The following is a 72,089-nucleotide window of genomic DNA, read 5'->3' on the forward strand; positions in this document are numbered from 1 at the left end:
TCATAAACATACATCGACATTGATACCAAAATGCATATAAGTATGTACATGGACACAAAATAAGGATTCATTTTCAAGGCATCACTTTAATCATACCATTTACATGAAATAGAATGAAAATAGTTCTACAATAATAATTAGAGAATTTCATTTAAAAAATTGCATTATAATGAATAGGACTAATCTAACTCAATACATTGCATTAAAAAATAAGTATTAAAGAGTAGTCGATGCAAGGATGCTAGCCACATGGCATGAAATCTGAATATGCACATTGGATTGATACCTGAGATATTCTATGACTCAACACTTTGTGTATTATATGGATGATATGAGATAAGAGTTTCAAGGATCATAGCCAATTGGCATGGAGATCCAAATAGACATACGTGATCAACAAATTAAAGGATTTTTGAACTTTGACTTCTAGTAGATCCATATCGTCCACTAATACAAAGGAATCACTCACCATATCAAAATAGTTGATTAAAAGTTTTGTGCATTCACCTAAACCTTGCACAATACCTGTATGTCACAAAAATATAGCACTTTAATAACAACCAAAATAACTAATTATTTATGAGTGTTTACAATATAAAAGAGAGAATTTACCTATAAGGTAGAATATCTATACTACTCTATTGATTGCAGTAACAATAATAGATTTGAAACTAAGAGACAAAGAGGGAGGGAGGGTGAGGGAGTGAGTAAGAGATTGAGGGAAGAAGAGGGTGAAACCTTTCTTTCTTCTCTTATTTTCTTCTTCTTCTTCTTCTTCTTCTTCTTCTTCTTCTTCTATTTGGATATCATGTAGTGCTTTCATGCTTCAAGGTTGCTTGAGTGAGAGAATGAAAGTAAGGGAGTGAGAGTGTGTGAGGAACTGAGAGGATGAAGCCCTTCTTCTCCTCCATTTCTTCACTTTTTCTTGTTGTTGATAGCTTTGAGTGACGCAGATCAGTTTCAAATCAAAGGTTGAAATGCACAAGAAGGACCACATTTGCATCACGAGGCAAGATCATCAATCTCTCTTTTGACAATAAGACTATGTCAAGAAAGGTGAGTTTAGTGGGTCTACTACAAAATTTGGGTCTTTTATGATTTCTTGTAGTCATGGGAAAATAGGAAAATGAAAAATGTAGAAGCTCTGAAAATGTTTGTCCACGTACATAATCACATGTCAATTGCTAATTTTTGTCTGTTTCTTCTGATTTTAAGCATCATAATCTAAAACTAAGCCTTCAAGCTCCAAAACATTCTTCAAATCATCATCTTTCTTGGATGCTTTGCTATAAGCAAATATAGTTTGATCTTAGATCTTAGCCAAAAAAGGAAATAATACTTAAACACAATACCTGATCACAATCATCCCATCAACTTGAGCAACTATGTTGAGTCAGAAGAAATATACCAAAAAGAACTTTGTATGGATAGAGAATATACAAGCCTAGGAAAATATTCTATTTGTGTTTATTCAATCAAGAATCATTAATATTTCACAAAATAGTAGGAGACTATTGAATTATCTCACAACATTGTAGGAGACTATTGAATTTTGCATTCTAGCTATTCTTGTGAGAAACCAAAAACTTCATGATAAATTTGAAACCTATTCAAGACCAACTACAATTCTCATGTTATTAAACAAACAAGAACATGAAGTAAATAAATTAGGCCTAGATTACATATTTCCTTTTGCTCCCTATAAACAAAACCTTTAGATACAGATGCAACACAAGATGGAGAAGACAAAGGATAGACAACTAAAAAGGAGAGATGGATGAAAAACTATTTTCTTCTTTCTTTTCTTCTTTATTTTCCATCCATACAATATGAAACAGATAGCAAAAGACTATACAAAATTGATATTATTTAACTATAATTCAAAGCATGAACACAAATGAAAGATACACTAGCACAATAAATTTACCAACTATATAGTAGCAATAGTGGACTAGTACTAACAACGGAGAATCACTAACACGTAATAATCATGATTTCCTATCAATCATGCTAGTGTCATAACTATGGAAAAGTGTGTAGGTCTTCCACAAATTTGAACTTGACTTTCAACATCCATAACATATGACTAAACACAAATATTAACTCCACCAAAATGAGAAAGATCCCAAGCATACCCTCTCTCCAATTGGCCTCTCTAGCTAGCAATATGGCAACCTCAACTTACCATGAAAGACTCTTTTACTAGGCCATCAATAGGACCAAATTTAAATGATGGTGCGTAAAGATGTAAGGTGGCCATTATGAGATGAAGCCATGTGAGAACCCAAACATTGGTTTTGGGTATTGTTGAAAAGTTGGAAAGAGTAGATAAAGAGAATATGGAAAGATAAAAAATATGCTTAGCACAAGGACAATAGAGTAAAGTGAAAGTACAATGTTGAAAAATGACTTATATTACTGGTAGAATGGGGATTCTTTATATAGGCTTACAAGTGGTGGTTTAGGGTAGTGGTTTAGAGTTTTGATTTCATAGGAGGTAAGTGGGCTGGTAGGTGAAGAACAATTAGTTCCTAAGGTGTAGTGGGTATAGGGAGGCTCCCCCTTTATTGATGGATACAAAGCATAGGATAAAGCATATTATTTCTAACGAGTTTGCCTCTTATGCAGTCTCCTCAATAGATATCATATGTTTGTATTTTTAACACCCCCATTCAAACTCATGATGTACCCACAACTTTATGCATGACCATCTTCTACAATACCTTGGTCACATGATGTACTAGGAACATGTCCACCCTTGAATAGCCTAAAGGCTCATTGGTTTGTCTATTCAAGATGATCTGAGGCATTCATTGCTTGATCATTTGTGAATCACATGTGTGGATAGTTTAGGGGACTTGGGCTTTTATAGAAGATGATTTAAGCCAAGGCTTATACATGTGAAATTACAAGGGGTTTACAATATGATTCAAGGGAATTACAAAAGAGACTTTCTAATGTAGTCCTTTGTAGATTGAAACATCAAAGGGATCCTTCTTAGCTCCCCTTTTCTTGAAATTCATGGAAAGGGCATCATTGTACTTTTCTTCTTTTAGTTTTTCCCTCTTACCTTCGTCTCCTTCTTGAACACTCTCTTGAACTATCTTCATAAGGGATATATTTCAAGCTTTTTTTTTCTATAAAAGCAATATTTTCCCTTGTGGGCAATTTTATGACAAATTTCACACATAGTTGGCTCATTGTGGCTAATCTTGTTCTTCCCCTTGAATTTGGATTTGGTGTAAAGGGCTTCATGCTTAGGTGTTGCATTGACTCCTTGCTTAAGAGGCTTCAACTTCAACTAGCCCAAGAGAAGGCACATTGATAAGAGTAGTGACTCCACAGTCATACAACTTAGGTAGGGATTTGAGCAAAGACACCAATAATAATGCCTTCTTCAAATTTGAGTTCAATGCTTGAAAGTTGAGTTAACAAGACTTTCATATGATTTAAATGAGACATAAGAGAAGAATGAGATTTCATTTCTAAAATGGAAGAAGAAAACAAGATTTGGAAGACTTGGATTGAGCTCCAAACAACTTGTTAAGCTAGTCACAAGTATATTTTGCAATGTCACATCCATCCACATGATGGATATAAGTATTGTCCAACTCCAGTTTGATTATAGCTTTGGACTTTGTCATCTCAAACCTCCCATCCAACTATTTGAGTTGTTCCTTTGGCTTCTCCTCTTTCCTGTTGGTGATATTCCATAGTCCCTTCTTAATTAGGATCAACTTGATCCTTGTCTACTATGTATGGAATACATACCATTTGAACTTGGTAGTTCCTTGAACATTATTTGAGGACATGGTTATAAGGTTTCAAGTAACTGAGAGGAATGGAACTGTGTTTACAAGAGCAGAGTGATAGAATGATGGAGAATGGTCTTCTAGCTACAATGTTATAAATAGATAGGAAAATGTAGGACTTTCATGTGGAAATACATCAATGGGAAGCAATGGCACTCTCTGCTTAGAAACATAACAATAGTATGCGTTGAAATATACAACTATAAATCCTCTTTTTTATGTTGAGAATGCTTACTAACATGTATTTCCTAATAACTCTTCATTTCAACAAAACAAGATACCCATAAACAATAGAAAATGTTGAGATTTATGACTATAAATTTAGCTAGCATTAACCAACAATAGCTTTGTAAATAATAGCTCAATATGGCAACTTAATAAGGTCAACATTAGCTCCAAATCTCAACCTTAAATGGCAACAAAAAACCAGTAAGGCATAGCGACCAAGGTTAGTAAATATGGCTAGAAAAATGGTAGTAATTAAGCTTGCTCTAGCCAATAGATTCATCACAATTTTGGGATAGCAATGCAACCCATCATTTTAAGCAACAAGTACAATTGAAAATAACAATAAAGTTACCATAGCTCAAATAAGCAAGATTAGTGAGCTCCAATAGCTGAACTAATTGTTGACTATCAGAGAAAAAAACCAATAGAGAACCAGTGTGAATCTTAGACTGAGCAGGCACAATTTGTTGATGTGGCAAGGCAACATTTAGATGTAGTTTCTTTGAAGCAGTCTAGGAGCTCTAAACAACATAGCTGATTGAATGTCCTATGTTGACTAAATAGCAACAAATCTACACCAACAAACCCACACTTCACTTCAACTCCATTAAGTTGTAGACAACATGGGAAGAAAATGGTAGCAGTGTCCTTTCCTTTAGCCATAGATTTGGTTGAATATTTCAGCCTAGTTTGAGTAGGTGGGCAGCAAACAAGAAGCCTTCATGAATCCATACCTTGAACATGTTGAATATTTCAGCATGGTTTGAGTAGGTCGGTAGCAAGAAGCCTCCATGAACCCATACCTTAAACATGCTCAAGATACCATGTTAAAAAGTTAGAAAGAAGAGCTAAAGTGGATATGGAAAGAGCAAGTACGTGCTCAACACAAGGATGAGGGAGCAAAGTGAAAGTACAATGCTAAAAAATGACTTGCATTACGAATAGAATGGGGTGCCTTTATATAGGCTACAAGTGGTGCTTTACAATAGTGGTTTAGAGTAGTTCTTTTGGTTGGTAAGTAGACTAGTATGTGAACAAAGGTGAGTTCCCATTGTGCATTGGGTGTAGGGAGACTCTACCTTTATTGATGGATACAAAGCATAGGATAAAATATATTATTCCCAACAAGTGTGCCTCTTGTGCAGTCCCCTCAATACATATCATCTGTTTGTATTTTTAAGAGGTTTTAACTTCCATATTAGATGAGGTCTATGTGTTGCAAAAAGGTGAGCTATCTGGTTCTAGCCTCTAGCCGTTTGATTAGATACAACATATAAACTTGCTAGCACTCAAGGCATACCATATTAACTTATGAGGGTGAAAGTCATTGGCAAAGCCTACTTTGGGTCCTAGGGGATGCGAATGTGGCCCTTGGCTAAAGGTGAGGGTCAAAAATGGTTCTCCTCATAAGAATATAGAGGGAGTATTTACTTGTCCAATGAGTGAACATTAACAGCATGACACACCAATCATGGTGACCCATGATCTTTGCAATCTACAAAAAGATGACCCTCCAAGAACCATCATCATCCATCCATCCAAACAAAGATCATCCATTAAACTTTAAGCTATAAGTCACTATTTTATCACTTTTTCCTTTTTAATTTTTTCTTTTTTTTCTAGTTTGTTGTTTACTCTCTCATCTTTAATCAAATTCTATTTGTTGTGCCATGTAATTTTGCAAAGCCCATAGGGTATAAGTATCAAAGTGCCTTGGTTACAAGTACTTGTGGACAACATTTTGACCTTGATTTAGCATACGATTAAGTCTTGGAACATGCCAAACTATGAGACTTGAAATCAAACAATGGTATAAAACATGTAGCACCAAAGAAGTTTGTTGAAGGATAGACAACTTAGGCATTCATCACCCAAATCAAGAACATGTGCTACTTCATTACACAAGTATGGGAAAGTGATCAAGGTTGTGGATTGTTGGACATAATAATGGGAGGTAGCTACCATTGTTGAAATGGTCACATTAGATGGAAAAAAACTTGGGACTCGTACCTTTGCCTATGGAAAATAAGCCTAACGAATGTAAGTGGATTTACATGGTAGAACACAGCTTAGATGGATCTATTAGCACGTGTAAAGATTACTTCATAGACTATGAGGAGACATTCAGATGTGTTCTTGGGATGCAACAAATGGTTGTGCAATTGTTATGGTTAAAGAAAAAGAATGGATTTCATATGGATGTAAAGAATGATTTTTTACATGGTGACCTATAAGAGCAAGTTTATATGGTGTAGCCACCTGGTTATGAGGATCCTATTCATCTGTCTTATGTTTGCAAAGTTGAGAAAAGCCTTGCAAGGCGTTGTCACATTGGGAATTCATGCATTACATGTAGATCAATCTTTGTGCATGACCTAAGTTCAAAGTGGCGTGCTTTTCTATGGTCATCTATGTCCATAGCTTGATCATTACAAGTGCTCGCAAGGATGATAAACATGAGGTTCAAAAGCATACAATTTGATCGATCGTTTTACGAGTACTCAAAATCATGATAAATATGAGGTGCAAAATGTTCTTGAGAGAAAAGTTTGAAATGAAGGATTTGGATGAGTTGTCTCATCTTCTTGGCATTACGTTAGTGGGGCAAATTGATAGGGATTGGAGAATTCTACAACAACAAAATCTTAGGAATGCTAGCAAAGGAGGGGATGGCATCTTGTGAGCCCTTTTTTGAATTTTTCCTTAAGAAACTTTGTGCGCCAATTTCAAGTCCCATATTGGAGGAGAATGTAAAGCTAAGTGCTAATGGAGGGCAACCCACACAAAAGTGCATCATCATTTTGTGAGGAAGAGTGTTCTAACAAGTGATTAGGTCGTTCACATCTTCACTCTTAGTAATACCAACTAGATGAAGCCAAGATTGTAAATAAAATCAGTGTTGGAAAGTGAAACTACTTTTGGTCAACTAGCACTAATGTGACTAACTTAAAAGTTGTACAATATTAAAGATTACTAACTAACAGTAGTAGATTGTTGGCTAGTAGAGAAGGGTACGATGGGTACATCAAATGAGATAACATTAGAGATTGTAGTTGATCATGGAAGTAGAGTTTCAATGTTTAAATACAACAAATGATGATCAAAATAAAACAATTATTGAAAGTCATAGTAATGAATGGCAGTCCAAAAATGTTCTAATGAAAGTAATGGATGGAGGGACAAGAGCATCTAAATAAGGAAAGTAAAGTGTTGTATTTTGCGTCTAATAGCGTAGTCTCTCAATGTGATCTCACTTTGTTCTTATGCTTCTTTTGTGTTTAAATGAGCAAAATTGATATCAAATGTTTTCATGTGTAAGAGTTGCCAAATGATGCCTAAATCATGTCTTGGAATGAGTTTCGGGGTACCCTTTATTTGGTAAAGTAGAAGTGAATCTTGTTGTGTTTGGCATATAGCATGCAAGATAAGGTTGTGAGGAAGATAGAGGCTTAGAGATTGTCACAAATACTCCATTTGGTCCTTCAATGCAAATATCTTCCAACATTCCCCTTAGGTAAACAAATTTACCATTGTAAAAAAGAACAAAATTATAGCCTATGTTTTGCTTGGCCAACTAATAATACCACTACCTAAGATGCACCTACCACCTAAAATAGACATTTTATCCTTTATGTTTCTAGTTGCACCTGACTTTATGGCTATGTTTGAAGCACATAATAATCTAAGGTGGTACCCGTAAATATCCAAGAATATTGTATGTTGGAATCCAACAAGTTGTGTAGGTTCATGCATGAAGTGGCTCAACAAATTATGTGAGTTCTCATGATGGTCAGGTCCAAGAGATTTACAATAGCCTATTTGTATATATTTGTGCCAACACATTCAAAAACCACTTCGTTCTCAAGCTCGAGATTTTCTTCCAAACTTGGAGTAGGAGATTACATGCGGGACTGCATATATTATTAGTGCTCTTATTCAATATTGTCCAATCCTCTGTACACATACTCTCTGGTTTCATATGTGATTGTGAGTTGAATATTCCAACCATCCTTCATAATGTAATTTATGAACTTATGCTCACCATTTTGTACAATTGATTTTCTTCCAAATTTGGAGTAGAAGTTGGCCTATAAGACTACATGTTTCATTTAGTACTCTAATTCAATATTGACTACTCCTCACTCTTAATTTTATGTCATTTATTAAATAGTGACGTACTACATTCCAGTTGCAATTTACTAGTGCCAATTGTCTATAAACAATGTTATTTATAAAGCCTAATGTACACAAGGACATAGTCCTCAACAAAATGGAGTAGAGGAAACATAGATTTGTTATGAAGCATGCAAGGCCCATGTTAAATTATGTAAACTTGCAAGATTGTGTGTTGTTAGTTGTAGCACCTTACTGTATCTCAACTGTCTGTCCTACAATCTAAAACTTCAAAGGGCATATACAAGCAAGAAACCAAATAATGCTCATTCAACTCTACTGATTTAGGGATTGTATCCTGTCTATACAAGGGAGTTCTCTCTATTGTTCAACTACAAAAATTAGTTATGAAAACTTGTGATCACCTCTCAATCATCCAATCTCGATCTCCTCATCATCCTCTCCATTATTACTTTCTCTCTCCACGTAAATTCCTACCACCAAAAGCTTGGAAGCTTCTTTGGAAGCTTCCATTAGAGACCTCCTTAAGCCTTATTCACCCCTGCTCTCGGGTTTTTCAAAAACCGCAACTGTAAGGCTCATTCCCGCGCAGAAGAAGAGAACCCCGGGCAGAAAGAGCTTCGTAACGCATAAAGAGAGCCAGGAGGAAGTTGTTGAACCGAGATTTAATGCGTCAATGGCTCCCAAGAAAATGGCGAGAGGAGCATACGCGGGTGCTTCCAACCCAAGTACACACGTAGACAACACGCCAAATCTGAATACCCAGGTTCCAATTGTATTCTGGCATGAAAGGGATGCGTTAAGCATGATGGTTTTTAGGAAAATTTAAATGCATTTATTCACTCATTTTACAAAGTTTAGTGCATGTCGATTATTTGAAATTGCCCGCACTCCAATGGACAAGGGTAGTTGCAATCTTCTTAAACGAATAATGCATAACTTAGAAGATGATATCGTGCTAAGAAGGAAATATGACATAACCCGTAGGTACATCAATGAGTACATAGACCATGTAGTTGCTTTAAGTCTATATCATGCAACCTTACTGCTAGGGTACATACATACAATCTGAAATTTGTAGGCTGTAAATGACCAGCTACTGATTTACAGCCAAAAAACAAGGTGTCTGCATGTCATACATGTCCCAAAAGCTCACAGACATATGGTAATACATGTAGGGTTCCATACATGATCATTTCGGCACATACTAGTGCATATACATTAAGTACCAGTGTCAACTATCTTGATTGTAGTTGCACCCAGAAAATATTCAACAAAGCAAGGTTTATCCATCTCCAAGATGTCCTCAAAGTACTTCATACATGTGCTATCGGATGTAGGGGTCAATACATGACCATGCAGACAACCATAGACACTCTATCTTCAACAGACAATGTCATAAAATGCATTTCATGTTTGTAATCAGCCAAGATAACATTATCAAAATATTGTGCACATGTTGCCATAACAGCTATTTGAATAATTGGGGCGTGTTCGAAGAGCAAACCTATTGTGTGCATACACACTGCAATTTTTTACAATTTCAACAAGTTTGAAATGGTTCGACCCATTCAACCATCCAAGTTGCCAAAGCAGTCTAAAAATAATAAATTGATAGTACCATGTATAAAAACTGTGTGTACAAGTCGGGAGAGTTGTGTGGGTCCAGTTGCAAAGACCCAAATGAAGATGTAAGGAATAAGTTATGGGGCTGTAATGTACATGTCAAAAGAATGGAGCCAGATAAAGTTGGCTGGCTTTACAATAGATACAAAGAGTTGGTGTACCCTCAATAAGGAACACAACCTCATCTTCAGTAAAGGAAGTCGTATATATTGTACAGCTGCAATGCCCGAAAGGTCCTTCAAGAAGCATGCAAATGGTAACACGCTTCTTAGACTCTTCTGCAGCAATGTGTTTGCTGAAAGAAGCATCTTTAGTACTGCAAATTGTTTCCCATTGAGAAAAATGTAGATATATCTCACTCCGGGGGGGGTCCAGAGTGCTTTTCTTCAGATTCCCTCCTGTGTTCTGGATCAAGACTGCAAAAATGTCCAGGCATTATCAGCTAGGAAAATCAAGACACACTGAATCAAAACTAATATCATCAAGAACCTGGCCAAGAACATACCTATTGCGTGCACCAAGAAGGGCACAATGTACTGCACCAGCAGCAGCAGCAGCCGGTGCTACTGCAGCTGCAGGTGCAGCACGTAAAGCACTTGCGACAGCTGAGCTTGTACCTGCTCCTCTTTGATACACTTTCAGTGGATTCCCTATCAGTGAGGACACAGTCCGTTCTAAGCCTCGTGCAAGGCTTTCACATGCCTGATACATCCAACAAGGTTTAGCCTCCAAAACATTACAGAATAATAATGAGTTTTCTTTTTAAGTATATATGTCTGTGAAAGTCTGTGAAAGACAGCTAATTAAGCTAACTACTACATGTCGAATAGTCTCTCTCTACCTGCTGTAAACCTTCACGAACATCTCCTGGTTGACCAACTTTATTTGAGAGCTCCACCCTGTCGGAAGTGAGAGGGGTTGGCAAAGTAACTGTGCCCAGTGCAGACTCCGTATGCAGCAGGATCCCCTGTGCACCAGCCGCTAGCTTTACTCCAACACCTAATGTTTCAACAGAAATGCTCCTCAAAAAGGCTAAGGCACCTGTAACAGAAAATGGTTTTTTCAGTATTAAGTGCATGGAAAAGACAAAAACTCCAGACATGTGCTGAGTACCAGAACATCTCGGGTTTTCAGAACAGTGTAGTGAAGTTTTTGAACCACGGTATAGAAAATATGCTAATCAATTCGACCAAAGGCTATGCATAAGAAGGGTTCTACATGAGAAAAGTGCAAGGAAATAGACCGAGAAGCAACAAACTAACCTGAGTTCATTATCTACAAAATTTTATCTATAATCAGCCCATTCAACCCACTTGCTTTTGAACCATTGCTCAGAAGATTTCTATAAGACCTACTCACCCAGATTGACTTAGAATTTTTCCTACATGAGCATAGCTCCCCTTGTTTAACCCAAACAGCACATCATGCATGCCGTGACATTGACATGATTCCAAGGCAGGCCAGTTGCGTAGGTCAATTTGCATGCCTTACTCCTACATTGACACTTATCACATCATCATTTCTCATGAAAAACATGTACCCCACCTTGATACATAAAAAGCAAGCTTCTTGAGGTTTGCTTCTTTACTGCTGAGAGACAATTCATTATTATGTGTGCAAACTAACAATAAACCATACCTTTCTTCATCCCACGTAGTAAATGACGACGATCTCTTTTGTAATGCTCTGCTGGAAGAACAATAAGTTTAGCTGCTCCAGACCCTACAGCAAATAGAGGGCGAATGGGACCTACACCTTTAAGAAGCTTATGGATCTGCCCAGAAGAAAACAAACACTATTAAATGTCTGAATTTGGAACAGTTGCATGAGCAAAGGCAACTTATGGAAAGGCCTGCAATGTGTCTACCTACCTGATTGTGTGATATATCTTCTAGCCACTCTCCTACAACTATACCAGAAAGTGTTCCCCACCCATGCACTCCAGCAGTGTAAACATGTTTCAATTGAAGCTCAATACCCTGCACAAAAGACGAGTTTTAGTAGCTGTGCTTTCATAGCCAAGTTGAAGTAAAGATTTGCCAGTAAGTACAACCTTCCACGAAACCAGGTTAAAAAGTTCTGCATAATTGCCTCCACGCAGAGCTGCTATGTCTACACGCCTGGGAACGTAATCAACTCTGATAGTGAAAGGTTGCAGCTCACACATCTGAAACAAAGAATTCCATGATAAAACACCCTAAGGAAGCTGTCCCAACAGAAAATGAGATCATGATAGCATTGCTGTACATTACTGGATTATTCCGGCTCTGAAGCCTTTATATTTCAAACAAAAACCAAAAAAGAAGTATTATCTCTATCATCTTGAAGTCCATACTTGGAAGAAGGGTAAGATAGCTTGTTCACAGACATCCACTACTCTGGTTTCAAAAGAGCCTTCTGATCCATCAAAAGTTGGGAGAAAAATCTCTTCATAGCCTGAATATAAATGCTGATCTGACGATGTTGCACTAGATGCAAAAAAACTGACAAGAAACTCAAGATGGCGTTGATCAAGGTGCAAGAGTAACGGGAATAAGTGAACTGACAACCTGCATACACAAAAGTACATCAGCCACTTGGAGTCTAAATAACATGTCATACAAATAAAATGGGAACATATTAAAGATATTCAAGTTGCAGGAAGTCCAATTAGCCACATAGAAAATGATAGAGAGTCTCAAAGCAAGTTAAGCACAGAGCATTGAAAACACAATGACACTTAACCGGTACTCTTCTAAAGGAACTAGTGGATTTGGCCGCACAGATTCAAGCTCCAATTTCAGCACTTCTGTATATAAGCCCCTCCGTCGAGATTTTGATTTGTGATGGCATAACACCTACACAATAACTACAAATTACCAAACCTTTACATGTTCAACAGACTCCTTAAGATTAACAAGAAACCCAAACTCAAAGAGCTTGATATTATAGTTTTACCATTTTCCAAGGTGCATCCTTGCTGCAATCGTAAACGCGAACATCTCTGACGCACACTGACAACCTTGATGCATAGAGTCCTGTTTCAGGATAGGTGTTATGTTGAAGCTCCACACCATTGAGGATGACTTCCAAACAGACACCCAAATTTCTACCACCTTGGACCTGGCTCATCTGGGTACAGCCTGAATAACTTTGTAAGTTAATGATTGGCCAATCTGAACCACCATACAACCTCCACCGGAGATTTAAATCTTGAAGTACCACCCGACCGACAGATGGAGGATAACAGGCTTGGGACAGCAAGCCAGTAGTAGGCAAAGGAGACAGGTTGTCCCTTGGCTGTTTGGATCCTGATGTACTTGCTTCAGGAACATGGTTCTCTATAATGGTCAAAGTGTGACCATCATACCAACCTCCACCTCCTTCAGCTGTGTCCATCATTTTAAAGCTGTCAGTCGAGTTTTGACTGTACTCGAGCACACCATTGCTGTCCTTACAGCTAGAGCTTTGAGAAGAATAAACAGATGTCCTGCTGGTGACATAATGATCCTCCATGAAAGACGAAGATCCATCATTTTGTGAAACAGGTGTCCAGAAATCCTTAACTTCTCCATCTCCACACATATAATCAGTAGAACTGCAAATGCTTGCCTCAGAATCATCAGTACTACTAGAGGACCTCCTTAGTACTTCCAATCTTTCAAGAAGAGAATCTCTTTTGGCCTCTGAAGGCAATGAGTTTCCTTTTTCTTCAATCGTACCTTCTCTGTCAAAAATGACAGTATCCTCCAACATGTCTACAGATATTACTGTATTATTATTGTTTGTATTGCTCTGTCTCTCTCTCAAAATACCTACAAAATGCTCCTCATCAGGAAAACCAACTTCAACCTCTGGGTCAAATTTTCTGTCTACTGAAGGATGCTCAATATTAGGTGCAAATAGTTGCTGCAACTGAGCAATAAGCCGCCCCAATGCAGCACTTGTATCGTGGCATGTTTCCAGTCTTAACTGATTTTTAGCACACTCTACCTCCCATTGAAGCCTCTTTTCATCACTGATTTGTACAGGCACTTCATTACTTATGCGTACAACAGCCTCCATTACTGCTGCCTGAGCCACTTTGACATAACCAGCTTCATGCAAAGAGTCAGGTATGTAATCTTTGATATTGTGTGTTCTCAATGTGGTATCCACCAGCAAGAGTGCTACATCTCTTATTCGTATTCGATATACTTTGTCTGGAGTGCTTGATATCGCATTGCTTGACACACGAACAGCAGCTGCAGCTAAAGCACAAGCCACAGGGTTAAACTGCTCCATGGCAATTGCTTGGGCCTCTGTTAAACCCCGTAATCTTATATTTGCAGCAGCCAGTGCTTCTTTACCAGGTTCATAACACAAAGCAACATCATGTAGATCTAGAGAGAATAGAACAGTTTTGTCAACAGGAACATCAGTTGTTTCAGGAGAACCATCTTGAAGCTTCACAAGCACGGTCTCAGTGGCAACACTTCCAGGATTTTCATAGATAGCTCGTCTTTTATGTCTCTTAGCTGGAATCTGGTCAAAAATAGTAAGCAACCCTGGCAACCAGTCCAACTGACCTCCATGAGCCATGAATGTACCACCTCGGACTGCAGCCGTTATTAACATGTCCTCAGAATGAAGTTCATCAGGCGGCCACATGGCGACAATGACTTCTATGCCAGCGGAATTAGTTGCCAAAGCATTTCCACCACCACCATCACCACGTCCTAAAGCATTATCTCTGCAAGTCAGAAGTAACAGCTCTTCTGAGCTGTCACCCACCTGCCACCCTGTAATATGACCACTACCACTATAAACCCATAGATAAGCTGCATGCTTTATTCTCCCCATATTAGAAGCATAAAGCACCTGCAGTCCAGTGACCAAAATCCTGAATCTGTCCCATGAAATATTCACCTTCTTCTCTGACTCTAGAGATGTCATTTCATCGTTAAGCAAAGAATGAACCATAAGCTCTATCTCCTCCACCGTGATACAAACTGAAGTTTGACCATTGTCTTGCTGTTCCAATGAAGGTCTTTTAATATCTGATAGGCCTTCAACAGTTGATTGGCCATTTTGAAAACACAAAGCTTCCATCAAGTAACTGATTAGACCCAGAACATCCAAATGTCTAGTACCAAAGAGCTCTAGTTTCAATGGTGGAAGGGTGACATGCATGTGCATAGATGAACATAATGTGATCTCTTCTCGAATTCGACAACCGGTCTCATCCAACACTTCTGTGGCAGTTGCTGCTGCAAACTCAGGGCTACCAGCCCCTGTTCTCCCCTTCTGGTGCTCTTTTACTCCACCCCATATTCTTCTGATAAGCTGTGTTCCCCTAGGGGACTTGCCTTGACAGAACATGTCAACAGTTCCCATCCTGTTGTTATGAACTGACATTCTGAAAACTCTGTGGGCATTGAAGTCTAAAAGGGTGAAATTTTGATCATCTGCTAAAGGAGAGACAAGATAGAGTGAGCTATTCTCGACTGCAAAAGAAATAGAGAAGTCACAGAGAGAATTTGCCTTTTTCCGAGGGACGTGATAAATCTGTACTGAGAGTAACTGCCTCTTTGCATTTCCTGTGGTCGTACTAAGATCCAGACACAAAATGTCATCTTGCAACAAACTTGACCCTGGGACTAGTGGCACACAAGCCAGGAGTCTGAGCTGTGGAATGTAGACATCAATATCTTTTATACTTTTCCTCGTCCCAAATTCTGGATTAAACTTTTCCACAGATCCCATATTTGACTCTCTGGTCGCAATACCAGCAGTAAACTCACACAGTTTGCATACCCTTTCCAAAATAGGGACTTCAAGCCAGAAAATCAAAGGTTGCATAAAAATCTCAATATGGGTGTGACCTTGAAACTGACTACCTCTCCCACTGTCCATGGACAATGTACCCTCTGTCCTCACTATTATCTGCCCAGCTGGAATATGGCCCATATTTGAAAGCCTCAAGAAACACTTTTTCTTTGGAGTGTTTGATGCAGACCTTGTCGTAGAAAGTGCAACGTTAGATAGAGGCCTTGTGTTGTTAATATGCTCATCCTGCTTTTCATGTGAATTCTTATCAGTAAGAGAGACAGAAAAATTTGGCAAAGCTTTCTCAACCATGGCTTGAAGATACGAATCAGCAGACTTGACTTTCCTGTGGAAGTATTCATTGTTAAAGGGTGATATATTGCTCCCTTCATGTTGAACTTCAAAAAATGCTATCTTTTTTACCAAAAATTGACACTCAGATTGCTTTCGTGATATCTGTACAGAGAAAATAAACAAGTTAAAGGTTTTCCAGGCAAACAAGCATAGCAGCACTAACAAGAACAATCTTAATGCAAAAAATGAATCTTGCCTGCAAGGAAAACTGGACATCAGAAAAGCAGACTTCAATGTAATTCTCTCTCAAGCAATCGGGATGCATCATGGCAGTGTTCATGTTGAAACCAACATCTCCTGGATTATCACCACCAACTTTTGATGTAGTGGCAGTAGTAATATCAAGGCCTACACTATTACCAGATTGCAGTTCTTGCTCCAGGACTTCAATAGAGATACTTGATATTTTGACTTTGAAATCATACTCCACCTGCCTTGCTGGGTCTATAATAAGCAAACACAAGCCCTCAGAAACGATGGAAAGGAAAAATGATCTTCATTTACTAGCTCACTGGATAAAACTAAACAGCAATCATCTTTCAGGCTATAAAAATGCAAGACATATCATGGGTAATTACCTTACCCTGAGATAGTACAACTGATCCAGAGGCAAGGCTTGATGCTGCTGTGATTGCACTAAAGGCAGAAAATGTCCAGCTCCACAGCCCACTACCATTTACACTCATCTGGCTACTTCGTGTCCCATCAAAACAATCAAAGAACTCCTCTGTGCTGCAAAGCCAGTAGTAATACTGTCAAAAAAGTTTTGACTGATAGATACAATATCGCTGTCTTTCAAAACAGTTTTTAAAACAAGAGGAAACAAAGAAAACAGCATACCATTAAAAAATGGATCCATACAGCTTACAATTCAAAGCAAGGGCACCTGACTACAAGAGGCCCGAGGGGAAATTAGAAACGTTCTTTTCTTTAAATGTAGAATAAGTCATCCTATGCAATCATGACCTATTGACCATCTCAGGACATTGAGACAATTGGTCATTACTGGTCATCCTTAGCAATGAAATCTCAACACCACCGAATCACATTTCAAACAGGTCAACCACCCCCTTTGAATGTTTTTAAGTTTCTGGCACCCCATCTGGTCACAGGAATGTACATGCTACTCTCTGTATGTCCTGAATTTCAAGAGTGAAGTAATGTTCTTATGCAAACATCTACCAGCCCTCTATCTTTCAGTGCAGGTGAAAAATTGTTCCCCAGACAATACTTGGTGCATGCTTAAATCTGATTTGGAGTTTAAGCACTTTGAGAGGTCACATAGTCACTGAAGTGAGTTCCCACATCATCTACAGAAAATACACTTGGTGTCATAGTTGTCAAATACGGAAGGTACAATATTGTACATTATGATAAAATATGGTACACAATGGTACCTTAAGATTTTATAAGGTACTGTACGATATTACTAACAAGAAAATTAACTTGATTATTTTGGATTAAAGACAATAGAATAGATGTTTAAGTCCAAATACTAAATAGCAATGCTATTAGAGTATATAAGATGAATACTTGAGGGTAACATGCCAAAACCCTTATGCCGCATGCGCAACTATTACCTACAACTTACAAGTACATAGATGGGAGTGGATACATCGTACATGAATGATCATACAAATAAGAGAAAAGTAGGCTTGAGTGAGAGAAGGTTGAGAGAGAGAGAAGGAAGGGGGGGAAAAGAAAGTTGCAGGCTTGGGAGAGAGTGGCCAAAAAGGCCTTGTTTTATGTACTAAATCGTACAATACGGTGTCGTACGGATTAGCCCGTACTATGCACAAAGACAACCTTGCTTGATGTGTAGCCATACCTAGTTGACTTATGATTGCATTTTTTCAACCACAAGATTGTAGTATCCCCTCCCCGTTCAAGGGTAATACTTTGATCATGTGGTTTTGAGAGAGAATACAAGCTCATTTGAGAACAGCAACTTCCAAAACAGAGTTTGAGGGCATGATTCAGCAAGGAGATGTCCACCATGTCAAGTGCATGGACCTCGGTAAAGTGTCTAGGTACATCACAAATACAATGGTTGTGTAAACAACCAATTAGGTAGGCTGAAGTGCTAGACCATCGGGCCATATGTGAAACGTCCCCCTAGTATCCAACCTACACACAAAGCACAACACAAGCCGTATCTATAAATAAAAGGGATTGGACATTAGACTCACCTCCCAGCCATAGAGCCAATTGGGCTCACCCCCGAGCCTAGGAGCTAGCAACACTCTGAGTCATGACCACATCTCAATGGTTGGTGTCCCATACCACCAACCCACACCATCCCGGTGTCCCAAATGTGTCAACCAACAGGCCAAGAGTCCAAGAGTGATAATCTCACAATGAATGTGCACAATAGGGTCCTTGAGTCCTACCAATAGGACTCAGCTACCCTAACCCCAAAGTGTCCATAGTGCATTCACACTAAGTCACTTCATAATCATTGTGACCAATGCTACTAATGCCTATTTGGATATCCAGGGATGTAACACTTCCCCCTTATGAATGATTGTTATCCACAACAATATCCTCAAGAACGAAGTGGGAAAAACAACTCTTCAACAAGCATACCGACTCCCAAGTAGTCTAAGTCTCCGAATAGTTTTTCCACTTGACTAGATACTCAAGATAAACAGTTCGACAAGATCGTTTAGCCCTAAGGTTAAGAACTAATATGGGTTACAATAGAACATATTGAGCAATATCCTCAAGCCGTGCGATCTCCTTAGTCGGAACAATCAGTTCATCTTGTCCCAATGTTCTTCAGATGACTAATGTGGAACACAAGGTGAATTTGGAGTTTTGAACGTAAATCTAGCTTGTAAGATACGCTACTTAGCTTCTTGGTAATCTCAAAAGGACCACGATACCAAGAAGATAACTTATAACATTTGCCAATAGTCATCAAATAATCTGAGTCTTTTGAGACTTCTAAGGTAAAACCACATGCCCTTGTGGAGCTCTTGAGAAGTACGATGTTGTTTAGCATAAAATGTGGCATGATCATGGGCCGTTTTAATGCTTTCCCTAGCATTCGTCAGCATCTCCTTACATCCTTGGACATCCAGATGTCCAAGGATGTAACAATATAAAAGCAAGTGCCCTAGTCCCAAAGTTTGCAAAAAGGCCTCTCTCATCTCCTTCTTACCCAATAGCTAGATGATAAGACTTTGTTAGCATTAGGTTTAATGCGGTGTTTTGAAGTCAAGTCATACGAGCCTTCACACAATTTGAGGGCTCCCTAATCAACCATTTGACCATTGGCCCTCTTATTTTCATCTCCTCCTCACCCAATAGCTAGATGATGAGACTTCATTAGTACTAGATTCGATGGGGTGTTCTGAATCCAAGTCATACAAAAAGGCTCTTCATAACTTTGAGATGTAAATCAAATGGGGAAAACCTACGCAAGCATGCGGCTTTCACTTTGATCCTATATGTACTTGACTATTAGGGAGGCATGCAAACCTCTAGTAATACTACGTCTCAGGTTCTAAAGGAAGCCTCTCTTTTGAATCTTTGGTGTTATTAGGAGGCTCATTAAGATTGAACGTATTGCATAAATAGTGTTCCCATGTTTTACAGATCATCAGTTCCAATTGTATTGACAAACTTGGGCATCTGCTGCAACCGCAACCTATTCTCTCTTTGTTGAGAAGCTTGCTCCCTTCCAAAATAAAAGCAAGGAAATGGCAAAAGAAACAGTTGTCCCAGCTCCAATCAATCGCTTAGAAGATCTAGTTGGGTGCCCACGCAAGAAATGAAGGCCTATATCCTGCCCCTCATATAACATTTACCATTTGATATTGATTTTGTTTCCCGTGAGTATGACTTCTTTCAGATATCTAGCACGTGCGTAGCAGTTTTTAATGTTAACCAACTCAAATCGAACCTTTATTTAAGATATTAAGAATATTTGTGGTATCAAGACTAGATACTTGATTTGCTTGCTTCATGTATGATATTAAGATTATATGCTCGATTTACTTGTAGAAGAAATCCGACCTGGCAGTAAAATCAGCCTCTGACATGGTTTCTTCTCTTGATTGATGACCTTCATCATTCCAATGCACCCAGTTTGATATTAACTTTGATCCTGGAAGAAGTCCATGCCTCTCAAATAGACTCTGTGAGGCAACTGCAGTCACCTCAGCAGCTGAACCTGAAGCTGCTTCTGGCTTCTCTGGTGCTAGACTGTGATACCAAGAACTACTTTGATTCACTTCAGTAGCCTGACTACTCTTTGAGAAAGTGCCATGATTCCCAAATGAGCGAGCAATATTCAGCAATTGCTGAATTTGAAGACCAGTGATCCTTAGTTTCACGTCTGAAATGTCTATATCAGCATTCAACTTTGGAAATTCCAAGCAGCCACATTTCCAAGGTATGCTAAGCCGTATGCACCCTGAAAGTCTATTCTCATAGGGCAAGATTGAAACAGGCTGGCTGTAAACTTTGTTGCCTCCTGTCTTTTCTCTACCAATGCTCAAGAGTTCCATGGTCATGTCTTTGACTTTGACATCCTTTGTCAGGATTGCTGACTTCACCCTAGGCATCTCCTCTCTTTGATCAGTCTCCATGCTGTCAGTTTTATCAAGCCTAAAAGGATTCAAGCCTCACTCTTTCTATGACTGTTGATTTTGGCAGCTTGCTGATATGTCTGTGATGCTGAAAGAAGGATCTCTGGGAGTGTTACAATCAAACTGCACTGGAATGCAACGATAGAGTTTGAGGTGGATGAACTCGAACTTGTGTTCTCTCCTCGAAAAGAGTCAGAGAATGAGGGGCTAACTAATAATTCAACTTCAGCAGAAGTGCCACCACCAGAAGAAGTTGAATTATTAGTTAGCCCCTCATTCTCTGACTCTTTTCGAGGAGAGAACACAAGTTCGAGTTCATCCACCTCAAACTCTATCGTTGCATTCCAGTGCAGTTTCATTGTAACACTCCCCAGAGATCCTTCTTTCAGCATCACAGACATATCAGCAAGCTGCCAAAATCAACAGTCATAACAGAAAGAGTGAGGCTTGAATCCTTTTAGGCTTGATAAAAACCAGTCCCTAAGAACAAGTCCCTATTAGAGAACAAAAGGTCCTTAAGAAAGAAAGGGCTCTGTTGAACAGCAATCCACACCATCCAAACATGAATTGACTTCCAAAATTTTATTCGAATTGGATACCCTACTCAGACAAAAGTCTAGAACGACGCTCGCAAGTTCAAACATAGGCCTAAGATTAGCAATCATGAAGATATGAATGTCAGCAATTTTTTCATGAGGGAAAGAAGAAATGGGATTTCAGTGAATTGTGAACTGCAAGGAACCTGACATTAAGAAAAGGATGGCAACATGGCAAAGGTAACGTATTCCTTTTCAAAGGTGGGGTTCTTTTCTCCTTACCTGTCGGTTGATGTAATCTGTGTTGAGGGCGAGGTCATTGAGCTGCGCGACGCCGGAGCGTAGCTGTACATCGAGCTGCTCCAAATCGAGGTCTCCTTTGATGTACCGGCCCAGGCGCTTCTTGAGCAAGAACTTGACGAGGCGTCTGGTGGCCCATTGCGCGAACATCCTCATACTGGTTCTTCTTTCTTCTTCTTCTCCGCCTCTTCACGATTTCCTTATTATTCGTCAAGGCACGATCAACTGCAGAGCAAGTCGACGACAGGGTCCAAGCACGGGTATGAAAAACCAGTGAGGGACAGGCGATCTCATGGTTGAGCGGAAGCGAGCAAGGCATCAATCGATGTAATAAGAAGAAGAAGAAGAAGAAGAAAAGAAGAATAGAGACAAGACAGGAGAGAGAGAGAGAGAGAGAGAGAACAGCTCGATCGAATTAAGGATGGATGATGTCGTCGGACACACAATAACAAGAAGGAGAGGAAAAGAGGAAAAGCATCCTTTTTGCTCTTTATTATTTTCTTTTTAAATTAATTTTTTCATACGTTTTTAATTTCCAAGGACTATTCGTTTCTTTTCCTTTTTTAAACACCGAGTTTTGAATAGATCGCCACGTAACATGTTGGATCCCTTTATCTCATTGGCGTTCACATAGGGTTTAAGCTAACTGTGTCACTCTTAACAACTGTCCCAAAGCTGAATCCTCTCGCATTGCCCTCCTTGTTGTTGGCTTTGGCACTGATCTATTATCGAGAAACATTGATAAAATGGTTAGGAATCGGTCCATCAATTCAATTACGATCCTGAATAGTCACTATGTGCCTGCACTATTCTTTGGGAATGACAACTCTAGTGTTTTTCAATGGATAAGGCATTTGTTTGATACCTAAATGTCTTTATATGGCAATTTTGTTGTCATCTCTAGCTCGAGTGTGAGCATCTCTAAATTGAACTAGTCTTTATTGCATGGGGTGATCATCCTCATGGCGTATTCAATATGGTCTCAAGCTCATTCAATACAAACAAATCTTCTGCTATCTTGATTGTGCACTAGGTGTGGGTGTCTCTCGCAAATAGTGCTTTGAGTGGCTAGTGGGTAAAATCAAAAGCAAGCTTCAAAGAAGGCATTATTATCACTACTCAATGGCAGGGAGGTAGGTTATTGCAAAGGCCATTATGTCCTACAATCTCTATGTGGCGACCATATTCCCCTTTGTTATCTAGTGATGGTAGATTATAAACGCTCTCATTATAACCTTCCTTTCATCGAGTGGTGCCTAGCAATAGTGGCATGTAATCCCTTGGCAACAACCCGATCTCTACTATTAGTAATGGAATGTAATGCCTTGGCAACATGTGGTCTCTATAAATAGTGGCATGCAATCCTTTGGTCGAGTGGTACCCGACAACAGTGGCATGTAATCCCCTGGCATAGGGGGCCTTTGTTTAGGCATGTTTCTGAGATTATGTTAGTATTTGTCTTTATTGGAAAAGCATAATTATGAGGGTTTTGATGTCGTATATTTGAGTGCTCCCAATGAAGACAAGTCAGATGTTTAACATTTATAATATTCTGGAAGGTGACCTACAACAAAAGAAGACATGATTCATACATGTATCGATAGATTTTGTAGGGTTGGGGACTATATCATGGATGCTTTCTATGATAGACATATTGCAAAGATAGTTCTAGAAACATATATATGTGTGATATGTTTGGTTGAAACATCAAAACTCCATGAGGAGCTATATGGGACATTAATGACATGGGAGAAATCTCAATCAAACCTTGGGCAAGATCATCAAAGGAGGTTCAAATAGTAGAACATGATACAAGTAGTAAAGAAGATACAAGTGAGAAAGGCAAACAAGTCCAAGAACCAAAACTGGCAAGTGATGTTCAGCCCCACTTATCTTTTGATGGTGGAAATAGCAAAAAGAAACATGAAGCTCGGTCGTATTTTGATCAACACTATCATAAATAGCATTGTTTTGGAGAACACTCTTATAGACAACATTCAAATAGGCAAAATTCTTTTGGGCAATCATCTTATGGGCCTCTACACTTATATGATAAGAAGCATAAAGATAAGATCACAATTAGTGAAATGTGGAACGGAAGTGGAAGCATGAGTGAAAGTAAGAAGGAAGCAAGAGCTATGAAGATTCAAGCAAACAAGAGAGAGAGATCTGTGTGTGGAAACTCCAACAATACAATGTGTGTCATGCCTTCCCTTATTTTAGAGCCACTAAAAGAATAAATAATAAATTGATAACGATGGGCGCCTACCACCTACAATGTACAGGTGTGTCAGTACAGTGATCAAACTTATAGTACCATTTTCTAGATGCCTACTTAAGCCCATAAAGACTCTTCTTCAATTTGCACACTAGGTATTCCCTGCCTTGTTGCACAAAGCCCTTAGGCTGTTGCATATAAATATCCTCATGCAAGTCCCCATGCACAAAAATTGTATTAACATCCATCTAATAAAGATCCAAATCCAATTGAGCAACCAAGGTCAATCCCAAGCATAGTATAGTCATCTTGACCACAGGGGAGAATATCTTATCAAAAGTCAACTCCCTGTTCATGTTTAAAACCCTAAGCAACTAATCTAGTCTTATATGTTGGCTTAGGACAGCCAAGGGTATCCTTTAACTTGCACATCTACTTGCATGGCAATGCACTCTTTCCATCAAGCAAGGAAACTAAGTCCCATGTATGATTTTTCTATAGTGAATCAAACCCATACTGCATGGCCCTCTCCCAAGAATGAGAATCACCTCTGCGCATAGTCTCCTCATAGATAAGTGGCTCAACAAAGTCGATCACCATGACATAGTCCATAGAGGGCTCATAACGATTAGGAGAATGTGAAGCTCTAGTGGAGCATCTCAAGACTAGCTATGGGGCATATACAGTATTTCCTCTTTGTCCAACATCATGATCCTACACAATAGGCACATCCTTGGGCACTACATCATCAATAGTATGATAAGCTATCTAACTAGGGCTAGATGTACTATAATAAGAGACTCCTCCTAAAACGTTACCTTGTGTACCTCAATCACTTGCTCTGATCTCATATACATATTTTCCTCATGGAATATAACATCATGTCTGTGGATAGCTTTTTGAGATTGTGGATCCTAAAGGTGATAGCCCATCTCACGTGCATCACCATATCTAAGAAAGATGCATTTGATGGACTTAGAATCCAACTTATTGCATATGGCAGAAACACTCACATCCAAACACTCACAAGTGTGCATATGAGGGAGTTTTACCAAACCATAGTGACTTTGCAAGTCTATCACCAAGAGTAGTGCATGGGGATCTATTAATGAGATGCACAACAATAGTAACTACCTCAGTCCAAAAGTATTATGGTAAGCCTACCTGACTAAGCATACTACGAACTCTTTCCTGAATAGTCCTATTCATGTGCTCTACAACATCATTCTAGGGTGGGGTGTATGGGATAGTGAAATAACACTTAATACCTCTCTTGTCACAAAGTTGTTCAAATGCCTTAGATACATATTCACCCTTATTGTCAATTCTTAGCAAGAAAGCACTAAAACATAGGTAAAACATTTGATTTCTACTTAATAGGATAGACCCAAACCTTATGTGAGTAATCGTGTATAAATATTGTTAACCCCAATGCAAAGAAAGCAAAAAAAAAGAAGAAAAAGATGCAGGGCAAAGTAGAAAAAGGCGGCTCGGCTGAAGAAATAGGAGGAAAAAATACCAAAAGTGCAAGGACAACCTTGAAAGTTCAGGGCAAGCGCAAAAGAGGAAAGGCGCATTTTAAATATAAAAGTGCACTCTAAATCTTTGTAAAAGAGCTCCAAGCTCCCTCCTATGCAATTTGCAAATGTAGACATGCATGGATGAAGGCACAAACAGGAAGGGAATAGGAAAAGATGACCTACGCTGAAATGTCCGGTCATGTAAAAAAGAGATGGGTTCCCAAAGGGGATTAGGGTTTTGTATAAAAGGCAAAAAGTGAATGAAGAAGCTCATTCTTGTGTGTGGCCAAAGCTAGCTCTCCTCCTCCTCCTCTTCTTCTTCTTCTTCTTGCTTGCTTGAGCTTGTGCTTGAGAGAGGGAGTGTGAGGGAGTGAGTGTGTGAGGGTGAGGGATTGTGGTGGAGAAACTCTCCATCTTCTCCTCTCTTCTTCTCTTCTCTTCTCTTCTTTTGTCTCACGCATGGCAATGGAGCATGAAGCTTGGAGCTTGAGGATCGAGCTTGCTTGAGCTTGCGCCTTGGATTGTGGAAGTACCGAAGTGTTTGAGGGAGGAGGTAACTCAATCGAGCATGGAGGTAAGCTCAATACGCTCATAGGTGTGAGAGCACATACATCTATGTGAGAGGTAGCCATTGCACTTGGCTTAAAACACTTGAAACAATAAGCAATCCATGGGCTTTGGTGGTTGAGCAAGAAGCTCTCACATTTTGGTTCCATTGTCGGGACCAACAAATTCAAGATTTGAGTGCTTGTGCACTCCGAATCGAGCATTGAAGTAGGGTTTGCCTTGAACCGGTGGTTGAGATAGGTGGGAAGCAAGGGAATTGAAGAAGTGTTTGATCTCCTTTGCAACTAAAATTTTCTAGTTTTTTGGATTTAGGTAAGTAGATTGGATTAGTATAAGTGGTTGCTTATGATTTGGATGCATTTAGGTAAGAAAAAATCGAAAAAAGTAGAGAAATACACAATAGGGTTTTTGTTGTAATAGCATGCCCAAAACAAGGAAAAAACAGGAAAAAGAGAGCTTTAAGGAATTAACACAGCAAAGAGAGAGGAGGGGGAAGCAACAGGGCAAGAGAGAAAGGGTTTAAGAAGCCAAGAGGCCAGGGGGAGAGCTCAATTGTCATTTCTGAGTGAGGGAGAGAGCTTAACAGAGAGAGAGAGAGAGAGAGAGAGAGAGAGAGAGAGAGAGAGAGAGAGAGAGAGAGAGAGAGAGAGAGAGAGAGAGAGAGAGAGAGAGAGAGAGAGAGAGAGAGAGAGAGAGAGAGAGAGAGAGAGCTACAGGGCTGGAAACGATTTTCTGATTTGCAAACTTCACCACCATGCCTTCGAGCCCACAAGTAAGCTTTGAATGTGCCTTTGTGTTGGATAATTGCTTCCAGGATCATAATTGAGAGATTGGTTAAGGCACATGTGAGATTCGGCAATATTTTCATCATTTTAGACCCTCAGTCACCGCACTCGGATGGATTCCACAGTCGTTCGAGTCCTGCTACCACTCGGATAGTCCGAGTCACAAGTCCACTTGGGCAATGTCACTTAGAACCTGGACCTAATTCGGCTTGGAATGACCATTCACTCAAACTTAGACGATCGAGCACTAGACCACTCGGACTCGGATAGTCCAAACTTGGATTGGCCCACTTGAACACACCCACTTGGACTCGGATGAATCGGACTTGGACGGGTACTCGACTCAAATGTCTGAGTCTAAAACTTGGACGCTGCAACTCGGACACCATCACTCAAACGAGTTGTGCAAGCAGAACCCAGATTTTGGCAAATTGGACCCATCCCAGGGTATGCAAAGGCTAAGCCCAATCTAGACGACACCCTCGTAGGCCTCTAAACATGTAGAACAACTCATAGGGCCATTGGACTTACAAATTGCAATTTGATAACCCAAAAAATGACTGCAGCACTAACCCTCAACCCCATATGCCAATAGAGACCTGGACTCATTGACCAAATTAGCTACCCCTCAAACTACACGTCTAGAACATTGTAGAGACTAGAATGAACCAGCTAGATTGGTTGTTAAATGCATGAAAAGATCAGGAAAAGTGTATGCTACAATGTATTGTTTTCATTGGATTCGCACATCATGATTGAACATTTGATGTGCACCAGAAAAGTTGATAGCCCGATTTTGCACAATGCACTAAGCACATCACTAGCATATGAATGCATGTAACATTGATAATTGTTTTGAATAATAAGGAATTCATGCAAGATAAGATAAGCTGAATGAACCCACTAGTAAGAGGAGACCCCCCAAACATTAAATAATAGCCAAGGATCCCAATCACCGAACACTGACAGACATGAATCATCGAGCCACTTAGGGAGCAACAACAATAAGCATGATTAGAGATGCAACTCTACCTAACTTGATCAATTTGATCGACGCCCTAGTTTCTCAAGAAGTCAGCAATATGTTAGCAGCCAGTACGAATCCAGAAAATAAAGAGCTTGACTTGGGAGAATTCCCAGTCGAAACCTAGCAACCGATGGCTTGGTATGACCTTCAAATCAAAATGAAGCATCATGATAGACCAGCCGAGGACATCATAGCTAATCTCGAGGAAGAGCAGAGATTGGCAAGGAAAGCACTGTAGGTTATGACTACCTACAACCAAGAGTAGCGAGCTCAAAAGCTAAGGCTAGACATAGAAATACGTGAGGTCCAACGCGTCTCAACTCTCACCAATAGAAACAGGACATAACCAAATGTTGAGAGGGAGAGAGCCCTAGAGGCAGATCTTACACTAAGCGAGCTTCTCATGAAGAAACTCTTAGATAACAAAGTTGTAGAACAGAGCGGAGCAGCCTTGGCAGCTTCATTGTTAGTAGGACTAGAAATCACCTCGAATTCCAGGAGCCAGACCAAGATACCTATAGTTGCCAAGCAACTCGACAAGTACTAGCTCGATAATTGTTAGAACATCAAGCTCCTACTACTCTTCAGTTGGTCTATCTTTATGTGTGTGACCAACATTAGCTGGATACAGCTATACACGTGTGTGACATTCAATAAGTCGGTGTAGTTAGTGACTTAACCACAGTTAGTCTTGGTTAGTCATACCTATGTGTGTAAGTCTCTTTCAGTGAGTATGATGGAAGAATAATGGAAGAAGAACAACAATGAGCTGCAATAATGACCCGTATAGCTTTGTGGAATAGTTCGAGCAAGTATGCAAGGCTAACGGCTTCTTGAACCTTGCTCAATGCACATAAGCTTTTGGACTTTGCCTATGAGATAAAGGACGGACGTGGTACACTAGTCTAGACAATGCTAAACGCAATGATTTCAATAACCTCAAGAGTCTCTTCATGAAGAGATTCTTTGAGGTGGGATACTCTGATAACGTCATCGTTAGATTAATGAATGTCAGTCAAATTAGAAGGATAAGGAGGATATTTGAGACTATGTCACCCATGTGTGGAGTCTCTTTAAGAGAATCGCAGAGCAGCCTGCATAGTGACCTAGCAAACAAACAGTCTCCATTGTGTGCATAAGCGGGATTCAAAGTGAAGAGCTATACAAGGCCTTGGTGAGCAACTCAACCCTGCAAAGGGATGTGCTAGGTAGGCTCTTCGAAGAAGCCATACAAGTGGATGGCCTACTTAAGGAGAGGAGCTTGAGACCCACAACCTGAGACAGCACCCTCTCTAGAACCTTAGAAAGGGCTATGACCAATGGTGAAAGATCTAACCAGAGCACCCAAGCCAAGGGAAAGAGTGCCGACTAGAGCCAGGAGTTGGCGGATGTGAAGCTAGAGTGGGCTAGGCTATAAGAGATGATGAGAAGGCCCGCACGACCTCACGTGCAATGCATGCATTGTGGAGGAAACTACCTTTCGACCAAGTGTATGGATCCTAGATCCAAACCTTGTGCCAATTGCGGTAGGTTTGGCCATGATGCAATACATTGCTGATTACCGAGGTGATTGCCATACCCACAACCATACAATCAATCTTACTACTTGGGGAATAGACTACCATATTACAGAAGGGGAGCTCCACTAGCTCTCACAACACCTTATGATTCAAAGCCAACTATCCCTACTAGGGTGGACATCAATCCCATAGGGATACCTAGACCACCTGGACCCATCGTGACCCATCCATCTATTAGATATGCTCAATGCCCCACCCTCATAAGGTGCCACCAATGATCCATGGTGCTCAAAGTTGTAAGGCCCCCATTATGAGGAGAAGCCATATGTGAGCCCGGATATTGGTTGAGTCCTAACTTTTATGTCAGATGAGGTCTATATGACCGAATGGCAAAAAGGTGACCGTTGTGGATCTAATCTTTGGGTTAGATGGAGTAGTTAAGTTGGTAGCAACTCGAGGCACATTACATTGAGTTGTGGGGTAAGGGAGTTATCAGGGGCCCCTATTTTGGGGTCCGAGGAGAGCACCCCAGCTCAACAATAAAGGGAATATTCCTTAGTCGACTAATGGAGGCTCATATGGTAGGTTGGTCAGGCCGACCTAACCACCTTCATGGGCTATAAAAGCCAAACCCCTTCATAGCCATCTATCATCTATCTTTCACCCAATTAGATTTGTTCTAGCTAGCCTTAAGCCCTTCACCTATCTTCTGTATAGATCACCATCAAATTTCACGGTGGAAGTGCATGGGTGGATAGCGCCATCTTTGTATCAGTTGTTTGGAGCTAAATATTTTTTTACTATTCTCCTCTTATCTATTGTGTATTCTCTATCTCTTTCTCAAATTCTGTTCATTGCATTGTGTAATTTTTACATGGTATCAAAGCCCAATGGGCCCTAGGGATCGAAGAGTGTGCAAGAGGCAAAGGCTTCAATAGCAAAGAGGAACGATGTCATCTTCCAAAAGTAGTTCTGTTGCATTAGGAAGTGGTGTAGGAGGTGGTGCTACTATACCAGCTATTCAAACACTAAGGATTCATCCACCAACCTTTAGCGAAGATCTTCTACGAGCTTGGAAACGAAGAAATGCAGATGCATTGTGTGCCTTAGTTACAAGCTATTCTGTGATAGTGTTCTGACTTTAATTCAGCATACAACCAAAGCATCAGAGGCTTGGAATGTACCGAGGAGTCAGTATGAAATGTGAAACCAAACAAGGATTTAAAACTTGGAGAATCAACTAGCAGCAGAGAAGTTTGCTGAAGGAGAGACGACTGAAGCATTCATCACTTAGATTAAGAATTTGCACGACTAGATGGCTGGCACTGAGATACAAAAGACTAGCGAGGAGCTAGCTCGAAGGTATCTTTGAATTTGTCCACAATATTTTGATGGACTAGTAACTGCCCTTAATACTCAGGTGAGACCTCAAGCTTTGACTTTTGAGGAGTTTTGTGCATCATTGATGGAGGAGGAGTTGAGGTTGAAAGCCCGAGAAGGAAGCAAGAATGGAGATGCTACATTCTTTGCCAATGCAAAAGGCAAAGGTGGTTCCTCCACCAAAAATGATGGTGACAAAAAGAAGAAGAGCGGTAAGAAGAAGTTTCAAGGAGAGTGTTTTTATTGCAAGAAGAAAGGACATGCAATCACAGATTGTCATGTTAAGGAGGCAGATGAAAAGAATGGTATCCTTAAAAGTAAAGGAAAAGAGACAGTCAATACGGCTAAAGCACAATGTAGAGGCGAGCACAAGCTCTACCACCAAGACCCACGGACCACTTATTGTTCAAGCATTTCAAGCAAGCACTAATGGCTACCTCTCACATAGCCAACACATCGTATCTCTCCTTTACAAATATATGGAGCTTACCTTGATGCTCGATTAAGTTGCTTTCTCTCTCAAACACTCCGATAGCTCCACAATTCTTGATGCAAGCTCAAGCATCCTCAAACCTCCACCTCCAAGCTCCATCCTCCATAGCCGCACGCGAGATAAGAGAAGAGAAGAAGAAGAGAGGAGATGGTGGAGAGCTTCACCTCCTTGATCCCTCACCCTCACACCCTCACACACTCGCTCCCTCACACTCTCACACTCCCTCCCTCAAGCACACACAAGCAAGCAAAGAGAAGAGAAGGAGAGGAGAAGATGAGTCCACTTTGCCACACACCAAAGAATGAGCTCTCATTCATCTTTTGAACTTTATATACAAATCCCTAAATCCCATTTGGACGGCCATCCCCTTTTTACATGGCCGGCCATAGTCTAGGCCATTTTTTCCATTGTCCTCCTATCTTCCTAGCTTCCTTCCTATCGTCTATCTACCTTTACAACTTGCACGGGTGAGAGCCCGCCGACACTCTTAAAATAAATCATGGTGTGCCTTGCGCTCTTTTACAAAAGCATTGACTTGCGCTATTTCTTGTGTGCCTTTCTCCTTGACTTAGGACTTTTCTGCACTTCTTGTGTTTCCATATTTCCTTAGCGCGCCTTCATCTCCCATTTCACTTTTGCCTTGCTCTTATCTTCTGCTTTAGAATTTTCTGATTTTCCACCTTGTTTGTTTGAGGGCTAGTTCATCTAAGGGTTAACATTAACCCCCTCCTAGATGAGTGCCAATCCCATGGCACTTGTTGGTGGTGAGAGGGACGGTGGTGTTGGGTGGCCAAGGACTTCTTGAGGTTGTGGACATACTGTGTTGAGGGTGTGTTGGAGGGATTTCTTAGACTGGAAGGCTCTTGAGCCAAGTAGGGGCCCTGACATTGGAGGGATTTATGGAGATGAGAGGCTCTTGAGTGTGAAATGAGCCCTGGTATTGGAGGGATTTATGGAACTGAGAGGCCCTAACGTTGGATATGGAGGGATTTTGAGGGGCATGTCTATCTTTGAAATTGAAAATGATGCTAGATGGATCCATCATTTGACTCTCTGTTTGAGTTCACCTACGTTGTTCCCAATGAGCTTCTTCATTCACTTTTCGATGGGACTGTTGCATCTGCCCCTTGGTTGGTTGTGCTTTGCCTAATGGCACATGAGATAGGATGGGAAGGGAATTGCATGGATGATGGGGACTCTGAAGCTGGTGGCGGGGCCTTCACGTGTACCTGGAAAGAAAAGAAGGTGCACTGCTTGGGGTGTGTCTGGCTGACCGTGGAGTGCATGGTGCCGATGCTTGTGGAACCGGGAGATGGGTCTACCTTGGGCAAGCCCTTGGTGGTGTCCCACACTTGAGGACCGAGTTGGTGTAGACGAAGGGTGCGGTGAGTGGAGCTTATGGTGACATGTCTAACCATAGGCGAGTGGTACCTCCCTAGGTGTGTCCTACCCTTGTTGTGCCCTAAGCATGTGTTGTGGGGGGTGGGGCTATGTATGAAAACACTAGGTGCAATGATTTGTGGAGTGCAATGTGCTTTTCCTTTTTCTTTTCTTTTCTTTTCTCTTTTTTTTTTGGATACCAGGGGTACTCTCAAACTCTTATGATCTTCCACGAATGAGTCGCGAGGTGGTCTTAGGGATTTAGTCAAAAAGGTGCGGCTTTGCAGGTATTCCTTGATGTTAGCCCTCGCATTGAGCGGTGTGGTTGACAAAAAAATTTGGTCGCACCTCGTAAAGTGGCTATCATTCATGTCTTCAAGGATCCTCATGCAAAATGAGGGAAGCAGGGTTGCCCTCATCATGAGCCTAGCCATATCGCAACTATCTATTCCTAGGTTAATATAAAAAAAGAGTGGGGGGAGGTGGGCTTCATTTGCTACTATTGGCTTTTGTTTAAGCAGAAACCTAATGATCCTCAGGTAATTACAAGTGGTTATGAAGGCTGGGTCTGGGCAGGAAGAGAAATCCTCGAGGAAGCGATTAATAGAAGGGCGCAAGTCCCCTACTCTAAAGGTCATGCATTTCTCGAAAGTTGTTGTGTTGACATTGTAGATCTTCAAAAAGTCATACATGCCATGCACCCCCTATCGTAATCCACTCCATATCTGCGAGGGTAGGGCATGTAGGCAGGATCATTCCGTTCTTCCTATAGCGCGCCGCAGAAGGCCATCCATGCATCAAAATTGGTGTCCCAAATCCTCCTCCGCCACTTTAGTTGCGCCTCTTGGACGATTTTGGGAACCTGATAGACCTTGTCTTGTCAGTAGTCTGTGGGTTTGGGCACTGAGTTGTTCTTTCACGCTCCGAATTTCTTTCTGATGCCCAAAGGCTTGCCGTGTTATCTCTAGTCGTAGAGCTGCGGCAACCTCTCTTTTGGCCTCTAGCTCCACAACAGCGGCCTTCTTCTCTTCCTTGGCCCTTTCTAGTTGGGCTAGGAGTTCAACCACACAGGCGCCATAGTCTGTAGCCGTGGGCATCGTTGGCTTCTAGCTTTTGTCGCTTTGGGTCTTGCCTGGACTCGACGTCTGCCGCGTAGGAAACCTTTTGGCTCCTGCCCCTGGCACCATTTCTTATACTTTTGTGACCAGGAATTGCATCATGGACATGAGCTGAGTGGTGTCCATGGCAGACACTAGCTCTTGCGTGGTGGAGGTGGTGGTGGTGGTTTGAGGCATGAGAGTTGAAGGGAGGGGGTGCAATGGGGCCTTGCCCTTTCCCCCGCGACAATTGGGTCTGCTTCAATGCTGTCGCTTGGTTCGCCTTCGTGCTATGGGCTCAAGGTGGCCATTCCTTTGGAACCATAGGGCTCCTCTACAGACCTGTGCATGGCCTCCATCATGTCTTCATCTTCCTTTCTTTTTAGCTATTTTGCCTCTCTCTCGGCTCTTCTCTTTCTCTCATCTTTGGCCCTCTTGGACTCTTTTTGGGCCTTCCTCAACTCAACCCATTCCTTCGTTGTCATCTCCTTTTGCAGCTTTGATGGGGTTCCCTTTGTCTGTGCCTTCGGCTCTCCTTGGCCGGGACTGCGTCTCTTGCTCTTCCTTATCACTTATAGTCCTTTCGCTCAACTGCACCTGTTCATGGTGAGGCAGTTGCAGTTAGGAGTTTCCCCTATTCCCTCTCCACCTTCCTCTGTGTCCTTCAAGGCCTCCTGGTGGACGTTGGCCATTAGGATTCCACAGAACCTGATGGTGGATGCTTTGGAGGAGGACTTCTTTCGAGCTGATCTTGTTGTGGAGGTCAGGGATTCTCCTCCTACCACCGTTCTACTAGTGGTCAAAGCTTTCACTGAGCTTTCCATAGTTTTGCGCACGAAGGCGTTCCAATATATTTCATTTGGGGATCCTGCTGCGATGCTCTCCAACAACGGCACCTTGATTCTGTTCATAAGGGCATTGTACCTTTGATTGGAAAAGAGAGTATGGACCATCTTTGCATACAGCTTGATCTCAGGATTTGGAATATCTACTAAACTTATCCCATCCACTGTGCATATGGCAGCCTTGTTCATCCCTAGCATGCCATACATGTCCCTCTTTGGGCGTCACTCGGTTCTGCTAGTTAAGCCTAGGGCCTTCTCCACCACCTCAAGGCTCAATTCCACCTCTACTTGGTGGGCTTCTTCCCCTTTCTTGATTGTCACCCTACCACAGTTCCTTTCGGCATTGAAGCCCCTCAGAAACTATGTGCATTTTTTGTATTGACTGCTTGCCCAACCTTTTCTATGTACTTTAGTAGGCTGCACTGGTCCACTAGTCATTTTATGGGTGGCTCTTCCATGATGACGCCCTCTAGGTTCACGGCGTGCTTGAATGTGAACTGGCCATAGCCCCTCGTTTCTATTGTCAAGCCATACTTAGCTTGCTCTTCCTCCGTGAATAGAAGCTTGTTGCCTTTATCTTGCCCTGCTATTTTAGGTTCCTATCATATATCATGGTTCACCATTACTATTCCTATGACATTTTTTTGCTGGAAAATAAACATGAATTGATCATGCTTTTACGGCAAGAAGAACATGCTTTAAGCAACAAAAAGAATTTCCCCTTGAGCAGTTCTATTCATTTTTAAGATCTTATGACACTTTTCCTTGATTTCACATTTCTTCACCTTTACCCGCTCCCCCCTTAGGAATGAGAAGAATCATTCCTAGGATTGGACATGGGAGAGGCAATACATTTGAGCACCGTAGGGTGCTATTTACTTGGGAATAAACCAATTATAGAAAATAGGGTTGTAATCCAATTGGGCATGACAATCGAGATTACGAGGGCTAATGCATACTTGGGTAATGTAAGTCATGACATCGGTTAGAAAGTCACTCGAGTTGATGCGGCTAGCCACATGTAGCTCTTCTTCTGTAAGGATATGATCAATGTAAGGATGGGGCAAGACCTGGTCGTCTAGGTGTTTGGATCGAGTGGTGGCCAAGACCCTAAATGAGGTTAGTGCTATGTAAATCAGGTCATACTCAATTGTCTTGATGGCACGTCGTTGCTCAGCATTAGTCATCATTTGGCAACCCTGTTTCTCCCATTGGAGATGTAGGTTACCCGATTTTTGTAGGAATGAGGAGTTAGAGTCAACAAGGCAAGTAAGCTCCTCAATCTCAATGGTTGATGCAGGCCTTTCGAGCTTGCGGTAGGATGTTATTAATCGTCTGATTAATGCATCCTCTTTTGAGATTTCACCATTATCGATCAACTCCTTTGAGACTTTGGGGGATGTTACGGTTATAAACTTGTATTCTTCCCAAGTGTAGGAACCTCGGTAGCAAGGGGTTCATCAAGCAAGCCAAGGTCAAGTCTTTCGTAGTTCCTAGCAAATGTGGAGAAGGTGGTATCCAAGAGCTTGATGCAAGTTACCAAGTCATCTCTCGTATTCTTAGTAAGGTCCTTAGCGATTGATAGAAATGAACGTCGCTTGTAGGAAGGCCTAAGGCCAGCTGGTGGTTGAGGTGAAAGGGAGCTAGACACTAATGGTTCAATGGGGGAATGATGTGACAGTGGTATGTCTATAGGTAGTTCCTTAGCTTGGTCGATGGGATCACTGCTGCTTTGGGGTATTGAGGGTGGCGTCAGGGGCATGGATGGTACTTTTCCCATCTCATGTGCAGCCACTGGGGTGCCAATCTCTCCAGTCTTAGATGATTTTGGGGTGTCATGCGTCTATGTGGTTTGATAGGTTGATTGGGGTTTGTTGACCACCCACAGCCATGGTGGGTTCTGTAGTCTTGGCCGCTTAGGTTTTTTGGGTGTTCACTGCATTAATAGGAGCGTGGCTTCCTGGAGATGGGGGGCACGTGATGGGCGTGAATGGACCGTGCTTCTAGCATGTTTCTTCTTGAGCACCCATATACATGTGTTGCCTTCATAGTATCCTTGAGCTTGCAACAAATTTTTGGGGATCTAACGAGGTGTGACTCTGTGCTGCGATAGCGTCGAATCGGTTGTTTAGGGTTTGAATGATGGTTGTGAGCCATGCGGGGCTGTGTTTATTGGCCACCACGGGTAGGTCGTTTCTGGTGCTTTGGCACCCATTTAAGTGCATGATTTGGGACTTTGGGGATGGCCTTAGGTGGCGGTGGTTGTAGTCTAGGTGGGTTGCGGTGGCTCATGACCCTCCTCCCTAGGCTTGGTCTTAGGTAGTTCTATCGGTGGCATGGCGGGCTTGGGTGGAGCCTCGTTGCCCTTGCTAAAAGCTGTCACAATTTGAATGTTGCCAATGGCCATGTGAATACGCTACAGATCATAATCTACGGTGCATTGCACCTCTTTCTTAGAGGTGCGTCCTAATAACGATTCTTGACATGCATCCTTTGTGTCAGGCAATACATAGAAGATGGCAGATAGGCTCTTAGACTCGATAGAGACTGTGATCTTGCATTTCCCTAGGAGTGTATATGACCTTCCCCCAAATGGGCTATGTTTAGAGTTGGTGGGCTGTAACTGTGGCTAACCAATGAGGGTCCAATGCATGTGATTTAGAATGTTACAGTCAGCTCCCTCGTCAATCAAGACATCAAAAGTATGCATGCACCGAGTAGTATCCGTGATGCATAGGTATGCTAGTGCTACTACCTCTTCATCCTCATCCTCTAGTTCGGTGATGGTGGCTACACAAACATTGACAGGGGCTTCTAGCATGGGGGGCTCATGTAGTGGGTGTGCAGGAAGTTAGTACTTCTTTATGCGACTGCCGTTAAAGAAGCCTATGCCTTCACCTTCAAGGGTTTCAAGTTCCACATTGCCCCTCCTACTAATGATGCGCACTCGGAAAGGTCCCAACCCTCAAAATTTCATTTTCTACTTGTGACCCTTTACCGAGTAGAGGAAAACAAGGTCTCTTTGCTCAAAGTCATGTTGTTTGACATGCTTGTTGAATCACATCTTTCACCATGCTTGCTCACAAATTAGGGTGTGGGTAGCTAGGAGCCGAGTCTCAGTGAGTTGTTCCAATTCCATGAGGCGGTTGGTCCAAGCTTCCCTCCCCTCCCATCTCTCATGCAATGCTATCCTCATGCTAAGGACAAGGAATTTTAATGGAAAAATTGCCTCATTGATGGGACTTGAAATGGGCCGGCACTGGCTATGGCACTAGCTGGACCTCATGCTCATAACAGACGAACACACCCTCACGGCTTCGCGGACCAGGAGCATCAATTTACTGCTAAAGGACAAATTGCCCTAAAGCCTAATCTATGCGTTTATAGTTTTGTAGTTTTGTAGTCCAACGTTTCCCTTTCTATAGACTCCACAGAGGGAGAACCCATACACCTTGGCAATAAAGGCCACGATAATCACACACATGGGAGGAAACCTCTCGGTACAAACACCGCGGCCCCACTACAGCTGTCCTACATCGTAGGGATTGGCCCCTTGATGCACTGCTCAACATATAAAACAAATGAACAATATCCACTCTTCATTTCAAAAGTAATCCAGGAGATATACCATGTTTCCTCACTTAATAATTCCACAAGAAATGAACGTCTATCCTACGGCTTAGGATGCCTTTCCACACTCAACGTAGTCATTGTCATTGAAAACAGGTGCTATGCATCCAGGTTTTATATTCCGATACCATAGTTTCATGCACATGCAAAGGTGAATGATCCTAAAGTGCTCAAACGTCATTTTCAAATCAGCAACGTGCTTGTGCACAACCAAGCTTTAATGCTTATTCTCTAACGCGTTGCGGCGATGAAAGGATAGCACCGAGACAATACTCATGCTACTATCCTCTTAATTAAAATAGCACGGACTCTAAGACATGAAATGCATCAGAAAATCAACAACAATTAGCATGCAAATCACACCATTCAAACATCCCAACCCCCTACGTTTAGGTATTGCTTTCGTTGCATAGGTGTAGAGGTTCATTTTAGCATGTTTTGATGTAGAAAAAGCGATAAATCACAAACTTTAACAAAGAGATAGGGCAAACTGAGGCCAAACCTCATGCTTTGCCACTACCACACATCCACAAACAATCATTATATTTTTCCTTATTTTTCCAAGACGTATTTCTATTTTTTTCCTTATTTTTTCTATTTTCTTGAATTATTTGGCAATAAAATATACTGTTTTCTGGTTTTTCTTATTCCAATCACTTCAGCATACTAACATTTAATTTATCTTTCATATTCCCCCCATGGGAACACTTTTCCCCCACCCGAAACGGAAAAACTACAATTTTACCACTTAAAAACTGCATTTCGAGTTTACGGGAATTAAATGAAGCATGTAAATCATTGCAAAACCAAGATTTTCTGATCAATAGCAATTAATCATAATGCAAACAGCCCACAAACAAATTTTCATCCAATAAGAACATAACTATCATCATAAACTATAAAAAATCCTTCATTTTCTTCATAAAAATGGTCATACCGTGTTTTTACGTAACCCGAGATGCCTTGAATGAATGCATAACCAGCAGATTGAGCCTCCATTGCTCTCAATCCAATGCTGTACTTCAATCTTCAGCATCTCCATCAATCTTCATCACCACTTTCTTCATTCTCCTTCCCCGGTTCCTTCATCAAGGTGGCACACATGAACATCCCATAGAGAAGAGAGAGAGGGAGGAGAGAGAAAGACTATAATCTGTTCTTCCCATCCAGGCAGCCATTGCTCACACGAAGGGTGGCGATAGAACCAGCCCATAGGGAGAAGATGCCCCCCAATGTCTGTTACATGACTTCTTCATAGCCCCACATCATGATGAGAGAGGAGGAGGGCGCATTTTTCACTGTGTGCTGTCGCCATATCTCTTCTTCTCTCTCCACGATTTGCATGAAAAATTTAGGGGGGGGGTCCAAGGCTCCAAAGGGCACCCCTTTTGGTCCTCTCAAATGCCCACCTTTTCATATCTTGCCAATTTGTAGCCACTTCCTCGTCCTGGCTTCGATTCGAGCTCTGAAAAATCCTGGGCGTCCGGCTTAACATCCCGCACTGACTGGCAGCTCCTGACATCCCGCACGACAGTCGAAGAAATTATCAAAAATCCACAAGTATCGCTCGGGTGCCTTTTAAAAGCCGTCTTTCACTTGGTGCTTAAAATCGTCCTAGCTGGAACCGCCGCCTTCGATGTTAAATATTTTTCCCCTAAATTCTGAATTTTTTGGCAAATTTAGGTACATCCCGGGCTCAAAACTCCGCTCTCATTGGCGACCACGGGATAGGGCAACTCAGCCCATCGAATCCCAGAACAGATCTGCACAAAACAACCAAAGGAAGCACCAAGCTGATACAAAATAGATACATACTAAAACACAGCATAATGCTCACCCCACCCCCTGACAAAACCAAGGCATGACATCCACAAGGAGTAAGCCTAGCATAATCTGATAGAAGGTCTGAAGCTAGTCACTAACCGACTGCTCTAACACGGCCAAACTAAAAAGAACTATCAAAGAAGTCGCCCTAAGTGGTGGTCTGAACTACCTACCTAACTAACGACAACACAACCAGGAGCTCCTACTAGGCGAGGACTCCTATAGCCTGATCAAAAAGTCTTTACTTTTAGCACATTTCTTCTTTTAGGTTTTTTATTCTTCCATACTCGGGCATGTAAAAAAGAGGGAGTTGAGCGTAGTGACCCAAGGAGAACAGGGCATCGGCCTCAGGTCCTGTCTCAGTACCCAAGAACCTACCAAGCCCTCGTGAGGCGACACTTAATCCTTTTCTGACGCTCACTTTTATTTTCGCTCCAACCTTCCTTACTTTCTTCTTTTCCAGCAAGACACCAACCCTAGGAAGACAAGGCATCAGCCCCGGGTCTGACTCATCCCCAGGAACCTACCAGGCCTTCGCAAGGGATGAGCAACTGCTTATAAATTTTCCTTTCTTTGCTATTTTTATAGGGGTAGAACCCCTTTTTACACACCTTTGTATATATTTATTTTCTTTAGGATATTCAGGGTTTTTTCCTCTATATCATTATCATTTTCCTTCCTCTGGCAGGCTTCTCTAACTGCCTCACAACTACCAAGAACTCCTAGAACGGCTACCTAGCAGGCTAGCAGAATAGGGTCACTAGAACTGCATTCTAAAACAGGTCTTTCGATGCCTGGCAATGTCTTTACAGGAGGCAACGACTACTCAGACCTCCCTCAGACATTCCTAACCTAAACCTGGGACTTCATGCCTTGGACGCCGGTCCCCAACAAGAAAAGAAAATCCCCTACAAGTACACAGACACATATAGCATAAAAATAGGGTACTCGAAAAGGAGAAATATCATCTGGATAGGGCCACAAGAAGCTGCCACGCGACAAAGGCTCCTTCCAAGCTCTTCTTCGAACCTGTCTAGCACAGAACTAAAACAAGAAACCATTAACCACACATGTACTAAACAGACAATTGGCCCTCTTGGCCTAATGAAATAAATCACTTCACTACAAAAACTGATCGGCCCTCTTGGCCTAATGAAATAAAACAACATAGCACCTACACATCCCTCCCCGAAATAGTACAGATATACAATAATATGCTCCTTTCTAAGGAGAAAAAATAGGGCTCACAACCCTAAGCTAAATGCATAAGGTTATGACCCATCCCTCTTGCATATACAGCAAGAGGCGTACGCATAACATGTTGTTGAATCAGCCTATGGGTCCAGGATAACAATGGTAGATTGGTCTTGGCTACTCTTTGCATCACCCATATCAACCATCGCCTGCCATATAGTGCATGCTCTGATAACATTCCCCACAAGCGACCAGGTCCTGTTTCATTATCGATAACAATATCCAAACTAGGACCACAGTTGAAGAAAAGGTCTTCTTCATAAGCAAGATTTATCAGTGAATCCGTAAACTGATTCCAGTAATGTGGAATCAGCTGAAGAGACACTCTCTCAAACTCCTTAAGTAGGGTCATAACAGTTCGATGATACATACAAAGGATGGGATTCCGCACTGTGTATGTCCCATCTAGCTAATTCAGGATCAACTGGGAATCCCCTTTTACTAACAACCGACGAATACCACCTTGCTTGGCAATATGCAGTCCCATAATCAAGGCTTTATACTCTGCCATATTGTTAGTGAACCCTGCCCCAAGATAAGCAGCTAACTTCATCGTAACTCTATGTCGGGGATCTCGGATTACTACTCCAACACTCCCTTTTTTATTAGGGCCCCTGGATGCTCCGTCAAAATATAATGTGTACGTCCACAATGGGTTTACACAGCCTGCCATCACGAACTCCTCTATTCGTAATTATGATAGTCAAAATTCAACATGTTTAGAGGATGAACTGACAGCTCCATCCCACCTTCTTCATTAAACTCAACAGGGATACTTGTCAACAGTCATAAGCAGTGATGGCAGAAGACTTTGATCTCCCACACAAAGGTTTCGTCCTCTTGCTCAATCACTTTGTATCCTTTGCTCCACCAAATAAGTTTCCCCTGATGGTATCTCTGCTCCAGATATGGGTGCTCCAAATAAGGAATTAACCGCCCCATCAACCGGCTTTAAGCTCTTTTGCAGGTCTCAAATCAGCCCCAGCATGGACTTGCAATGCATTTCTCTGTGTTAGCATACTTAGAAATAATAAGGTTTAATCTTATTAAGATTAACCTTATTTTTAAATTCTACTCCCTGCAGATAAGCTAGTAGAGCCGTAGACCTATTTTTCCCTATCCTGACAATCTTGTAGGGTCTATCCCATCTAGGTTCTAGCTTCCCTGGAAACAACTCCCTACGCGTATCATAGTACAGAACTAATTGCCCTTTTTTAAAGGTATACTTCTTTGCTTTAAGGTCGTGCAACTGCTTCATTCGACGTTTAGCTACCTCCTGGTGTAATAAGCTATGCAATTTCAGCTCATCCAGGTGGGCTATGGTCGTGAAATGTTCAAAGAGTGAATCCTCATCTCCCAAAGAGTGGTTAATTGCAAACCGTATGGTTGTCAACTCGATTTCGAGGGGTAACACACACTCTTCCCCATAAACCAATTTATATGGAGTACGGCCGGTAGCTCGCTTGAACATTGTATTGTACGCCCACAACTTCCTGTCCTAGTCTTGTTTCTTCTCAGAGACTATTTTAGACAAGATACCCACAAGCTGCTTATTAGTACTTTCGACTTGCCTGCTTGCTTGCGGATTATAGGGGGTCGTTTTATTGTGCTTGATTTGCCAAGCTTCAGTCAAGCTTTTAATCACTTTATTCAAAAAGTGGGTTCCACGGTCCGACACTAGTTCCTTTGATGGACCGAAACGGCAGATAATCTGCTCTAAAAGAAAACTTGCAATCTCTTTTGCATTGTCCTGCCTCATCGCCCGCGCTCCTGATCATTTTGTAAAATAATCAGTTGCTATTATAATGTACCTCTTCTGAGTAGTAGACGACGGGGTAATAGGACCCACAAAGTCAATGCCCCACTTCTCAAACAGGTATCACATCTCTTAACATACTCAAAGGAATCTTGGAAGATGGACGGCCATCAATATCCAGCTCTTAAAGCTTTTTATGCCGTCAACCGTCCAGCGAAGTGCCCTTCACATGCAGAGTCATGGCACTCCAAGATGAAAGGAACCTCGTCAGGCATCACACATCGGCGGTAGATATCATCAACACCCTGCCGATATAGTGTTCCTGCAATCAAGGAAAACTTCAAAGCCTATTGTCTGATTTTTCTCTTTTCTGATTTTGATAAACCAGCTCCAATTTCTCCCGTTGATAGATAATGCGTAATAGCAGCATACCAAGATGGGATAGAAGCTGTAGCAATTTTAAACATTTCTTCAATATCACTTCCTTCAGCCAAAGTCTCTTTCGGCTCCCCGAAATCCACAAGGCATTCCACAATACCTTGCAACCTCGGTGGCTTACTCTTAATCTCATAATCGAACTCCTGCAAAGTGATTAACCACTTTGCCAGACGATCAAGTGGTTGTAGCTTGTTCATAAGCAATCTAAGCCCTTCTGCCTTCGTATAGAAAACTACCCTCTCATAGAGGATGTAGTGCCTGAATTTTTTAGTCGCAAAGACCATTGCAAGGCACAACTTCTCCATGTAGGTGTAGTTAATTTCTGAAATGCCCAATTTTCGACTAGCAAAAGCTATCGGATGGTACCACTTTTCCTCCCAGATTTGGGCTAAACAACAGCTGATACTATGTATGGTGGCTGCTGAAAATATGTAAAATACCTCACCTCTTTTAGGTGCTTTTAAAACTGGTGCTTTTACTAGCTCCTGTTTCACATCCTCGAAAGCTACCTTACAAGGGTCGCTCCATACAAATAGACAGCTAAAGGATAATAAGTTCGTTAATGGCAACGTCCTTTCTGCCAAGGCATTTATAAACCTCCGATAGTACCCTATCGATGACAGAAAGCTATGTACCTCTTTCGGAGTGCGTGGTGGACTCATAGCGACCATAACCTTGATCTTTTCAGGCTCAGTTGCGATTCCTACTGAACTGACCACATGGCCTAGAAATAGCCCATAAGGGACTCCAAAGACACACTTACGTGGGTTAAGAGCGATACAAAATTGTTTGCAGTGCTCAAATCACTTTCTTAAAATAATCAACATCCTTTCCCTTACAGTGGCTATCCCCAGGTCATCAATAAACACTTTCAACTCATCTGGGGAGATGTCACCAAAGGTCTTGTCTGCTGTTCGTTGCCATGACCCAGGTGCATTGCACAAACCAAAGGCTATCACATGGTATGCAAAAGTACCAAAGACAGTAACGAAAGTTGTTTTCAACTTGTCCTCTTTTGCAATTGCCATCTGGTTATATCCTGCAAAGCAATCCATAAACGAATATATTTCCCTACCCGCTAATTGATCCAAAATCTGGTCAATAAATGACAACGGGTAGTAATCCTTAACCGTCTGCTTATTCAGTTCTCTAAATAATCTACACATAGTCAAATCTTGCTATTTTTCTTCTTCCTGATAATAACGGGTGAACACCATTTTATGTGTTGTACAGGGAAGATTAAACTAGCTTTTCGTAACTTCTGTAACTCCTCAAACAGCGCGTCCCTCAATTCAAAAGGCATATGTCTCACTTTCTGACGCATAGGACGACTGCCTTCTTTTACAGGCATAGTATGAACAGCTAGGCTGGGAGGAATGCCTCTCAGCTCATCATAACTCCAAGCAAAAATATCGCGGAATTCCTGAATCAAGGACACATAGTCCTCCCTTTCTACTGAACTGAGCATGGAACCTAATTTAATTGGCCGCGAATCATTCGACGTACCAAGGTCCAACTCAATCACATCCGCATCTCTTATCCTATCTTGAGGCTCTATCGCCTCATTTAGAGTTATCTGATAAATATCCTCTGTAGTGGACCCCTCTTTAGATTCATCACTAGATGATGTCTCACTACCAGATGGATCCTCTGCTGTCTCTAATTCAGTAGAGGATAAAGGAGCTCTCTCACTCTGAGGAGACTCAGGGTAAGCATTGACTATTACTCGATTAGCACCTCTACCTAGAACCACTCGACCAGCGGGTATATCAACTTGACAGTCTGTTCGTAAGATCCAAGTCCTACTTAGCAAAACTTGATAGCTAGGACGTCCTCAAATCTTATCACCCTAAAGTCCAAGAAGCATTCGATACTTGCAACTGTAACATGGACTTTAGTAACGCAACCTTCTGGTTGTCTTAGACTATCATTAGCCATTCTAAGAAAGGTGGAGCTGTCTTTCTGGATGCCTAGACCCAACCTCTCCATCAACTCTGAACTCATGATATTGACGGAGGACCCAGTGTCTACGATGGCATGCTCTACTAATATTCCATCCACGTATGCTGGAACCCTAGGGCAATTCTTTTCAGCATGATCAAACCAATCTTCCCCTACTCGTGCTATGCCCAAAGGTTCTACAATATACCCAATACGCAGGATCTTCTTGAATTCCTTGCGTACTCCTAGGGATAATTTAATTAACTGTAAGAGGTTTACATCTGGTTTAACTTTGCAAAGAGAACTTGCTAAATCAAAATCATGATAGGTAGCCAAAGCTCTCTTTTCTCGCCAAACCATTCTTTTTTTTGGTCTCGGGACCGGCTTTGGTGCTTCTTTTTTAGCTCTTGCCTTCTTTCTTGGCACTTCCTCATCCTTCTTAGGATCGACTTTTTTGTCAACAGGCCTTAGAGGTCCACCTTCCACGCTAGGATTCAGGACTTGAGTCCCCTTATCCCCTTGCTTAGGGTTTCCCTCGACTGGTTTTGCATTATCTCTATCACCCTATTTAGCCTTTTGGCCTCTTGTCATGGCTCTTAGGCTAGAGGTTTTAGCGTCATTGACACATACTGCCTCGATAAGGCTGACTCCATTGCCTTGTGGCAACTCTTCTATAGTGGTATTTCCCCTTTGCAGTATTTGTCTTGGTCCATCATTTTGCTGCAGGTTATTACCTTGTGCTCTATGATTAACTGGACCTGGCTGTTTACTGCCTTGTTGGAGGGAACTAATCTTATTCCAACAGGTAGCGGCTAAGTGGCCTGACTTCCCACAAATATCACATTTAACATTTGGACAGTTTCTAGGGAAATGTTGTCCGCCACACCACTTACAGCTGAATCTTGAGGGACATCCTCTTCAGGGCGTCGACTCCCTATCAGATTCTGCTGCTTCTTTAGGAAATTGACGTCAACAGCTATTTGCCGATATTGTTTAGAAATCATGTCAGTGTAATGCTTCATCATATCCTTAACTTCGCCAAGGACATTAGAGGCGCTCGACTCATAACCTTGATCGTCTATCCGTTGTTCCATGGGCCTAACAATTTGATTGGGCATTGATTGTTGACTCATAGGAACAACATTAGGGTTCGAAGCTTGGCCTCCAACATTTGGTGGAGCCAATTGACTAGCCATCGGCATAGTCACACGGGGGGGAGCTGGCAGCAAAGGTACATTTTGAACCATGCTTCCTCTCCCATTAGGGTTATTCATAGGCATCCCTTGACTTCCATTTGTCAATGGTAAATTTCCTCCAGGTATTAAACCCGCATTAAGATTTATTTGAGAGAAGTAGGCCGTTTGTAATCGTGCTTCTACTCCTTCTGCCGGCGCGATGGCGGTGTCTATATCAGCCAAAGCCACACTGCTCAATTGTACCTGAATATTGAAATCCAATCCATGCAAGAAGTATTGCAATTGGGCAACCGGCGGAATGGGAATGTAAGTTTGTAACTTACGAAACACTTCCTTAAGCTTCTTGGCATAGGCTTTCACATTCTCATGGGGGTCTTGGCGTGTTACATTCAAAACACACAACCAGTATTGGCCACCTCTTTCAGGGGCATATTCTCCTCGGAAAGCTGCGTAAAATTGGTCAATTGTGGTTATGGTACCACACATCCACAAACAATCATTATATTTTTCCTTATTTTTCCAAGACGTATTTCTATTTTTTCCCTTATTTTTTCCATTTTCTTGATTTATTTGGCAATAAAATATACTATTTTCTGGTTTTTCTTATTCCAATCACTTCAACATACTAATATTCAATTGATCTTCCATATTCCCCCCATGGGAACACTTTTTCCCCACCCGAAACGGAAAAACTACCATTTTACCGCTTAAAAACAGCATTTCGGGTTTACGGGAATTAAATGAAGCATGTAAATCATTGCAAAACCAAGATTTTCTGATCAACAACAATTAATCATAATGCAAACAGCCCACAAACAAATTTTCATCCAATAAGAACATAACTATCATCATAAACTATAAAAAATACTTCATTTTCTTCATAAAAATGGTCATACCGTGTTTTTACGTAACCCGAGATGCCTTGAATGAATGCATAACCAGTAGATGGAGCCTCCATTGCTCTCAATCCAATGCTGTACTTCAATCTTCAGCATCTCCATCAATCTTCATCACCACTTTCTTCATTCTCCTTCCCCGGTTCCTTCATCAAGGTGGCACACATGAACATCCCATAGAGAAGAGAGAGAGGGAGGAGAGAGAAAGACTATAATATGTTCTTCCCATCCAGGTAGCCATTGCTCGCGCGAAGGGCGGCGATAGAACCAGCCCATAGGGAGAAGATGCCCCCCAATGTCTGTTACATGACTTCTTCATAGCCCCACATCATGATGAGAGAGGAGGAGGGCGCATTTTTCACTGCGTGCTGTCGCCATATCTCTTCTTCTCTCTCCACGATTTGCATGAAAAATTTAGGGGGGGGGGGGGTCCAAGGCTCCAAAGGGCACCCCTTTTGGTCCTCTCAAATGCCCACCTTTTCATATCTTGCCAATTTGTAGCCACTTCCTCGTCCTGGCTTCGATTCGAGCTCTGAAAAATCCTGGGCGTCCGGCTTAACATCCCGCACTGACTGACAGCTCCTGACATCCCGCACGACAGTCGAAAAAATTATCAAAAATCCACAAGTGTTCGCTCGGGCGCCTTTTAAAAGCCATCTTTCACTTGGTGCTTAAAATTGTCCTAGCTGGAACCGCCGCCTTTGATGTTAAATATTTTTCCCCTAAATTCCGGATTTTTTGGAAAATTTTAGGCACATCCCGGGCTCAAAACTCCGCTCTCACTCATTTCCATAAGTCATTCTAAAGGGTGTATGTCCCCCTACAGCCGTTTTATAAGCCATCCGATAAGCCCATAATGCTGCCATAAGTTTGTTGTCCCAGTCACTTTGCAAGGTAGAAACCATCTTCGTAAGGACGGTGACTAAGATCTTGTTTGTGTATTCTGCTTGGCCATTAGCTTGAGGGTAGTAGGGTGAGGATTTCCTATGGATGACTAAGAAGGTTGAGAGCAGGTGGTCAATCACCTCGTTGATGAAGTGCATGCCTTGGTCGCTTACGAGTTCAATAGGGCAACCAAATCGTGAGATGACTTGCTCCCATAAGAACTTCACCGTGGTCCTTGCGTCATTCTTCCTGGTGGCTCGTGCCTCGGCCCATTTCGTAAGATAGTCAGTTGTTGCTACTATGATGTATCTAGCATGTGAATACTGCGTTGCGGGGCTGATAGGTCCGATGAAGTCGACTCCCCATTTCTCAAAGAATTGCCATGCAATGATAGGGGTTAACTCCATCTTATCCTTTCGGGCAGGGACTTTAGTCCTTTGGCACTCGTCGCAATGTTTTATGAACTTAACAGCATCACGGGATAGGGTGGGCCACTAGAACTGAGACTGTAGCACCTTGCGGGCTGTCATATCCCCGCGGAAGTGCCCTCTCGCAATCCCTCCATGTGCTTTGCTCAATATGTCATGCATTTCGTGCTCACACACACATTGCTGTAGCAACCCATCTTGCCCTAGCCTATAGAGTTGACTGACCATCAACTAGTAAGGTTGAATTCTCAGAACAAGTCGCTGAAGCCTAGCCTTCTCGATAGGTCTATTGGGCAAACCATGCTCTACCTTCTCGATATTAGATTGACCTATCGAGAAGGTGCTTTGCTCAATAAAGGTGAGCGTCTGGCAAATCGTCAGCTATGCCCTACCCACCAGCAACTTCTCCTGTAGGTATCTGGGACATGTGATCAGCCATGTAGTGTTGCTTGCCCTTGCATACGACCACAGAGAAATTAAATTCTAGAAGAAGGAGTAGCCATCTAGCAATGCATCCATTAGCGCATGGCTTACTTACAAGATAGAGTAATGCTGGATGGTCTACAAAGAAGGTAAAAAGTGTGGCCAGGAGGTAGTGTCGGAACTTCTTTAAAGCAAATACCATGGCCAACCCTTCCCTTTCTATGGTGGAGTAGTTCATCTTCGTGTCGATGAGCTATTTGTTGGCAAAACTCACGGGGTATTCCAAATTATGCTCCCCTGGCTAGCATAGGATAGCTCCAATAGCATAGTTAGATGCATCTATATGCACATGGAAGGTGATGTCCCAGTTTGGGGTGCGTAAGATGGGTGCAATTGTAAGAGCCTTGTTCAACTCCTCACATGCTCGTTGGCACTCATCAGTCCACTCGAATACGATCAGTAACTTATACAATGATCTTGCAATCAATGTGTAATTCAACACAAAGCACCAATAGTATCCTGTGTGACCCAAGAAGCACTGAACTCCCTTATAGTATTTTGGTGGCGGTAGGTCGACAATGACCTTGACCTTTGAAGAGTCAGTGGCTATGCCATTCTTGGACACCACGTGCCCTAAGATGCATCCATGCTTGACCCAGAACTGGCATTTCAAGGGGTTCAATGATAGGTTGTAAAGTCTGTAATGTTCAAAGACTACTCGCAGCTTCTCCAAGTGTTCTGCCCAACTAGAATGGACATATAGGTCATCTACAAACACCTTTGGCTCTCTTTTAAGCATATATTTGAAGGTGGTGCACATTAGCCGTTGAAAGGTTGCAGGTGCATTCATCAACCCAAAGGGCATTATAATGTAAGCGAAAACACCCCATTCAGTAGCAAACGTGGTATTGTGCCTATCATTGGGGTGTACTTGCACCGGTTGTATCCTGAGAAGCTGTCCAAAAAAGTTGTAGGCCTATTTTTCTGCTACCCTTTCAAGCATGTGCTCTATGTATGGTAATGGATAATGATTCCTTTTTGTCGCGGCGTTAACCTTCTTATAATTCACGCACACCCGTATCTTCCCATTCTTCTTCATGACTATCACAATTAGTGATACCCAATCTATATGCTCTATGTCATAGATGAATCCTGTCCTCATTAACTTATTGATTTCTTTCCTGACGGCTTGGGCATGTTTTGGATTCATAGGGTATGGTTGTGGTTTCACTGGCACTGCATTAGGGGCCGTTGGTATGTTATGCATCACCACTCTAGGATCCACACCTTTGAGTTCATCTAAGGACCAAGCGAACACATCCACATACTCCTGCAAGAGCATAACGAGACTGGCCTCTTCCTCCTCGGTCAGGGCATCAGCTATAAACACCAGTTGAGGCTTCTCGCCTTCCTCTGCCAAGTTGGCTTCCTTGACCTTGGTGGGTCCCTCGATCGCCACACTTGTTTGTCCTTGTCTCTTTGCTCCCAATAGGACCACTACTCTATCGCCCTTCTTAAACTTCATAAAGCGTCTTGGTAGGTCTTGTGGTTTCTTCTATTATTCCACCTCCTCCTTTGCATGTTCTCTCCCTTTTTCCTTCAAATCATCGGTGCCTTATGTGGATTGGAAAGTCCCCCTTGGTACGTTTGGTCCTAGGGGGTTGGGGTATCTCTGGGTCGCTCTTTGTACTCACCTTTGATTCAGAATTAAACTCACAATCCTTGCTAGAGGAAGAAGCTTCCCCTAGTAGTTGGACCTCGGTGGGTGTGCCTGTCCTAAGCAAGGATGTTGTCAGTGATTGGGCTATTCCTGCTTGTTCATAATCGATCGCTCCCACATGCTCCAGCCAGGAGCGATCGCATTCCATCCGCATGACTCCCCCCTCAATCATGTGAGTATTCCCTTTTTGGGGCTTGGGGTTGATTTTAAATGTCACACATAAACGTGATAGGACCTAATTAAATAACTAAAGAAAGCCTATTTGAGGGAAGCGGGTGGGCGGAACCCCTGACAGGTCTGTCCTATGGCAGGGTGGTCTTAGAGAACTGGGAGGCTTCTCACAAGGTTTTACCATCGTCTCCAACCCTTAGGGTTTGTTAGGTTAAAACCTTGATTCATACCATTTTAGGAAACTGGAATGGAACTATGCCCTATGGGTAGAGAGGTTGAGCGGTGCATCCCTCTCGTTTCCCATTCTCTTCAAACCAAGTGTGGCATGGATCTACTTCGGATTGGGTATCTCTATGTAAAGTAGGATATCCAGAACTCTACGCTAGAATGTTGTTAGGAGACCTTGACCACTAGGGACCCAGATTTCATGTCGATCATAGTGGGTTTGGCTGCAAATGTTCCATTGTGAGGCAGAATCGAGAAACCCTAGGCGACAAACCCCGTAACATTCCATGGGAGTGTTGGGCGGCATCACTTAGCCGATAAGTGGGCATGTTACAGTTAGTATCAGAGCGAAACTTCGTAATGATATGTGATTGATTAATGTATGGTTGGTAGACATATCCGAAAAAGAATAATCTAAGTGGTGTGACTTGATTGTTAGGCACCTTCTACACCCATGAATACTGAGGTGCAAGAGAAGAAATTCCTTCTCAAGTAGATTAGGGCACCCGATTTTGGTGAAAAAGGAATAGACATTGCAACAGAGCCGGAGATATGGATTGAGTCGATGAATGGTTATTTCTTTGCTTCAGGAACTGCTTATGCCAATCAAGCAATGATAGCCAAAATTAAGTTAGTTGGCCAGGCTCAGATATGGTGGAAGCAATGGTACAAAGATTGAGGTATTTTCTGAAGTTGCTGTCACTTGGGCTCAACTGAAAGATATTGTACGCGGGCGATACCTTCTGCCAACCTACCAGACTTTGAAGATGAATGAATTCTTCAAGTTCAAGCATCTAGAATTAACCTTGAAAGCCTACTACTCAAATTTTGTAACCCTACTAAATATCGAAGTTTTGCCATGGCCTGAACACTCCTCTAAACCACTGTCTTGAAGCAATGCATCTAATAGACTTGCAATATGCATTACTTTGCGCAAAGCCAATCATCCATGAGCTTAAATCGAGCAATTGGGAAAAATATGATTCCCGAGATCAGGACAAGAGATGCCAGATGCGCAGAGAGATAGGGCACATTCGTAGGAGATGTCCCAACTATCGATGCTACCACTGCAATGAGCTAGGACACATCCAAGCAGACTGCCCTGACTTAAGTCCAAAAGATATTGAGCCTCCAAGAAAATGAAGCTACACAGGCGCAGTCTATGGATATATGGAGGAATTAGATGAAGACAAAAACCTAGAACCCACTACACCTCTTCAGGATGATTATAAATCATAGAAATTTTATCGACATGTAATACAACTTATATCAGGAATAAATCCTATTCTTGTACCTATGGTTAATTGCAATAATATGAGTTACACTACTTGAATCATTAAGAGTAGCGCAGCAGACACATGGAGGGTCCTAACCCACATGCCTTTAGCCCCATTAATGCTTGTCTTCCCTAGTTTCTTCGAAGATGGGGATATCTCGAGTTCTCTAAGGGGGAGAGGATGTAATATCACCGCATAGCCCGTAAAGGAACCCCCTATTTTTCATTAAAATAAATTGAAATTTTTTTACTCTCTCTCTCCCCTATCGATGTCGCCAGCTGGCGGACTAAGGGGGAGATGAAGCACGAGATGTTGATGGAGGAGCTTTAGAAGTAGACGATGATCACAAAGGGGAGGAAGAAGAAGACGACGGCGATGAGAGGGATGATGTGGAGGGAGAAGGAGTAGATGACGAGGGAGATGACGTCAGGGAGGAGGAAGACGATGACATGGAGAAGAAGGCGATGATGGAGAGGGGGGAGGCCATGTGGCCTACCACCCCCTAACTCTCGACCAGTTCGCCATGCAAACAACAAGTGGTGGGTGGACACCACCACCACTCCACCTCCTCCCCACGCAAGATGGAGTTTAGGAAGTGCATGTATCAAGGGAAGTTAATTGCACTTAGTTGCATATGGATTATTTATTGATAGAGCAATTACAAGGAAGAATCAGTCAAGGGTTGTGAATGGCATAATTGTAAAAAGAATGAGATTAAAGAATTGTGCACACAAGTGCTAGGTTAAAGTATAGACAAGGGTTACCAATAGCATAATTGCTAAAGCAATATCACATCAAGAATCAAGGACAGGAAGTCCTACCTTAAAGTTTAGATACCTCAAAAGTACTTAGCCTAAGAGCCCAATATTAGGAAAAACTAGATTCTAGCTCAATATAAGGCTTGTTGGAGTCTAGTTACTTGAGATCATCTCACGCTTATCTTATCAAGTATCTATACAATATGCCTATAACATGTTTGTTATATGAGAATAATTTTGTGTTTGCTTCATGACTTTGACTAAGAGCTAGTACAAGAAATTAGCCATGAGGATTAAATTTACAAAGTCTTGAGATCCGTTCGATAACTACTACTTTCATCAAGCCAATTTTAGGATTGAGTAGACACAAACAACAACTCCATGCCTCAGTGGCGAGTGGAGAGCTCAAGGATTAGGAAACCCCGAGACAAAGTAAAGACTGATACTCTTGTACTTGTTGAAAAGAAGGTTAAGTGACCTATGGAATGTATGTCTTGTACAGTGTTTGAAACCTTAACATATGCCTTAGCCAAAGGAATGGAGTGTTAAGTAAAATTTTGCATAGTATCGCTCTTTGATCCCAATGGGGGAGACTGAATATGAGATGGAATTGTTATTGTGTCTATTCTTGCATTGTTTGGAAAAATACAATTGATTTTGTTGGATTGTTGTCTAAATGATTATTCCAAGTGCTTGTGAATGATTGATGGTAAATTCATGGCAGGGGTCTGTGATGACAAGTTGCCATGGGGATAAAGGAATGTTTTCTTGGAAGATGATATTAGGCTGATTGCCTTGATTGTGCTTAACTCTTAACTAGATTAATTAAGGGATGGATATTTTGCTGGGTGGATCACCTCCAAGATTTCAACCCGAGAAGGGCACTGCTCGATTCATGGGCCAAAGGTCGAGTGGTGAAAAGGCCAACCACGGAAATGGTGTCTCACTCTTAGGCTGCTTGTGGGTCATGTGGAGCTTTGGACACCCCTTGCCTAATCCGAAATAGAGTTGAAGATTGCCATGGGCCCAATGTCTGAGGCATTGGAAGATCCTATTTTAGATAAAGGATGGAAATTGTGGTGTCATGTGAGTTGGACTAGTTACTTGTGCAAAGTAGAAGGGATATATAATTTCTCTTATATGGGCAGGAGACAAAGATTAACTTGAAGATAAGTTAAGGAATTTGTTTGAACTTATTTGTCAAAAGGACTGCTTGCACTATTTTTGTGTCTGTGCTATAAGTTACACAAACAAACCATGTTCCCTAAAAGGCTTAATTAAGGAAGTTGATTTTAAATGTCACACATAAATGTAATAAGACCTAATTAAACAACTAAAGAACACCTATTGAGGGAAGCGGGTGGGCGGAACCCCCGACGGGTTTGTCCTACGGCAGGGTGGTCCCAGAGAACTAAGAGGCTTCTCACACTGACCCTTAGGGATTGTTAGGTTTAAACCCCGATTCATACCATTTTAGGGGACTGGAATGGGACTATGCCCTACGGGTAGAGAGGTTGAGTGGCGCATCCCTCTCGTTTCCCATTCTCTTTGAACCAAGTGTGGCATGTATCTGCTTTGGATTGGGTATCTCTGTGTAAAGTAGGATATGCAGGACCCAATGCTAGAATGCTGTCAAGAGACCTTGACCACTAGGGACCCAGATTTTAGTGATCCCAGTGGGTTCGGCCACGAATGTTCATTGTGAGAGGTGGACTCGAGAAACCCTAGGCGACAATATTCCATGGCAGTGCTGGATGGCATTGCTTAGATTTGTCTCTCGATGGACCACTAAAAACATGCCTGGATAGACGATAAGCGAGCACGTTATAGTTTTATGGAAATTAGGTCAAAGGAAGCAGTTGTACTCATTGGTTGGTATATGCCTAGGGGGATTTTATTTCTTGGATGTATTATAGGTTATTGCAAGGCTAGCATGTTATCAGAAAGATGTGAAGAAGCTTAGAGACAAGTATGAAAGACAACAAGATGATGAAACAATTCATGTGGACTCAAGTCTTATGAAGCATATCTATTGGGATGACAACATGGATTCTTCGTATGCATATGAGTTAGATGGTTCTTCTATGCTTTCTTGAAGCTTATGGAAGTGTCTTTACATGGGATGAAGAGGATATCATCTTTGCATTTGATCTAGGTACTCTGAAGGTCATTTTTATAGGTGAGCATGATGAGAGCAATATTATTTTTATCTTTGATCCAAGTGGACTGCACTGCACATGAATGTTTGTAGACTAGAGGGAGGGCTAAATATGTCATGCATTTTTGTGAAAGCTTGATCTAGCTTAATTAAGCTAGAAAACTTCTCCTAGTGAATGATACAAGTTTAAATTGACATGATGTGAGAGCCTTTGTGGTCACGAGAGTTATTTTGGAATATGGAAGGCACGATACACAAAACACTGAATGTTGAATATTTAAATTGATATTGAGGAAGACATACTCGGATGTCTCAAAGATTATTGGACATGAGTACATACCCAAGGCCATTGGTGGTTGTTTATTTAAAAAAGAAAAATAATATCAATTAAAAATTTATGATTAAAAATAGAGACACTAAAAAGTAGAGTGATGCCATAAAAACTGTGAAAGCATAGCTTTTAAAAAAAGCTAAGGGGAGCTCAATCTTTCTTGGGGAGGGGGTATGATCATGAAGTCAAAGAGACTCTCTATGTGATTGGAGGTGAGAGTGAATTATTATTCTTGAAGACTGGGTGATCATCATATTAGTATCATGATGTGGAGGAGATTATGGAGCATGTTTTGATGGCTCTCTATCCTTCATTTAAAGACTATTGATTGAACCTTTGATGGCATGTTGAGGACTAATGATTAGATCTAGTATTGATTGTTATCGTAGGAGAAAATGAAGGCATGCATACTATATTATGAAGTAGAAGTAGATTTTATAATGATAAATGAGATTATGTGATCTTTGCTATGATCATCATATGGTGATAGAGATAGGAGTTTCATTTATTGCATTGATAATACTAGAGAAGCTATAGTTAGAGGTAGCTACATGGGCAAGGGCTAGAGAAGGAACTAAAGGAACCAAAAGCTTTGTCTACAATACAGACGGTGATAGAACCATCTACTTGATGCCTTGAATAATGGATTTTTTTTTCTCATTGAGATTTGAATACTATAATGAAGCTTAGCATTTTTAGATAGTTTATAATTACTTTTGGGATCAATTATTTTGAAGAATTGTCGAACATAGATCCTTATTTGTAGAGGATATTGTTGGTCTATGATGTTGTTGTATGGGACGTTGGTTGGTGGTTAGGAGATGGACTTTGTTTGTTGCTTTATCTTTTTGAAGGTCCAAGGGTTTATAAAGATTGATTGTGGCCAAAAAACCGACCTAGCTTCAGGCTAGCACTAAGCCACTTACCTATACTAGCTCTCGTTTTCTCTCATGTCTTCATGTTGTAAGGGAGGTTTTCGTTGATCACAACTGGTGTGACATATTGTTTGGTGCCCCCACTGAGGAGCATTGACAGCGGTTTGGTGTTTTAGTTTTGAAGCTCTTCAATCACAAGCTGGCCAACTTTCATGGAAGAGTGGATAAATATGTCAATGCATGTATTTCATATATTGATGATGAGCATATGCAAAGGTTTCATTTCAAGGATGATGAAGCAAAGGTAGGTTTTGTGTTGCATGGATTTTAAGGTTATGCTTTGGAAGTTATCAATTGTGTACAAGATGATGTTGTTAGTAGTAGTCGGAAAAGCTTGTCACAATTTCTATGGAGTTTTTTCTTTGTTCGTCTTATAAGTTTTGGCATGTGTAATTAGACATATAGGAGGTTTTAAGGATTTCATTAGTTGGGATTCAATGAGCTAAAAAGATGGTATGATATTATGAGGATTACAGAGATATGTTATATCAGATGTGGCAAAGTGTACAAGACCTAGCATATAAGGTACGCTAGAAAAGCAATGTTCAGAATGTTGAAGAGAAGACATGCAGTTATGTAGATGAGAGGGAAAGATGTACTTCAATGGATGCTCCTTTTGCTATGGAGAAAGCTTGTTTTTATGCAAGTATTACTATCATTGGTAACGACATAAAAGAGGGGAAGGGATTCCATACATTCCCTTTATCTTGTGGTGATACATGATTGATGGGTGTATTGTTGGATGATGAAGATATTGGTTTGGACTACTTGTTTTGTGAGGAAGGTTTGGATGTCTCTTGTGGGTTTGTTGACATTTTGTGTGATGTTTCTAGTCATCACGATGAAGATGTGCATGATGATTGTGGTGATGCTTCTGGTATCAATGATGATGAGTTGGTTGGAGAGATGGTCGATGAAGATTGTGTGTTTGATGGAAGTGAATTTCAGCACCTATCTTGTATGCAAGAAGATGTGGAATTCTTAAGGAGCACTCTTTGGAGTTGGATGATGCCTCTTCTGTTGGAAAGGATCTTTTGGATAAGGAGGGAAGCACTGATGATGATGTTGAGCATGTTGTATGTCAAGGGTAGTTACAAAGCGATGCGAATGGAGAAGAATTTCCATTTGTTATTTTCTCCTTTACTTTTGATGAAGACTTTTTTTGTGACTTGTACTTGTAGGATTTGCCTTCAGATGACAATACGAATGGGAGTATGTGTAAAGAACTTGACTCGAATGTCTCTTGTGAACACTCTCATTTGCTGGAGTATGTAGTAGAGGATGGAGTATATTATATTATGAAGTAGAAGTAGATTTTATAATGATAAAGGAGACTAGTGTGATCTTTGCTATGATCATCATGTGGTGGCAGAGAGAGGAGTTTCACTCATTCCATTGATAAATGCTAGAGAAGCTATAGTTAGAGGTAGCTACATGGGCAAGGGCTAGAGAAGGAACTAAATGAATCAAAAGCTTTGTCTACAACACAGACAGTGATAGCACCATCTACTTGATGCCTCAAGACCATTGAATAATGGATTTTGTTTCTCATTGAGATTTGAATACTAGAATGAAGCTTAGCATTTTTAGATAGTTTATAATTAATTTTGGGATCGATTATTTTGAAGAATTGTCGAACATGGTTCCTTATTTGTAGAGGATATTGTTGGTCTATGATGTTGTTGTATGGGACGTTGGTTGGTGGTTAGGAGATGAACTTTGTTTGTTGCTTTATCTTTTCAAAGGTCCAAGGGACTGTAAAGATTGATTGTGGCCAAAAAATTGACCTAGCTTCAGGCTAAGGCACTTATCTATACTAGCTCTCATTTTCTGTCATGTCTTCAGGTTGTGAGGGAGGTTTTCATTGATCACAACTGGTGTGACATCTTGTTTGGTGCCCCCACTAAGAGGCATTGACAGTGGCTTGGTGTTTTAGTTTTGGAGCTCTTCAATCACAGGATGGCTAGCTTTCATGGAAGAGTGGATGAAGATGTCAATGCATGGATTTCATATGTTGAGCAACATATGCAAAGGTTTCATTTCAAGGATGATGAAGAAAAGTTAGGTTTTGTGTTGCATGGATTTGAAGGTTATTCTTTGGAAGTTATTAATTGTATACAAGATGATATTGTTAGTAGCTGGAAAAGCTTATCACAATTTCTATGGAGTTTTTTCTTTGTTCATCCTAAAGGTTTTGGCATGTGTGATCAGACATATAGGAGGTTTCAAGGACTTCATCAGCTAGGATTTAGTGAGGTCAAAGAGATGGTATGATATTATGAGGATTATAGAGATATGCTATATGAGATGTGGCAAAAAGTACAAGACCTAGCATATAAGGTATTCGAGAAAACTTTTGGATGTATTATAGGTTGTTGCAAGGCTAGCAACTTATGAGAAAGATGTGAAGAATCTTGGATACATGTATGAAAGACAACAAGATGATGAAGTAGTTTATGTGGACTCAATTCTTATGAAGCATATCTATTGGGATGACAATATGGATTCTTCGTATGCATATGAGTTAGGTGGTTCTTCTATGCTTTCATGAAGCTTATGGAAGTGTCTTGCATGGGATGATGAGGATATCATCTTTGTGTTTAATTCAGGTACTTTGAAGGTCATTTCTATAGGTGAGGATGATGAGAGCAAGATTATTTTTATCTTTAATCCATGTGGATTGCACTGTACATGAATTGCAAACTAGAGGGAGGGCTAAATATGTCACATGTTGTAATATTTCCACTCGAAATATTAAGTCGACCTTAAACCCCACATAATAAGGCACCCCCAAGTAATCTCCCACATCGTAAAAAGTTGATAGTTAAATGCTTACCCCGCATGCACGTTAATAAACCCCAACTGTGTTGTGCAAATAAGGCCAAGGCTAAATCCCACAAGCCGCACGGGAACACCCTTCACGGGGCAAAAGGGGTTAATGGATAACTTTAGTGCAAATTTTTTTATTAATTACCCCTCCCCTCAGTCGATGCATGGCAGGGGAGAGGAGTGTGAGAGTTAGGGTGAGTAGTCCTTGAAAGGTGGAGTGCATGGGGGAGGGAGAAGTCATGCAAGTATGCCACGGGGCTGGCTATTCCCCTCCCCCCCTAAAGGCTATATAACCTCCCCCTTAAGCTTGGGGGGAGGCATGAAGGGAGAGAAAGGATTCGTGGACAGTCGTGCTGCTGCCAACACGCCGTGAAATCCGCCTACTGCCGCCTGCAGCCACGCTGCTGTCGCCCACTCCATCGCCATCATCATCACCTTCATAATCATCCTCTTCGTTGGCATCTTTCCTCCTTCCCAATCATTTCCTCCTCTCACGTCATCCCTATACCTCAGAAGCAAAGAAGCTTCTAAAACAAGGCTTCTATAAGCCTTGTTCACCTCACCATTGCGGGTTAGCCTAAAATCACATTCTGTAAGGGCCGTGTCCCGCGCAGAATAGAAGATCCAGGGTAGAAAGGGATTTGATACGCGAAAGAGTCAAAGGGGAGTCACTGAACTGGAATTTGACTCGTCAATGGCTCCCAAGAAAATGGCGAGAGGTGCACATGCGAGAGTCTCTACCCCGAGCACACGAGTGGACATCCCTACGAGTCCTCATACCTAGGTTCTTAGAAGTTTAATTCCGCATAAAAGGAATGCAATGGGCATGTTTAATTTTCATGGGAAAGTTATGAATGCAAATTACTCATCCGTCTTACGAGTTTTAGTTGCATGTTGCACTTTGCTTGCATTTCCAAAGTGACAATCCTAAACACATATTGTAAGGTTAAAAGGATGAAAATTTGTTTAAATTCACCCTTGTCTTCCTTGCAAGAAAGAACAAGCGCATATTGCATTTAGGCAATAACTTCCTTATTGTGATTCGCATGAGAAAATCGTTAACATCCGTTAGATGTTGTCCAAAGAATTGCATGGCATGAAAAGGAAACCATGAACTTGCCTGTTACATGCAAGGATGCGTGCATTTTAAGTCAGATTAATTACCGTAGAACGGATTAAGTCAACATTAGTCTTATGACACTTGTTATGCATGAACTTCATTTATCGAAGTTGTATCTAGAAAAGGTTGCATGTCATATTAAAGCCTGAAATTCAATTGCATTAAAATAAAGGTTTGTAGGCATAGCTCTTGATGTAAATCTATGTAGGTTTTATGCAAGTTATCCCCCAAATTGTCAATCATCATGATTTTTGCAAGGAAAAGAAATGGTCTTTGCAAACCTTATAGTTGCTTAGAAGTAAAAGTCTATGATTCGCATACTTGCGTGGAATGTTGCATCTTGAATTTATTTATTTGCACCTCTTAGGAAAAGTATTTGCATATCTTCTAAGCAAATATCACTCTTGTCGCAAGACAATTAGATCGTTTTAGATAGATCACTTGTAATGGTATAACCCTTAAGGGATTCGTAAAAGCATAACTAGTTGGTACGATGAACACTTCAAAGTGCTAGGTAGGGTTTAGCACGTTAAAAATTTTGCCTAGTATCGCACTTGGGATGCCAAGTCGAGACTTTTGAACCCAAAGGTCCTACCCACATTCACGAAATGTTTGGGTTAATTGGATGCCCATATAATAACGATCTAGGGTTTTTACCATAAGGATTGAATGACCTAATACTAGACTTCCGATTGAGTTTAGAAACCCTAGGGCCAAGCATTGTGACCTAGTAAGGTTAGGGTTGGGTTGGGTCAAGAGGACTCCCAAACCCTACATCTCGACCAAACATATTCCTTGACCAAGAAACGCCGTTTGATGGGAGAAATGATCCCACAAGTTAGGTGCGACACGTGTGCAGCAAGTTGCAATGTCGCATGGTTTTGTGTTAAATCACAAAGTAGAGTTGCCACTCCTTAGAACAAGGTTGGCAGATTCTAGCGCAAGTCTAACTTGCAAGAGGATGAGTAGTCATCCTGCTACATCACCCTTCTTGGGCTGATTTGCCAAGTTAGGGGAAGTTATGTATTGCCTAGCAAGCAAAGGATCAATCAAGATGGGGTGACAAAGTTGCCCAAGATTTACAGTCTTACTTAAGGAACCTAAGGTGTTGGTTAATTTGGGTTAATAGGGTATAAACCCTAACCCAAGGATAAAAGGGTAAACAAGCAACGAAACCCTTGGGGATCTTGCCAAGTCGCAATTGATCCCGGATCGGATGCTGGATGCATTCGGAGAAGAGGATTCACACCTTAGCAGTTGGCCAAATAAACGACCACCACTGGATTGATTGTGTTTGTATAGTTAGGAGCACTGGTTGTATTGCTTTGCTCAAGGAACTAAAGATGGAAAAATAATTAATGCTTCAAGGGGACCTAGAGGGAGAGGCAGCTTCAGTTACCCCCGACTGTCTGCCTGACCCTATCCAAGGGGGTTGTTAGCCGCGCCGGGAACATGGACCGAACCTGCCATGAGAGGTCTCTTTGTTGGGCGCTACTTGGAGCAGGAGGACGCTTGGGTGCTAGGGGGGCTCTGGCTGTAAATCCCTTGCCTTCCAGGTCTTGCACAAGAGGTCGACGTGACTCGAGATTGGATCTCGAGGCCCGCATACTAGTCTACGGCTGGAAACTTGGATTAGTAATCCCTGAGGATTGCTGGATTTCCCTCGAGCAGATTATGGATTTCCTTCGGGCGGATTATGGAATAGCCTACGGGTTGGATTATATGATGTATTCCAAAGATAAATAAGATCAATTGTTGAAAAGAAACTTGTTTGATATTATTTTTCTATGTCAGTGCTTAAATTACATGAAGGAATCGATGAATAATTGGTTAATTAAGAAAGCTGTTTTTGTGTGTCAAACTAAATGTGGTAGGTAATTAGACAACTAAAGCAACCCCGAGGAAAGTGCGGTGGATGTGGCCATGGGTCCGTCCTATGGATGGGTGGTCCCGATTGGCCGGGAACTTTTCTCAAAGGAAATTGACAACAAGGAACGATGACTTAGAATCTAAGAATACTAGAGTCCCGATTTATGCTGTTTTAGGGGAACAGAATGGAACTATGCCTTACGGGCAGAGAGGTCGAGCTTTGCATCCCTCTCGTTTCCCATTCTCCTTGAACCAAGTGCAGCATGAATCCACTTCGACCCTGACGTCTCTGCGTAAAGTAGTTCTCCTGGGGTTCCACGCTAGTTACCGTTCTAGGAATTTGACCACTAGGAAAAACCCTGATTCAGGTCGGTCCTAAGTGGGAACGGCCGGAATGCTTCCGCTGTGTGGCAGACTCGGGAAGACCTAGATCGCAAACCCCGTGACATTCCATGGGAGTGCCGAGCGGCGCCTTCTGGATTCTCTTCCCGATGGGCTGCTAAGACATGTCCTACAAGCGAACAGGTGGACACGTTTCATATATTTTCATAAATGCTTGATCCACCTTAAATAAGAAAACTCTCCTGGTGAATGATATGATTTTAGATTGGCATGACATGAGAGCCTTTGTGGTTACGAGAGTGATTCTAGAATATGGTGGGCACTACATAGACAACAATGAATGTTGAATATTCTAGTTGAACTTGAGGAAGACATAGTCGGATGTCTCAAAGATCCTTGGACATAAGTGCATACCCAAGGCCATTGGTGGTTTTTTTTAACAAAAAAAATTATATCGATTGAAAATTTATGATTAAAAAGAGAAACACTAAAAACCAACGTGATGGCATAAAAAAGTGTGAAAACATAGCTTTTTTTAAAAAGCTAAGGGGGGCTCAATCTTTCTTGGGGAGGGGGTATGATCATGAAGTCAAAGAGCCTGTCTATGTGATTGGAGGAGAGAGGGCATTATTATTGTAGCAAGGCTTGACAGTGCTCCTCTATGTGAATTTGGGAGTTTTCAATTGCATGTATATTGGATGGTGGATCGACAAATCACTCGGAGCATTATTCTAGGGAACTTTTAGAGGAGGCACGCATATGATTAAGAACGGGAGAGGTGATAAATAGAAGGATAGCTTGGCACTAATTTTGGAGAGTCAAAATCTTTGCAATCATTATTCTCAAGTCCCTATATCTTATGCAGCTATAGAGTATGAAGGCTAAAAGAGTTCAAGTCATTAGAAAAAAAATGAACTCACAAATGGGTATGAAGGCTAAAAGAGTTCAAGTCATTAGAAAAAAAATGAACTCACAAATGGGCCCTTAAAAATAATATAGTTTAAGATATGGGCCTTTTGGATTGTCCAATAGGAAGGCTAGATGTTGACATCCATGGAGGGTGAATCTTCTCTCTCCAAATCTTGGGTTTTCTATTAAGAAAAGGGGTAGTGGGGGATAAAAAAAGGGAGAATGAACAGTACACAAAATTTGAGTTTCTCTCACCTCGTATTTTCGCCCTTTTTTCGGAGAATTTTCAATTTCAAAAATTTTCCCTCTCACGAAATCAATTTGACCCAAAAGTTGAGCAACATACCACTTTCCCTCCTCTATACTCATGAATTTTCGTCTCCATTGAAGCTCCCTACTGAGAGTAATTAGGGTTTTGAGCATTCTGCTTACCTCTGCACTTTCTTCTCCATGCAGCTCTAGATTTTGGGCAAAACACAGGTGCCCATCCCTCTTTGCATTTTCTCTTGTTTGCTATTTTTTCAATAGGGCTTGATGTCGTTTCTCACTGTTATTTTTGTTTTATTGTAGAGGTTGTTTGGGGCAGGAGATAGAGGTGCTCATATCTCTCTCTCTCTCTCTCTCCTTTCTTTCCTCCCTCTCTCTATGTGTTGTTTCTCTTTTATGTTGTGTTTTCAATAGAATTTGATGTTGGTTCTAATTGTTGTTTTCTTGCAGAGTTTATTTGGAGCAAGAGGCAAAGGTGTTAATCTCTCTCTCTGTTTGGTTTTTTTTTTACTGATATTTTTTCAATACAACATAATGTTAATTCTAACCCTTGTTGTTGTTTTATTGCAGAGATCATTTTGGGTGACATTGCATAAGTGCTCATATCTCTCTCCCTCTCTCTTTCTCTCTCTATGTTTCCTCTTTTCTACTGTTTTTTCAGTATACCTTCATGTAAATACTAACTCTTGCTATTATCTTTTGCAGAGATCAATTTGGGCAAGATTGGATTGGTGCTCATTTCTTTCTCTCTCCCGCGTACTCACATACACTCTCTTTCTTCCTCTCTGCATTATCCCTTTTCTACTATCTTTACAATAGGGTTTGATGCTAGTTCTAACTTAAGGATCAATTGTTATTGCAGCACTTAACACAAGGTAGAATAGAGATTCTGTAGCTCAATTTACGGGTAAATCTGCCATATTTTGTGGTGCCAAAATTTATTCATTTAACTAGTGACTTTTATGTTTGATGGGATTGATTTTTTCTTATGTCCATCATTTGCAATGGGTTTTGATCACCAACGATTCAATCTTATCTTCAGTAGATCAGCTTATAGGTAAATTGGCCCTATTTTGTATTGCTTCTATTCATGCAATTATCTAGATATTTTTTGTTAAAAGGGAATCATGCAAGTATTTTTGTTAAAAGGGATTCATGTAGGTATTTTTTTTGTACACGCAAGTATTGTACAAGGTTTAGGTGAAGCACATATTTCTCGATCGACTATTTTGATGTGGTGAGTGATTCCTTTGTGCTGGATGACATGGATCTGCTGGAAGTCGATGGTTCAAAAATCCTATGCTTTATTGGTTCTATGTATCCATTCGTATCTCCATGTCAATTGGCAATGATCCATGAAACTCTTGTATCATATCATCCATATAACACACAATGTGTTTAGTCTTAGAATATCTCAGGTGTCAATCCAATGTGCCTATTAAGATTTGCATGCCATGTGGTTGCTATCCTTGTAACAACTACTCTATAATACCCACATTTTATACAATGTATTGAGTCAAATCAGACTCCTCTTCATTATAATAAAATTTATTTTGGCGAAAATCTCTGAGTATTCTCGTGCTATTCTTTTCATTATATTTCATGTAAATGGTATGATTAAAGTGATGCCTTGAAATTGAATCTATAATTTGTGTTGATATATATATCTACATGCGTTTCGATATCAATGTTTATGTCTGTTTACAAAAGTGTAAACATCTCTTAATGCCATGTTGATTTGTATGGCATATTGGTGATTACTAGATAGACTTAAAATGCTTATTTGTTAGGGGTTAATACATAGTTCTTTCCATCTAATTCATAGGTTATAATTCCTGAGAGAAAAACAAGCATTCTCTCAATAGAAGTAGGTAATAGAAAAGATGAAGAAGGGAATTGGATCATTGATATGTATCATTGCTCGTCTTGGATACACATGCGTCCAAGTATGAAGGGAGCTTTTAGGGTGAAAGCATCTGCAATTGTAGATGTATCAAAGCACTAAAAGGGTAAAATTTTAGCTCTCAGAAAAAGGAATGTTGATTCTCACCTTGTAACAGAGGTGTTTGTACAACATGTATTCATGTAAAAACAAATACATATTGCGCCCACTATGCCCTTTGAACGAAACATTGCAAACAATAAGTATTTGCAACTCATTGAGAATGAGAAATTTCATGATACCTATGTAACAACTTGTCTCGTATTTACAGAAGTATACCCTTCGGATTGCTGTGAGCGGCAAAATGTTGAGAGTTTCACTGGTTCTTTTAAGTGTTACCACCTCGAAATTGGTAGATTGCTCTTTGAGGGGCGTACAACTAAGCAACTTATAGAGGACCTTGTTTTTTTCTATGACTCCAAGTACATATTGCCCAAGGGGAGTTGAGAATATGGAACCCTTGAGTCTATGCACATATCGAATCTCAATAGCATAGAATGGCCATTGTGTAGTAGCAACATTTTGCACATGTGTAGCACAAAAATTTCAGTAGACATATTGAGTTCTATGAAGCCAAGCACCAACTCAAAGAATGTACATCTAAGCTGATTTATATCGATTGCAATTTTTGCACACATGTTCAAGGAATGTAAGGGTTTGAGATGTACCAAAAGCATGTACGTCATAAAAAATGCATTAGAGGATTATGTAACAAGGATTCTAAGCAAAACTTGGACATAAAAAATAACTCACAATCCTGACACAGTGGAGTGTCGAGTCACAACAAGGGATATGGCTTTCATGTAAAATTTTTCTCTCTTAGTTGACTATTATCTTACTTTGGGATGAAACGGCTAACTTTCCTTTCCAATTACAGGTACTTTGTCACACGACAGACTTTATGCCTAGTGTTCAAGTATCGTAGATGGAGGATGCTCAAGGGTAAATGGTTGTGCCTTGATCAAGACATGCGTGAAAGTGCAGTTGTGGATGTTACTGTCATTTGTGAGGGCCGCGAGCCCCAAGTATTGCAAATGGAGGATGATTGGCCCTTGATTATAATGCACCAGGAATTTACAATGTTAATGTAGAATCCACCTATTAGCTTCTATTTTAAATTAGATGACAGGAAAATTCAAAGCCGAGCTGAGGATATTGTTATCAACGGAAAGTGTGTGGCTTCACATTTTTTAGAAATTGTAGAGTTTCCTTAAAAATCCCAACACCACAAGTTGTAATATCCAATACCTATAAATTTTTGGATTTTTTTGGCCAATAGAATATTGTCACTTGCAAACTTGAAATATTTAAAAATTATGGTATCTATGCAAAATCATACACTTGTTATACACTTTCCACATCAACACATTTACATATGCATGTAAACTTTACAAAGACGTAAGTAAAGCCATAACTAAATATCGTATGTGAACAACCCTTAATGGTTTAAAACTTAAGGTTTTTAAGGTAGAACTAGTTTAATTCTTGTTTCATTGTTTCATTTCACACTTTCTCTCTTCATCTCTTTATATCCACCACATCCCTCCTACCTGCTACGATGGATGCTCGCGCGCACTTTGATGAGTGGATCCACGAGACTATCTTTGCCAACCAAGGTGGCAAGATATTCTAGGTTTTCTCTAAGAACTTCAACCTTGAAAGCGTGCTCTCATCACTAGATCCCCCCCTTCAGGTTTTGGAAGACTTTGTGAGCACCATTGCTACTTGCACATACTCCATCGAGGGATCCGACATTACTTGGGTGCCTTTGGAACAGCTCATGGTATTTCAGGCTAGGGAGAATCACCAAAAAGTGGTGAATAGGTGTCTGGCCCATGTGGATCCTTCACACAGAGTATGCACTGTTCCTATGGGAAGTGCACCAGGTACATCACCTTTGGATCTTGTGGAGTGTGATTCCATATTGGCAATTCACCTCCTTGCATTGGATACACCCCTAGAGGAGGAGAGCGATGAAGATACAACTCCACAGGTTGTTGCTATCACACACACGGGAGAAGAACCTATTGAAGAGCTTATACATATTGAAGAGGAACATCAAGTGGTGGCAGAGCAAGGGTTGGCTCTCATGGTGCCATCTTCTTTAGAACAACCACAAATTGACGCTCATTGAAGTAGATGGTATACAATACTTACTTCTATCAGATGTGCTGCAATACTTGGAAATGAAGGAAGAAGAGTTGTTTTCCATCCTAGTTATGGATCCTTGACGCCCATTGAAGTAGATGGTATACAATACTTACTTCTATTAGATGTGCTGCAATACTTGGAAATGAAGGAAGAAGAGTTGTTTTCCATCCTAGTTATGGATTCGATGGATGACTTGATCGATTATGATTAGATGGATGTGCATCCGACAATGGCAGAGATTGGAAGATATGATGGCACAAGCTTAGATACTGTGAGTGCCATCATAGCAGCACAAGAACATATTACCTCGATTGAAGAAGATTACCTTGTGCCGGATGCTAAATTTGAAGCACTACAGCATGATTTGTTTGGACCAAGGCCCCAACTTCCTACCAAGGAGTTTATAGATCCCTCTGCCCAAAGAGATGCCTCCCTAACACATGAGGAAATGAAGATACAAGATGATCTGGAGAAGGTGATATTTCTAACTACCATATATTTTTATGTGATGAAACTTGACGGTAGGGTGCATCGGGTCCCCTGGAGTCCACCGGTGAAATCTTGGCAAAAAATGATGCCTGTAGCTGCCCCTATTCGAAGTCTAGCATCTGGGGCCACTTTCTGCACCCTACCGTCAAGTTTCATCACTTTATGATAACTCTAGGTTAGTCGCTAAATATATTTTTTGATTTGACTTTATCATTCAAGATATACTGTATATAGATGAGTTTGCATCAAGGTAAGGAGGAGCTCAACATGCGGATCGACAGAAGGATTCAGCTCTGAAGGAGTACATTGGCAACCTTGTTGCATATTTGGTGGTTTTCCATAAGAAGTGCTCACCAAGAGGACAATAAATAATCATGAAAATTTGAGCTTTGACCGAGTTTTAACCTTTCGAGCGATACATGTGACATCTAGCTTGAAAAAGGTGGTGCTAATCAAGCGGTCAAAGCTTCTTTACTTGTTTGACCAAACGCGTGGTGGAGCAATGTGTGTGCTTGCTACATTAGGTGACCTTGCTAAAGTCTCAGATCTGCTTCTCCTGGAGAAAGAGTTGAAGGGGGAGCGCATCATTTTTGAAGCAAAGAAGGAACTTATATTTTCATTGGAAGCTGGCCCCTCCTCTCCACTGTTGAAAAAGCCAAGGAACAATTGAGAGTTCTTGTTGGCTATTGACTTTTTGTATTTACCACCACTAGCAGCCATCACATGTATTTTTCTTGATGAATATAAGATACTTTACTTTGTCCCTATAAATAAATATTTATTAAATAAATCTGTGGTTCGTATAAGTGTGACGATAATGCGTGGTATGTGAATGATACATTTGCATACGTTAACATAATTCAACGCGTAGTATTGCACTTGCGATTGTGTAAGTGTGACGATAATGTGTGGTACGTGAATGATGCATCCGCATACATTAACATAATTCAACGGGTAGTATTGCACTTGCGATTGTGCATAAGAAATAACGTAACTTGTATCCGTACGTATTACTACTTTCGATGCATTCATACGTTAAACAAAAATTAAGAGTCACGCGTTTCAAGAAACAAAACAAAATAACTTTACTCAATTATTTGAATTTAGTACACATCACATGAGATATTATGTATATATAAATAAATATTCCAATGTGGCAGAGCATACAAATTTTTTTGGCCTTCCAAGATGCTATGGTGCTAGAACACTCATTACAAACCTTGCATCATTAATCTAGTAAACTATGGTAGAGTTCCCTTGTCGTGTCGAAGCCGAATGATAAAGTTCATGTCTTTATTTGTGATTGTGACATGCTTTGCATGGATGGTCGCAAGCTATGTATCATTGAATAAGTTGACGAGAGACCTTTCTGGAGCTGTTTGTAGGGCCTCCATAGCTGTAGCAGTCCACCTTCCTGCTGGTGGTCCATCCCGCACTCGTGCCCAAAATCTTCCCATCCCTTTCAGCTCCAAGTCTTGCATGACTTCTCGAACAACCGTATGAAAAGAACTTTTCGGGATGAGAAGCTTGTATCAGTGTTGGATTCTCCTTATCTCTCAAAGGGCGATAGTGCTTGGTTTCCATCTCCTCTTCTTCTATGGTGGTCCTTGTGCTCTATGGGGAGCACTTGATGTTACACTAGAGGAGGCTCTACCTTGTGCTCCAGGTGGCAGACCTTGGCGTGAGGTCTTCTCGGGGCCAAAACGACGATATGCTTACTTGGTGCGTGCCATGCAAGCTCGAGGAGGGCCAGACGGAGAAGAGACAGAGGTTGAGGATGTGAAAATGGAGGAAGCAAAGAAAGCAAGATGTGAAAATGAGAAGAAGAATGAACTTTTAACCCATTTAAATCCCAAAATAGGGTTAATGCAGCTTCATACGCACTGTCCATCGTGTGATCGTAAATCCATAACCTTTTATCGAAATGCGACAAAACTTCACACATGCACTTGTTAGGTGGCCAAGAGCCCAAATTATTTTTTTTTTGGGAAAAAAAAGCATGCAGACCCCTAGTCCGAAGTCTGGCATCTGGAGCCACTTTCCTGCCAAACTTTGGACCAGGGGTCTGCAAGAATGGTAAAAAAAAAAGGGCTCTTGACCACTTAACAGGTGCGTGTGTGAAGTTTCGTCCCATTCCGATACAGTTTAGTATTTTAAAAATTATCACACACCAAAATTATGGATGGATTGATAATTGAGAAATCAACATCGTGACTACTGGCCCTTAGAAACTTCGCACCACATAGACTATACAGAGGCATTAGGAGTAAATTCTGCAACAAGAAATGACAAATTTTTGCATGTTTTTCCTATTGAAATTGACAGTGCTAACGAAACTGTAAGTAAGAATTGAAAATACAGTAAAGAGGCACAGTCAAAGTTGAGAGCGAAGGACAAGTGTAAAGTTTTAATTCATATTTTAAGGGCGCATACAATAGTTTTGCATTGGGACATAGTCATATGTCCAATGTAAGAGGATAACACTATGCCAAAAAAGATAACATTACAAGCTATGTTCATTCCATTGGAACGAATGCATCCTTCACTGCTTCAAGATTTCTTACAAGTTGGAAGTTCTTGGGAGTTACAGTGATGCGCTTTGCATGTATTGCACAACGCTAAGCATCAGTCATCAAGTCGACTAAAAAGGCCTCTACAACACATTATAGAGCATGGAGACATTCTTTTGTGAAGCGATTAGGTCTATTCTGACCTTGTGCCAAAAACCACCTCTTGCTTTCTGTGCGATAGAGGTCTTGCACAATCTCGTGAATAAGTCTTGAGAAGCTCACCTTCAGAATGATGATATCAAAAGAGCGTTGATGCCTCCTAATTTCTCTCAAAGCCACTATACCTGGCTTCCACTTGTGTTTCTTGTGGGGATGCTGAGGAGGACCCTTGTGAGGGCGGCTTGAGGAAGGTGGGTTAGGTTGAGAAGGGGGTGCATCTGAGCTAGTAGATGTTCCAAGGGGCTGAACACGATATGGGGCTTTGAGCAGAAGCTTATTTGCAACTACCTTAGACCTAGCCATCTTTCCTGCACAAGAGATGTGAGAACTCAATGAATAAGATAGAAAGTGAAACCCTCTTTTATATAACCCTAAATGGTAAGACTCATTCACATAGATGCATACTCTCTTTCTCTCTTAAACTATGAATTGCATTCACACTGAACACATTGTTCATCTACTATCTTAGCTCTCTTTGAATCCATTTGCTGCCTTGTTGAAGCCTTGTTTCTAGCCACTTGGCGGCATGGTTTTCTTTGGCACTTGAGGCTTCATAACGCACTCTTTTAGTGACATGACATGATTCCATCATGTCTGCAGCCGATTCATCAGCACTTTCATTTTCTCTCTTTTGCGAGAGTTTAGCTTCATCCGCTACTATAATCCTATACCATCAATATAGCAATTGGATCATTCACACCTCCACCATGATCAGTTTTTCTTTGGTATGCACCATGCGCTATCCAATGTGAATTTTCCATCCCTTGTGTGGACCAAATTCCAATGCTTCTATTTTCTGCAGAGTATGGCCCATGTGTCTCAAGGATATGCTACAAAGACACATATCACACATGAAAAAAACTCTGCTCAATAGTTTATACAATTCATACAATTTTAAAATATTAACTTAGTACACACCATGTAATGTGTGATAGAGCTTTTGCCCCATGCTTCCACCATGTTTTCGTAGAAGCTATGCAAAGCATTGATAA

General features: G+C 41.2%; 2 protein-coding genes across 2 annotated transcripts; both read right to left on the reverse strand.

The window, feature by feature from the left end:
- Window positions 1–9,772: 9,772 nt before the first annotated feature.
- LOC148026191 (autophagy-related protein 2-like) lies at window positions 9,773–20,538 on the reverse strand. The gene is made up of 12 exons (XM_087693468.1): window positions 19,962–20,538; window positions 16,525–16,673; window positions 16,138–16,385; window positions 12,738–16,043; window positions 12,525–12,637; window positions 12,136–12,349; window positions 11,854–11,967; window positions 11,672–11,779; window positions 11,439–11,574; window positions 10,642–10,841; window positions 10,306–10,502; window positions 9,773–10,216 (listed from the first exon to the last, which is right to left on the reverse strand). The coding sequence occupies exons 1-12, from the start codon at window positions 20,534–20,536 to the stop codon at window positions 10,156–10,158; spliced, it is 5,421 nt and encodes a 1,806-aa protein (XP_087549594.1). The 5' UTR covers window positions 20,537–20,538; the 3' UTR covers window positions 9,773–10,155.
- Window positions 20,539–20,565: 27 nt separating this feature from the next.
- Window positions 20,566–21,792, reverse strand: LOC148026192 (autophagy-related protein 2-like). Its single transcript, XM_087692063.1, has 2 exons — window positions 21,355–21,792; window positions 20,566–20,946 (listed from the first exon to the last, which is right to left on the reverse strand). Exons 1-2 carry the CDS (start codon window positions 21,526–21,528, stop codon window positions 20,566–20,568), a joined length of 555 nt encoding a protein of 184 aa, XP_087548189.1. The 5' UTR covers window positions 21,529–21,792.
- Between the last annotated feature and the right edge of the window lie 50,297 nt (window positions 21,793–72,089).

Source organism: Lygodium microphyllum, chromosome 14, assembly GCF_053477565.2.
Source record: "Lygodium microphyllum isolate KBCC chromosome 14, Lygodium_microphyllum_v1.1.10, whole genome shotgun sequence".
Taxonomy (NCBI): Eukaryota; Viridiplantae; Streptophyta; class Polypodiopsida; order Schizaeales; family Lygodiaceae; genus Lygodium; species Lygodium microphyllum.

Coding starts and splice junctions, on each gene's coding strand:
- LOC148026192 (XM_087692063.1), bottom strand. CDS start 21,528: ATGAGGATGTTCGCGCAATGGGCCACCAGACGCCTCGTCAAGTTCTTG. Junction 20,947..21,354: donor CAGATTACATCAACCGACAG/GTAAGGAGAAAA, acceptor TGATTTTGGCAG/CTTGCTGATATGTCTGTGAT.
- LOC148026191 (XM_087693468.1), bottom strand. CDS start 20,536: ATGGAGACTGATCAAAGAGAGGAGATGCCTAGGGTGAAGTCAGCAATC. Junction 16,674..19,961: donor GAGGCTGATTTTACTGCCAG/GTCGGATTTCTT, acceptor CTGGCTTTGCAG/CACAGAGGAGTTCTTTGATT. Junction 10,842..11,438: donor ACTACGTGGGATGAAGAAAG/GTATGGTTTATT, acceptor TTTCTGTTACAG/GTGCCTTAGCCTTTTTGAGG.